The following is a 72,089-nucleotide window of genomic DNA, read 5'->3' as shown; positions in this document are numbered from 1 at the left end:
TCAGGTTGGAATGGGAAGGATTTGGATATCACATCTCTTGCTATAGGAAGGGTCTCAGGATTGGAATGGGAAGGATTTGGATATCACATCTCATGTCATAGGAAGGATCTCAGGTTTGGTATTAGAAGCATTGATATATCACATCTCATGCTATAGGAATGGTCTCAGGATTGGAATGGGTAGGAGTTGGATATTACATTCTTGCTATAGGAAGGGTGTCATGTTTGGAATGGGAAGGAGTTGGATATCACATATGCTATAGGAAGTGTCTCAGGTTTGGAACGGGAAGGAGTTGGATATCACATCTCATGTTATAGGAAGGATCTCAGGATTGGAATGGGAAGGAGTTGGATATCACATCTCATGCTATAGGAAGGGTCTCAGATTTGGTATAAGCATTGAGATATCACACCTCATGCTATAGGAAGGGTCTCAGGATTGGAATGGGAAGGAGTTTGATATCACATCTCATGCTATAGGAAGGGTCTCAGATTTGGTATAAGCATTGAGATATCACACCTCATGCTATAGGAAGGGTCTCAGGATTGGTATAAGCATTGAGATATCACATCTCTGCTATCGGAAGGGTCTCAGGATTGGAATGGGAAGGAGTTGGATATCCCATCTCATGTTATAGGAAGGGTCTCAGGTTTGGTATTAGAAGCATTGAGATATCACATCTCATCCAATAGGAAGGGTCTCAGGTTTGGAATGGGAAGGAATTGGATATCACATCTCATGTTATAGGAAGGATCTCAGGTTTGGTATTAGAAGCATTGAGATATCACATCTCATGCTATAGGAAGGGTCTCAGGATTGGAATGTGAAGGACTTGGATATCACATCTCATTCTAAAGGAAGGGTCTCAGGTTTGGTAGAAGCATTAAGATATCACATCTCATGCTATAGGAAGGGTCTCAGGATTTGAATGGCAAGGAGTTGGATATCACATCTCATGCCATAGGAAGGGTCTCAGGTTTGGTATAAGCATTGAGATATCAAATCTCTGCTATCGGAAGGGTCTCAGGATTGGATTGGGAAGGAGTTGGATATCACTTCTCATGCTATAGGAAGGGTGTCAGGTTGGAATGGGAAGGAGTTGGATATCACATCTCATGTTACAGGAAGGGTCTCAGGATTGGAATGGGAAGGATGTGGATATCACATCTCTTGCTATAGGAAGAGTCTCAGGTTCTTTATTAGAAACATTGAGATATCACATCTCATGCTATAGGAAGGGTTTCAGGATTGTAATGGGAAGGATTTGGATATCACATCTCATGTTATAGGAAGGATCTCAGGTTTGGTATTAGAAGCATTGAGATATCACATCTCATGCTATCGGAAGGGTCTAAGGATTGGAATGGGAAGGAGTTGGATATCACATCTGATGCTATAGGAAGGATCTCAGGTTTGGAACGGGAAGGAGTTGGATATCACATCTCATGTTATAGGAAGAGTCTCAGGTTTGGTATAAGGATTGAGATATCACATCTCTGCAATCGGAAGTGTCTCAGGATTGGGATGGGAAGGAGTTGGATATCACATCTCATGCTATAGGAAGGGTCTCAGGTTTGGAAAGGGAAGGAGTTGGATATCCCATCTCATGTTATGAGACTGGTCTCAGGTTTGGTATTAGAAGCATTGAGATATCACATCGCATGCTATAGGAAGGGTCTCATGTTTGGAATGGGAAGGAGTTGGATATCACATATGCTATAGGAAGGGTCTCAGGTTTGGTATAAGCATTGAGATATCACATCTCTGCTATCGGAAGTGTCTCAGGATTGGAATGGGAAGGAGTTGGATATCCCATCTCATGTTATAGGACGGGTCTCAGGTTTGTTATTAGAATCATTGAGATATCATATTGCATGCTGTAGAAGGGTATAAGGATTGGAATGGGAAGCACTTGGATATCACATCTCATGCTATAGGTAGGCTCTCACGTTTGGAAAGGGAAGGAGTTGGATATCACATTTCATGTTAGAGGAAGGATCTCAGGTTTGGTATTAGAGGCATTGAAATATCACAACTCCTGCTATAGGAAGGGTCTCAGGATTGGAATGGGAAGGAGTTGGATATCACATCTCATGCTATAGGAAGGGTCTCAGGTTTGGTATAAGCATTGAGATATCACATCTCATGCTATAGGAAGGGTCTCAGGATTGGAATGGGAAGGAGTTGGATATCACATCTCATGTTATAGGAATGATCTCAGGTTTGGTATTAGAAGCATTGAGACATCACATCTCATGCTATAGGAAGGGTCTCAGGATTGGAATGGGAAGGAGTTGGATATCACATCTCATGCTATAGGAAGGGTCTCAGGTTTGGTATAAACATTGAGATATCACATCTCATGCTATAGGAAGGGTCTCAGGATTGGAATGGGAAGGAGTTGGATATCACATCTCATGCTATAGGAAGGGTCTCAGGTTTGGTATAAACATTGAGATATCACATCTCATGCCATAGGAAGGGTCTCACATTTGGTATAAGCATTGAGATATCACACCTCTGCTATTGGAAGGGTCTCAGGATTGGAATGGGAAGGAGTTGGATATCCCATCTCATTTTATAGGAAAAGTCTCAGGTTTAGTATTAGAAGCATTGAGATATCACATCTCATGCTATAGGAAGTGTCTCAGGATTGGAATGGGAAGGACTTGGATATCACATCTCATGCTATAGGGAGGGTCTCAAGTTTGATATTAGAAGCATTGAGATATCACATCTCATGCTATAGGAAGGGTCTCAGGATTGGAATGGGAAGGAGTTGGATATCACATCTCATGCTATAGGAAGGGTCTCAGGTTTGGTATAAGCAGTGAGATATCACATCTCATGCTATAGGAAGTGTCTCAGGATTGGAATGGGAAGGAGTTGGATATCACAAATCATGTTATAGGAAGGATTTCAGGTTTGGTATAAGCATTGAGATATCACATCTCCACTATCGGAAGGGTGTCAGGATTGGAATGGGAAGGAGTTGGATATTCCCATCTCATGTTATAGGAAGGGTCTCAGGTTTGGTATTAGAAGCATTGAGATATCACATCTTATGCTATAGGAAGGGACTCAAGTTTGATATTAGAAGCATTGAGATATCACATCTCATGCTATAGGAAGTGTCTCTCGATTGGAATGGGAAGGACTTGGATATCACATCTCATGCTATAGGGAGGGTCTCAAGTTTGATATTAGAAGCATTGAGATATCACATCTCATGATATCGGAAGGGTCTCAGGATTGGAATGGGAAGGAGTTGGATATCACATCTCATGGTAAAGGAAGGGTCTAAGGTTTGGAAGGGGAAGGATTTGGATATCACATCTCATGCCATAGGAAGGGTCTCAGGTTTGGTATAAGCATTGAGATATCACATCTCTGCTATTGGAAGGGTCTCAGGATTGGATTGGGAAGGAGTTGGATATCCCTTCTCATGCTATAGGAAGGGGCTCAGGTTGGAATGGGAAGGAGTTGGATATCACATCTCATGTTATAGGAAGGGTTTCAGGATTGGAATGGGTAGGATTTGGATATCACATCTCTTGCTATAGGAAGGGTCTCAGGTTTGGAAGGGGAAGGATTTGGATATCATATCTCATGTTATAGGACGGGTCCCAGGTTTGGTATTAGAAGCATTGAGATATCACATCTCATGGTATAGGAAGGGTCTCAGGGTTGGAATGGGAAGGAGTTGGATATCACACCTCATCCAATAGGAAGGGTCTCAGGTTTGGAATGGGAAGGAATTGGATATCACATCTCATGTTATAGGAAGGATCTCAGGTTTGGTTTTAGATGCATTGAGATATCACATCCCATGCTATAGGAAGGGTCTCAGGATTGGAATGTGAAGGATTTGGCTATCACATCTCATGCTAAAGGAAGGGTCTCAGGTTTGGTAGAAGCATTAAGATATCACATCTCATGCTATAGGAAGGGTCTCAGGATTTGAATGGCAAGGAGTTGGATATCACATATCATGCCATAGGAAGGGTCTCAGGTTTGGTATAAGCATTGAGATATCACATCTCTGCTATCAGAAGGGTCTCAGGATTGGATTGGGAAGGAGTTGGATATCCCTTCTCATGCTATAGGAAGGGTGTCAGGTTGGAATGGGAAGGAGTTGGATATCACATCTCATGTTACAGGAAGAGTCTCAGGATTGGAATGGGAAGGATGTGGATATCACATCTCTTGCTATAGGAAGAGTCTCAGGTTTTTTATTAGAAACATTGAGATATCACATCTCATGCTATAGGAAGGGTTTCAGGATTGGAATGGGAAGGATTTGGATATCACATCTCATGCTAAAGGAAGGGTCTCAGGTTTGGAAGGGGAAGGATTTGGATATCATATCTCATGTTATAGGACGGGTCCCAGGTTTGGTATTAGAAGCATTGAGATATCACATCTCATGGTATAGGAAGGGTCTCAGGGTTGGAATGGGAAGGAGTTGGATATCACACCTTATCCAATAGGAAGGGTCTCAGGTTTGGAATGGGAAGGAATTGGATATCACATCTCATGTTATAGGAAGGATCTCAGGTTTGTATTAGAAGCATTGAGATATCACATCTCATGCTATTGGAAGGGTCTCAGGATTGGAATGTGAAGGGTTTGGATATCACATCTCATGCTAAAGGAAGGGTCTCAGGTTTGGTAGAAGCATTAAGATATCACATCTCATGCTATAGGAAGGGTCTCAGGATTTGAATGGCAAGGAGTTGGATATCACATCACATGCCATAGGAAGGGTCTCGGGTTTGGTATAAGCATTGAGATATCACATCTCTGCTATCGGAAGGGTCTCAGGATTGGATTTGGAAGGAGTTGGATATCCCTTCTCATGCTATAGGAAGGGTCTCAGGTTGGAATGGGAAGGATTTGGATATCACATCTCTTGCTATAGGAAGGGTCTCAGGATTGGAATGGGAAGGATTTGGATATCACATCTCATGTCATAGGAAGGATCTCAGGTTTGGTATTAGAAGCATTGATATATCACATCTCATGCTATAGGAATGGTCTCAGGATTGGAATGGGTAGGAGTTGGATATTACATTCTTGCTATAGGAAGGGTCTCATGTTTGGAATGGGAAGGAGTTGGATATCACATATGCTATAGGAAGTGTCTCAGGTTTGGAACGGGAAGGAGTTGGATATCACATCTCATGTTATAGGAAGGGTCTCAGGATTGGAATGGGAAGGAGTTGGATATCACATCTCATCTTATAGGAAGGGTCTCAGATTTGGTATAAGCATTGAGATATCACACCTCATGCTATAGGAAGGGTCTCAGGATTGGAATGGGAAGGAGTTTGATATCACATCTCATGCTATAGGAAGGGTCTCAGATTTGGTATAAGCATTGAGATATCACACCTCATGCTATAGGAAGAGTCTCAGGATTGGTATAAGCATTGAGATATCACATCTCTGCTATCGGAAGGGTCTCAGGATTGGAATGGGAAGGAGTTGGATATCCCATCTCATGTTATAGGAAGGGTCTCAGGTTTGGTATTAGAAGCATTGAGATATCACATCTCATCCAATAGGAAGGGTCTCAGGTTTGGAATGGGAAGGAATTGGATATCACATCTCATGTTATAGGAAGGATCTCAGGTTTGGTATTAGAAGCATTGAGATATCACATCTCATGCTATAGGAAGGGTCTCAGGATTGGAATGTGAAGGACTTGGATATCACATCTCATTCTAAAGGAAGGGTCTCAGGTTTGGTAGAAGCATTAAGATATCACATCTCATGCTATAGGAAGGGTCTCAGGATTTGAATGGCAAGGAGTTGGATATCACATCTCATGCCATAGGAAGGGTCTCAGGTTTGGTATAAGCATTGAGATATCAAATCTCTGCTATCGGAAGGGTCTCAGGATTGGATTGGGAAGGAGTTGGATATCACTTCTCATGCTATAGGAAGGGTGTCAGGTTGGAATGGGAAGGAGTTGGATATCACATCTCATGTTACAGGAAGGGTCTCAGGATTGGAATGTGAAGGATTTGGATATCATATCTCATGTTATAGGACGGGTCCCAGGTTTGGTATTAGAAGCATTGAGATATCACATCCCATGGTATAGGAAACGTCTCAGGATTGGAATGGGAGGAGCTGGATATCACATCTCATGCTAAAGGAAGGGTTTCAGGATTGTAATGGGAAGGATTTGGATATCACATCTCATGCTAAAGGAAGGGTCTCAGGTTTGGAAGGGGAAGGATTTGGATATCATATCTCATGTTATAGGACGGGTCCCAGGTTTGGTATTAGAAGCATTGAGATATCACATCCCATGGTATAGGAAGGGTCTCAGGATTGGAATGGGAGGAGCTGGATATCACATCTCATGCTAAAGGAAGGGTCTCAGGTTTGGAAGGGGAAGGATTTGGATATCACATCTCATGTTATAGGACGGGTCTCAGGTTTGCTATTAGAAGCATTGAGATATCACATCTCATGCTATAGGAAGTGTCTCAGGATTGGAATGGGAAGGAGTTGGATATCACATCTCATGCTATAGGAAGGGTTTCAGGTTTGGTAGAAGCATTGAGATATCACATCTCATGCTATAGGAAGAGTCTCAGGTTTTGGATGGGAAGGATTTGGATATCATATCTCATGTTATAGGACGGGTCCCAGGTTTGGTATTAGAAGCATTGAGATATCACATCTCTGCTATCGGAAGGGTCTCAGGATTGGATTGGGAAGGAGTTGGATATCCCTTCTCATGCTATAGGAAGGGTCTCAGGTTGGAATGGGAAGGATTTGGATATCACATCTCTTGCTATAGGAAGGGTCTCAGGATTGGAATGGGAAGGATTTGGATATCACATCTCATGTCATAGGAAGGATCTCAGGTTTGGTATTAGAAGCATTGATATATCACATCTCATGCTATAGGAATGGTCTCAGGATTGGAATGGGTAGGAGTTGGATATTACATTCTTGCTATAGGAAGGGTGTCATGTTTGGAATGGGAAGGAGTTGGATATCACATATGCTATAGGAAGTGTCTCAGGTTTGGAACGGGAAGGAGTTGGATATCACATCTCATGTTATAGGAAGGATCTCAGGATTGGAATGGGAAGGAGTTGGATATCACATCTCATGCTATAGGAAGGGTCTCAGATTTGGTATAAGCATTGAGATATCACACCTCATGCTATAGGAAGGGTCTCAGGATTGGAATGGGAAGGAGTTTGATATCACATCTCATGCTATAGGAAGGGTCTCAGATTTGGTATAAGCATTGAGATATCACACCTCATGCTATAGGAAGGGTCTCAGGATTGGTATAAGCATTGAGATATCACATCTCTGCTATCGGAAGGGTCTCAGGATTGGAATGGGAAGGAGTTGGATATCCCATCTCATGTTATAGGAAGGGTCTCAGGTTTGGTATTAGAAGCATTGAGATATCACATCTCATCCAATAGGAAGGGTCTCAGGTTTGGAATGGGAAGGAATTGGATATCACATCTCATGTTATAGGAAGGATCTCAGGTTTGGTATTAGAAGCATTGAGATATCACATCTCATGCTATAGGAAGGGTCTCAGGATTGGAATGTGAAGGACTTGGATATCACATCTCATTCTAAAGGAAGGGTCTCAGGTTTGGTAGAAGCATTAAGATATCACATCTCATGCTATAGGAAGGGTCACAGGATTTGAATGGCAAGGAGTTGGATATCACATCTCATGCCATAGGAAGGGTCTCAGGTTTGGTATAAGCATTGAGATATCAAATCTCTGCTATCGGAAGGGTCTCAGGATTGGATTGGGAAGGAGTTGGATATCACTTCTCATGCTATAGGAAGGGTGTCAGGTTGGAATGGGAAGGAGTTGGATATCACATCTCATGTTACAGGAAGGGTCTCAGGATTGGAATGGGAAGGATGTGGATATCACATCTCTTGCTATAGGAAGAGTCTCAGGTTCTTTATTAGAAACATTGAGATATCACATCTCATGCTATAGGAAGGGTTTCAGGATTGTAATGGGAAGGATTTGGATATCACATCTCATGCTAAAGGAAGGGTCTCAGGTTTGGAAGGGGAAGGATTGGGATATCATATCTCATGTTATAGGACGGGTCCCAGGTTTGGTATTAGAAGCATTGAGATATCACATCCCATGGTATAGGAAGGGTCTCAGGATTGGAATGGGAGGAGCTGGATATCACATCTCATGCTAAAGGAAGGGTCTCAGGTTTGGAAGGGGAAGGATTTGGATATCAGATCTCATGTTATAGGACGGGTCTCAGGTTTGCTATTAGAAGCATTGAGATATCACATCTCATGCTATAGGAAGTGTCTCAGGATTGGAATGGGAAGGAGTTGGATATCACATCTCATGCTATAGGAAGGTTTTCAGGTTTGGTAGAAGCATTGAGATATCACATCTCATGCTATAGGAAGAGTCTCAGGTTTTGGATGGGAAGGATTTGGATATCATATCTCATGTTATAGGACGGGTCCCAGGTTTGGTATTAGAAGCATTGAGATATCACATCTCTGCTATCGGAAGGGTCTCAGGATTGGATTGGGAAGGAGTTGGATATCCCTTCTCATGCTATAGGAAGGGTCTCAGGTTGGAATGGGAAGGATTTGGATATCACATCTCTTGCTATAGGAAGGGTCTCAGGATTGGAATGGGAAGGATTTGGATATCACATCTCATGTCATAGGAAGGATCTCAGGTTTGGTATTAGAAGCATTGATATATCACATCTCATGCTATAGGAATGGTCTCAGGATTGGAATGGGTAGGAGTTGGATATTACATTCTTGCTATAGGAAGGGTCTCAGGATTGGAATGTGAAGGAATTGGATATCACATCTCATGCTAAAGGAAGGGTCTCAGGTTTGGAATGGGAAGGAGTTGGATATGACATCTCTTGTTATAGGGAGGGTCTCAGGATTTGAATGGCAAGGAGTTGGATATCACATCTCATGCCATAGGAAGGGTCTCAGGTTTGGTATAAGCATTGGGATATCACACCTCATGCTATAGGAAGGGTCTCAGGATTGGAATGGGAAGGAGTTGGATATCACATATCATGCTATAGGAAGGGTCTCAGATTTGGTATAAGCATTGAGATATCACACCTCATGCTATAGGAAGGGTCTCAGGATTGGTATAAGCATTGAGATATCACATCTCTGCTATCGGAAGGGTCTCAGGATTGGAATGGGAAGGAGTTGGATATCCCATCTCATGTTATAGGAAGGATCTCAGGTTTGGTATTAGAAGCATTGAGATATCACATCTCATGCTATAGGAAGGGTCTCAGGAATGGAATGGGAAGGACTTGGATGTCACATCTCATGCTCTAGGGAGGGTCTCAAGTTTGATATTAGAAGCATTGAGATAACAAATCTCATGATATCGGAAGGGTCTCAGGATTGGAATGGGAAGGAGTTGGATATCACATCTCATGATGAAGGACGGGTCTAAGGTTTGGAATGGGAAGGACTTGGATGTCACATCTCATGCTCTAGGGAGGGTCTCAAGTTTGATATTAGAAGCATTGAGATAACAAATCTCATGATATCGGAAGGGTCTCAGGATTGGAATGGGGAGGAGTTGGATATCACATCTCATGTTATAGGAAAGATCTCAGGTTTGGTATTAGAAGCAGTGAGACATCACATCTCATGTTATAGGAAGGGTCTCATGATTGGAATGGGAAGAAGTTGGATATCACATCTCATGCTATAGGAAGGTGTTAAGACGGATTTCTGAACTCTGTCCTGGTGGCGCAGAGGTTCAGAAGGCCAACCTAATTACTTGGAACAGGGTAACCTCTGGACAAGCCAGACCAATCAAGGTAGCGATCGCGGCGGTCAAGACTAGGTCTCAAGAGGGGTGAGGGTGACTGAAAGCCCGCAATGAGCACACAAAGCAAGAGCGCTTACAAACTACTCCAAACAGTTGTTTATATCAAAAATAGATACACATTTATTATAAGGCCTTGAAACTAATAACCACAGTAAAAGCAGCAATATACAACGATATTAAACCAACACATACACTATCCACCCAATATATATACAGAATACACAGTTTCACAGCATTAGCAGCACGAAATATGTTATCCACCTGCAGGGGAAGGAAAACAGGCAGTGCGAACCAATGCGTGTGATATGTCCGCCTTCTGAGGCCCCTAACTGGATGGTAGTCCAATCCCTACGAAGAGTGGAGCCTAGCGCTCAAAAGTACCTGCACACGCCGGTGCCAATGGGCAGAAGGTGAAGCTCTTCGGAGGACGTTGAACAGCTCTGTAGGGAGCTCTAATGAAGGAGAACACGGTCCGCGACTCTAGCGCAGCCTCCACTGTGAGGCAGAAGCAGGGCGCGAGTACGGACAAGGGGTGCTGTATTCACAGCGGGGAAAAGCAAAGGGCACTGCAGGAGGGCGACCAGATCCTAGCTAATCTACTCACCGGTCCCCGAAGCAAGCAGGCCCGAGCTTCTCCTCGATAGATGCAGCTTCTGGCAGGTTCTGAAGAGCAGGGAACGTCTCGTCGTCGTGCAGAGTAAAAAGACGTCCCGATCGAAGAAACAAGCACAGTTTTGTCGCCACCGCAGGGCAACGGGACGGCCGGGTGTATTCAAGCCAAACGAGCACCGCTCACCTCTAGCTTAGGACTGCTACGCAAACGAAGCGTGTGAGCATGCCCCGGACTCAGAATACCACCCAACCTGTCGGCGATTACAGAGCAGGCCTCCTTAGTAAGCTGGTCAGTCAACTGGATGGCCCAGAGACACTTCCGAAGGCTTACAGCAGGAGTTGATGAAGGTGCCGGGAATAGCTGGTCCTGCTATTCCAATAGGTCGAAGCGCCAGTACAGGCCTTCTTGTTCGATCTTAGGTGGAAAGGGCTTCACCGGACGACAGCAATGAGGAGCAGAAGTTCTTCAGGGGGTCACCAGTGATTCCTCGGTCCAGCCTCGTGTTCGCAGGATACTTGGCTCCTGTATCCCTGGGTTCGCAAGAACTCAGGAGATCGACATGGTAGTGGTGTTTCCAGCTCCCTCTTATCCACGGTTCCCTTCGCGCCAAAACGGAGGGGAGCCAATGGGAGATCCGCTCATCAACACCCATACCATACGTGGACCAATCACGGACCACAGTGGTCCCAGGCATTCACACCACCCTAGACTCTCTGGCACCCAGGATGTGTATTGGGACCAGACAGCCCAGCCCACATCCTGGGGGCACTCAAACGACATGTAGAAGCCCGCGAAAGCAACCGTGTTTCGCGGGAAACTACATGCCCAAATAAGGAAGGCCCCGGGTCGCCTGACCTGGGGGAAGGTAAAGGGAGCAAGACGGACAGTGGACGAGACAAAGGAGCCTCGTGGTCCGGCCATTTTGTGTAGCCGGGCCACCCTTTTGTGTTCGCGGCAAAAACGTGCTCAGAACGGCAAAAGGAGCTCAAAATAAACCAAATGATCGCTGCCACCAGCCCAGTCCCTGAATGACTTGCACCGATCCAAAAACCATCCTACAAGAGTGTCTAGGGTCTGTAGAAGGCTAGAGACCCAAGAGAGCTGTAACTTAGCTTACAGTGCCCTCTTGTGTCGTGTTGCACTAAAATGGCGACACGATAAGAGAAACTACGGGAAACAGCGTTCCCCGGTACTGACTGTCTTAAGGGCATGTCAGTTTCCCCGTAAGAAAGGAGCGAAAGCCCAGAGGAGTACAGCAGAAGGCTGCACTTCTCTGGCAAAGTCAAGAAAACAGGTTGAAAACAATAGCAAAAAGTTTAGGGGTTGCCACATGGAAGGAAAGTTCCCTACAATAACGAAATCTTTCCTAACACTCGCCCCTCCCAGACTATGGACAGGGGGAACTAATCCACCCCTGGATGAGTCTCTTGTTCAGGTCGGTAAAACATTCGGGACAACCCATCAGCATTGCTATGTTGGACACCTGGCCTATGCTCAATAGTGAAGTCGAAGCCTTGTAGACTTATGGACCACCTAAGCAACTTTGGATTCTCCCCCTTCATGTTCATTAGCCACTTTAACGGCTTATGGTCAGTCTGCACAGTGAAGTGGGTCCCATAGAGGTAGGGCCGCAGCTTCCTTAGGGCCCACACAACAGAGAAACATTCTTTCTCTACCGTGGACCATCTGAGCTCTCTGTCCTTAAGCTGGCGACTAATAAAACCGATAGGGTGTTCCTTACCCTTCTCATCTACTTGTGATAGTACAGCTCCTATCCCAGTGTCAGAGGCATCCGTCTGCACGATAAAAGGTCTTTGATAATCAGGGGCCCTGAGCACAGGGGCCTGGCACAAGGAGTCTTTCAAGCCATTGAAGGCCTTCTCACACTCGTCAGTCCAAGTTACCTTCTTGGGTTTCTTCGGAGTTGTGAGGGCAGTCAGAGGAGCAGCTATGGTGCCATAGTCTGCCATAAAATTGCGGTAATAACCCGTGAGTCCTAAGAAGGCTCTCACTTGGGTTTGTGTAGTGGGGGTAGGCCAGTCTTGTACTGCTTGTACTTTACTGGGGAGAGGCTGTATCCTTCCTCCACCTACTTCATGCCCAAGGTAAACCACTGAGCCTTGTCCAATCTGGCATTTACTCGCCTTTATGGTCAAGTGGGCTTTCTGAAGAGCCTGGAGCACAATCCCGAGGTGTTTCACATGGTCTTCCCAGGTGGCACTGAAAACTGCTATATCGTCCAGATATGCAAGACAGAATTCGTCCAACCCATTCAACACATGATTCACAAGCCTCTGGAAAGTGGCAGGTGCATTCTTCAATCCGAACGGCATTACCCGGAATTGGTAAAGCCCGTCGGGAGTTGAAAATGCTGTCTTCTCCTTGGCATGTTCTGCTAAAGCTATTTGCCAATAGCCCGCAGTCAGGTCAAACGTGCTGAGGTACTTGGAGGCACCCAAGGTATCCACCAGCTCGTCAGTTCGAGGCAAGGGGTGAGCGTCTGTCTTGGTGACAGCATTCAGAGCCCTGTAATCCACGCAGAACCTCAATTCAGAGGTGCCTGCCTTTGGAACCAGAACCACAGGACTGGACCAAGGACTACTAGAGGGTTCAATCACCCCAAGGTCTAACATCTTGTTGACCTCGGTCTTAATATAAGACCGTACTTTATCCGACATCCTGTATCCCCTACTTTTGGTAGGTACACTGTCTCCTGTGTCAATGTTATGTTTGCACCAAGGTGTCAAACCAGGCGACTGTGAAAACAGGGGGGAAAACTGCCTAAGCAAACTTTTCACCTCAGCCTGCTGATCAGAAGTCAGGTGAGGGGCCACTCGGACACCCTCAACGGAGCTATCTGAAGGACCGCTTTGGAACAGGTCGGGAAGAGGTTCTGACTCCTCTTCCTCAACGTCTGACGCCAGTAGCAGTGCTGCGATTTCGACTCTTGGGACGAAAGCCTTCAGCCTATTTACGTGGAACACTTTTGGGGCCTGTCCAGGCCTTCCAAGGTCCACTAAATAGTTCACCTCACCCAGGGGCTCCACCACTGTGTAAGGGCCTGACCATTTGTCCTGTAAAGCGCGAGGCCTTATAGGGTTCATGATCAGGACTTGCTGACCAGGGGTAAAGTGAATTAAGGAAGCTTTCTGGTCGTACCAATGTTTCACCAGCGCTTGTCCTGCCTTCAACTTTTCACTAGCCAAGCCCATCAGGAGTACCATCCGTTTTCTGAGCCCTAGCACATAGTCAACTACATTGGTAGTAACCGGGGGAGTGGGCATCTCCCATCCCTCTTTGACGATGGCTAAGGGTCCCCGTACGGGATGACCGAACAGAAGTTCGAAGGGGCTGAAGCCAACACCCTCCTGTGGTACCTCTCTGTAGGCAAACAACAAGCATGGTAAAAGAAGGTCCCATTTCCTCCTCTGGGGCTCCTCCAGAGCCCCAATCATGCTCTTTAACGTTCTGTTGAAACGTTCCACCAGACCATTGGTCTGGGGGTGATATGCAGAAGAGAACTTGTAGGTGACCCCACATTCTTTCCACATAGCCTGCATATACTTCGACATAAAGTTGCTGCCACGATCTGACACAACTTCTTTAGGGAAGCCAACCCTAGTAAATATGCCGAGTAACGCTTTTGCAACTGACTTGGCAGTTACAGTCTTTAATGGGATGGCCTCAGGATACCTGGTTGCATGGTCGACCAGCACCAGGATAAACCTATTGCCTGAGGATGTTTGCGGGTCAAGGGGACCAACGATGTCGATCCCTACCCTTTCAAATGGTACCCCCACAACTGGGAGCGGTACCAACGGAGCTTGGATTGTCGCGCCAACCTTACCAGACAACTGGCAGGAGGCACAACTCCTGCAGTGACTTTCTACTTGCACCCCCATCTTGGGCCAGTAGAAGTGCATAGATAACCTTTGCTTGGTCCTCTTCATTCCAAGGTGACCAGCAAGGGGAACTTCATGCGCCAACTGCAGGAGGAAGGGTCTAACAGAAAGGGGAACCACCAACCTCCTATGGTCTCCTTCTGTAGACTCTGTGGGCTCACTGTACAGGAGTCCACCTTCCCAATAAATCCGATGCTTCCCAGGAGGTTCACCCTCAAGCTGGGAGCAGGCCTGTCTCCTTAGGCCTTCCAGAGATGGGCACTCACGTTGGCCCTTACTGAAGTCGTCCCTATCAGGACCTCCTTCAACTAACAAGTCTTTTAGTTCAGGATGGTCGTTGGGGTCGAACACTTCAGGCATCGCCACCTCCTCGTCAGGCTCGGGCGATTGACCAACTCCCTCCACCGCAGTGGTAGGCGAGCTCGGGGGAATATTCTCTTTCCCCCGTCGGGACTTGTTGACTCCTTTCGCCTTGGGTTTCCCCTTCGGCTGGGGCGGCGTATTGGACTTGGCCAATGCTGCCCGTGCTTGAGACCGTGTGTAGGGTCTTTCGGCAGTGTCTCCTACGAGCCCTAGAGCTCTGAGATCATTGCCCAACAAGACCTTTCCCGGGACGTTTCTCTGAATGCTCACTGGAATCCTAACTGCTGTACCATTTAAAGTTAGATTAACAGGGATCACGGGAAACATACGGAGGGGGCCGTCAGCCAACTTAGTGGGCATCAGAGTAGCTCTGGCAACTTCCTCTGAGTCTACCAAGGTAGAATCCACTACAGTTCGACTGCACCCACTATCCCTAAGAGCTGGAGTATCCACTCCATTGATCAGCACACTGTCTTTAAAGTAGTGCTTGGTATTATCCGGAATCCTAGCATACGCCTCTGCGACTTTAGGCTCCCAGGAACCCAGGGACACTAAAACTACCTCAGCCTCTATTCCGCTGGGAAATGAGTCTGAGGAGAAGGATGCTCCTGTAATCTCTTCTTCCTCGTAGGAGGAGAAGGCCAGATTAGCGGAGTGGACCCCCAAAGGTCTAACCTTACAACGGGGATCCCCCTTCACATGGTCAGTTGCTCCACAAGAAAAACAAGCCCCATTGGGTCTGTTTACGTAGGGAGGCTTATTATAACCAGAGTTCTGTTTCGGAGGCGAACCTCCACTACCCTGTGAGTTCTCGGATGGCTTACCCTTATTTTTCTTTTTGTGGCCCTTATGGGAAGAAGATTTAGCAGATTCCCCACCCTCCATATCTTTGGACTTTTTCCCTTCCTCCTGCTTACCAGGATGAGTTTTGTCCTTATGGGACACTCGATGTGACACCCATAAGTCTGCTGCAATGGCCAGCTTCTTAGGATCTATCTCCTTCGAATCGGCCAAATGCTGCTTAAGCTCCGGGGAAGAAGAAGCAAAAATGTGTTCCAGCATGACCAGATTGATCATGCCTTCGAAGGTAGAAACCTTATAACCTTCAACCCAGCCAGTCAAGTTTTTCAGGGACTCAGCTACATACGACACCCAAGTACCACCTTCCTTTTTCTTATACTCTCTAAACCTTTTCAAATATTGGGTCGGAGTCTTCCCAAACTTTAAAATGAGAGTCTGCTTCAACATTGCAAAATCAGCGCGCTCAGCCTTCGACATTTCCATAATGGCACTGCAACCAGAATGGGGCAGTCTGCTGAGTAACCATGCAATCTTATCCGCATTATCAACCTCCTGAACCTCGCATGCATACTCAAACGCATTTAACCAGTCCATAATGTCATTTCGTTCCTCATACACACTGAGCAGATCTTTTGGAAACCGTGGATGAGAGGAAGCCCCAGAACCATGTCCAGGACCCTTGGACCCATTTGCGAACTGAAGCTTGGCCAGTTCCAACTGGTGATCCCTGTCTTTTTGTTTTTCTGCCTGGTCGATTTTCAGTTTGGCTATGCTGAATTCAAGCTCCTGCTGCCTAAACCGCAGCTCTTGCTTCTTGAATTCAAGCATAGCCTCCCCATCAACACTGGCAGAGGAAACGTTAGACATTACATCCTCCCTGTCCTCGTGGTCGTGATGGATCAGTGCAGCGGCAGAACCGTCGGTTCTGCCAGTGAGAGCAGCCCCACCACCTTCTGCACTGTCCTCGGAAGTTATAGCGTCAAGCTGCGCTTCTTGCCACGCCACGATTCTCTGGATCATTTCCAATTTAGTGCCTTGAGAGGAAACCCCTCTCTCCGCACACATCTTCCCCAATGTTTCAGATTTCGAAGCATTTAAGGTTAATAAAGTATTCGTTTCCATACTGTTGATAGGACTATGGCCTTTTTAACGTTATATTCAATACTTTACTGCGTGTCCTGGTTGGAATAACCTGAAAACGCCCTAGCTCGTGCGCAACACTGGATACCTTCAGTCGTATCCCACCGCTGTACACCAATTTGTTAAGACGGATTTCTGAACTCTGTCCTGGTGGCGCAGAGGTTCAGAAGGCCAACCTAATTACTTGGAACAGGGTAACCTCTGGACAAGCCAGACCAATCAAGGTAGCGATCGCGGCGGTCAAGACTAGGTCTCAAGAGGGGTGAGGGTGACTGAAAGCCCGCAATGAGCACACAAAGCAAGAGCGCTTACAAACTACTCCAAACAGTTGTTTATATCAAAAATAGATACACATTTATTATAAGGCCTTGAAACTAATAACCACAGTAAAAGCAGCAATATACAACGATATTAAACCAACACATACACTATCCACCCAATATATATACAGAATACACAGTTTCACAGCATTAGCAGCACGAAATATGTTATCCACCTGCAGGGGAAGGAAAACAGGCAGTGCGAACCAATGCGTGTGATATGTCCGCCTTCTGAGGCCCCTAACTGGATGGTAGTCCAATCCCTACGAAGAGTGGAGCCTAGCGCTCAAAAGTACCTGCACACGCCGGTGCCAATGGGCAGAAGGTGAAGCTCTTCGGAGGACGTTGAACAGCTCTGTAGGGAGCTCTAATGAAGGAGAACACGGTCCGCGACTCTAGCGCAGCCTCCACTGTGAGGCAGAAGCAGGGCGCGAGTACGGACAAGGGGTGCTGTATTCACAGCGGGGAAAAGCAAAGGGCACTGCAGGAGGGCGACCAGATCCTAGCTAATCTACTCACCGGTCCCCGAAGCAAGCAGGCCCGAGCTTCTCCTCGATAGATGCAGCTTCTGGCAGGTTCTGAAGAGCAGGGAACGTCTCGTCGTCGTGCAGAGTAAAAAGACGTCCCGATCGAAGAAACAAGCACAGTTTTGTCGCCACCGCAGGGCAACGGGACGGCCGGGTGTATTCAAGCCAAACGAGCACCGCTCACCTCTAGCTTAGGACTGCTACGCAAACGAAGCGTGTGAGCATGCCCCGGACTCAGAATACCACCCAACCTGTCGGCGATTACAGAGCAGGCCTCCTTAGTAAGCTGGTCAGTCAACTGGATGGCCCAGAGACACTTCCGAAGGCTTACAGCAGGAGTTGATGAAGGTGCCGGGAATAGCTGGTCCTGCTATTCCAATAGGTCGAAGCGCCAGTACAGGCCTTCTTGTTCGATCTTAGGTGGAAAGGGCTTCACCGGACGACAGCAATGAGGAGCAGAAGTTCTTCAGGGGGTCACCAGTGATTCCTCGGTCCAGCCTCGTGTTCGCAGGATACTTGGCTCCTGTATCCCTGGGTTCGCAAGAACTCAGGAGATCGACATGGTAGTGGTGTTTCCAGCTCCCTCTTATCCACGGTTCCCTTCGCGCCAAAACGGAGGGGAGCCAATGGGAGATCCGCTCATCAACACCCATACCATACGTGGACCAATCACGGACCACAGTGGTCCCAGGCATTCACACCACCCTAGACTCTCTGGCACCCAGGATGTGTATTGGGACCAGACAGCCCAGCCCACATCCTGGGGGCACTCAAACGACATGTAGAAGCCCGCGAAAGCAACCGTGTTTCGCGGGAAACTACATGCCCAAATAAGGAAGGCCCCGGGTCGCCTGACCTGGGGGAAGGTAAAGGGAGCAAGACGGACAGTGGACGAGACAAAGGAGCCTCGTGGTCCGGCCATTTTGTGTAGCCGGGCCACCCTTTTGTGTTCGCGGCAAAAACGTGCTCAGAACGGCAAAAGGAGCTCAAAATAAACCAAATGATCGCTGCCACCAGCCCAGTCCCTGAATGACTTGCACCGATCCAAAAACCATCCTACAAGAGTGTCTAGGGTCTGTAGAAGGCTAGAGACCCAAGAGAGCTGTAACTTAGCTTACAGTGCCCTCTTGTGTCGTGTTGCACTAAAATGGCGACACGATAAGAGAAACTACGGGAAACAGCGTTCCCCGGTACTGACTGTCTTAAGGGCATGTCAGTTTCCCCGTAAGAAAGGAGCGAAAGCCCAGAGGAGTACAGCAGAAGGCTGCACTTCTCTGGCAAAGTCAAGAAAACAGGTTGAAAACAATAGCAAAAAGTTTAGGGGTTGCCACATGGAAGGAAAGTTCCCTACAATAACGAAATCTTTCCTAACAGAAGGGTCTCAGCTTTGGTATAAGCATTGAGATATCACATCTCATGCTATAGGAAGGGTCTCAGGTTTGGAATGGGAAGGAGTTGTATATGACATCTCATACCATAGGAAGGGTCTCAGGTTTGGTATAAGCATTGAGATATTACATCACATGCTATAGGAAGGGTCTCAGGATTGGAATGGGAAGGACTTGGATATCACATCTCATGCTATAGGCAGGGTCTCAGGTCTGGAAGGGGGAGGATTTGGATATCACATCTCATGTTTTAGGAAGGATCTCAGGTTTGGTATTAGAAGCATTGAGATATCACATCTCATGCTATCGGAAGGATCTCAGGTTTGGAATGGGAAGGAGTTGGATATCACATCTCATGCTATAGGAAGGGTCTCAGGTTTGGTATAAGCATTGAGATATCACATCTCATGCTATAGGAAGGGTCTCAGGATTGGAATGGGAAGGAGTTGGATATCACATCTCATGTTATAGGAAGGATCTCAGGTTTGGTATTAGAAGCATTGAGACATCACATCTCATGCTATAGGAAGGGTCTCAGGATTGGAATGGGAAGGAGTTGGATATCACATCTCATGCTATAGGAAGGGTCTCAGGTTTGGTATAAACATTGAGATATCACATCTCCTGCTATAGGAAGGGTCTCAGGATTGGAATGGGAAGGAGTTGGATATCACATCTCATGCTATAGGAAGGGTCTCAGGTTTGGTATAAACATTGAGATATCACATCTCATGCCATAGGAAGGGTCTCACGTTTGGTATAAGCATTGAGATATCACACCTCTGCTATTGGAAGGGTCTCAGGATTGGAATGGGAAGGAGTTGGATATCCCATCTCATGTTATAGGAAGAGTCTCAGGTTTGGTATTAGAAGCATTGAGATATCACATCTCATGCTATAGGAAGTGTCTCAGGATTGGAATGGGAAGGACTTGGATATCACATCTCATGCTATAGGGAGGGTCTCAAGTTTGATATTTAAAGCATTGAGATATCACATCTCATGCTATAGGAAGGGTCTCAGGATTGGAATGGGAAGGAGTTGGATATCACATCTCATGCTATAGGAAGGGTCTCAGGTTTGGTATAAGCAGTGAGATATCACATCTCATGCTATAGGAAGTGTCTCAGGATTGGAATGGGAAGGAGTTGGATATCACAAATCATGTTATAGGAAGGATTTCAGGTTTGGTATAAGCATTGAGATATCACATCTCCACTATTGGAAGGGTGTCAGGATTGGAATGGGAAGGAGTTGGATATTCCCATCTCATGTTATAGGAAGGGTCTCAGGTTTGGTATTAGAAGCATTGAGATATCACATCTTATGCTATAGGAACGGACTCAAGTTTGATATTAGAAGCATTGAGATATCACATCTCATGCTATAGGAAGTGTCTCTCGATTGGAATGGGAAGGACTTGGATATCACATCTCATGCTATAGGGAGGGTCTCAAGTTTGATATTAGAAGCATTGAGATATCACATCTCATGATATCGGAAGGGTCTCAGGATTGGAATGGGAAGGAGTTGGATATCACATCTCATGGTAAAGGAAGGGTCTAAGGTTTGGAAGGGGAAGGATTTGGATATCACATCTCATGCCATAGGAAGGGTCTCAGGTTTGGTATAAGCATTGAGATATCACATCTCTGCTATCGGAAGGGTCTCAGGATTGGATTGGGAAGGAGTTGGATATCCCTTCTCATGCTATAGGAAGGGGCTCAGGTTGGAATGGGAAGGAATTGGATATCACATCTCATGTTATAGGAAGGATCTCAGGTTTGGTTTTAGAAGCATTGAGATATCACATCTCATGCTATAGGAAGGGTCTCAGGATTGGAATGTGAAGGATTTGGCTATCACATCTCATGCTAAAGGAAGGGTCTCAGGTTTGGTAGAAGCATTAAGATATCACATCTCATGCTATAGGAAGGGTCTCAGGATTTGAATGGCAAGGAGTTGGATATCACATCTCATGCCATAGGAAGGGTCTCAGGTTTGGTATAAGCATTGAGATATCACATCTCTGCTATCAGAAGGGTCTCAGGATTGGATTGGGAAGGAGTTGGATATCCCTTCTCATGCTATAGGAAGGGTGTCAGGTTGGAATGGGAAGGAGTTGGATATCACATCTCATGTTACAGGAAGGGTCTCAGGATTGGAATGGGAAGGATGTGGATATCACATCTCTTGCTATAGGAAGAGTCTCAGGTTTTTTATTAGAATCATTGAGATATCACATCTCATGCTATAGGAAGGGTTTCAGGATTGGAATGGGAAGGATTTGGATATCACATCTCATGCTAAAGGAAGGGTCTCAGGTTTGGAAGGGGAAGGATTTGGATATCATATCTCATGTTATAGGACGGGTCCCAGGTTTGGTATTAGAAGCATTGAGATATCACATCTCATGGTATAGGAAGGGTCTCAGGGTTGGAATGGGAAGGAGTTGGATATCACACCTTATCCAATAGGAAGGGTCTCAGGTTTGGAATGGGAAGGAATTGGATATCACATCTCATGTTATAGGAAGGATCTCAGGTTTGTATTAGAAGCATTGCGATATCACATCTCATGCTATTGGAAGGGTCTCAGGATTGGAATGTGAAGGGTTTGGATATCACATCTCATGCTAAAGGAAGGGTCTCAGGTTTGGTAGAAGCATTAAGATATCACATCTCATGCTATAGGAAGGGTCTCAGGATTTGAATGGCAAGGAGTTGGATATCACATCACATGCCATAGGAAGGGTCTCGGGTTTGGTATAAGCATTGAGATATCACATCTCTGCTATCGGAAGGGTCTCAGGATTGGATTGGGAAGGAGTTGGATATCCCTTCTCATGCTATAGGAATGGTCTCAGGTTGGAATGGGAAGGATTTGGATATCACATCTCTTGCTATAGGAAGGGTCTCAGGATTGGAATGGGAAGGATTTGGATATCACATCTCATGTCATAGGAAGGATCTCGGGTTTGGTATTAGAAGCATTGATATATCACATCTCATGCTATAGGAATGGTCTCAGGATTGGAATGGGTAGGAGTTGGATATTACATTCTTGCTATAGGAAGGGTCTCATGTTTGGAATGGGAAGGAGTTGGATATCACATATGCTATAGGAAGTGTCTCAGGTTTGGAACGGGAAGGAGTTGGATATCACAACTCATGTTATAGGAAGGGTCTCAGGATTGGAATGGGAAGGAGTTGGATATCACATCTCATGCTATAGGAAGGGTCTCAGATTTGGTATAAGCATTGAGATATCACACCTCATGCTATAGGAAGGGTCTCAGGATTGGAATGGGAAGGAGTTTGATATCACATCTCATGCTATAGGAAGGGTCTCAGATTTGGTATAAGCATTGAGATATCACACCTCATGCTATAGGAAGGGTCTCAGGATTGGTATAAGCATTGAGATATCACATCTCTGCTATCGGAAGGGTCTCAGGATTGGAATGGGAAGGAGTTGGATATCCCATCTCATGTTATAGGAAGGGTGTCAGATTTGGTATTAGAAGCATTGAGATATCACATCTCATCCAATAGGAAGGGTCTCAGGTTTGGAATGGGAAGGAATTGGATATCACATCTCATGTTATAGGAAGGATCTCAGGTTTGGTATTAGAAGCATTGAGATATCACATCTCATGCTATAGGAAGGGTCTCAGGATTGGAATGTGAAGGACTTGGATATCACATCTCATTCTAAAGGAAGGGTCTCAGGTTTGGTAGAAGCATTAAGATATCACATCTCATGCTATAGGAAGGGTCTCAGGATTTGAATGGCAAGGAGTTGGATATCACATCTCATGTCATAGGAAGGGTCTCAGGTTTGGTATAAGCATTGAGATATCAAATCTCTGCTATCGGAAGGGTCTCAGGATTGGATTGGGAAGGAGTTGGATATCACTTCTCATGCTATATGAAGGGTGTCAGGTTGGAATGGGAAGGAGTTGGATATCACATCTCATGTTACAGGAAGGGTCTCAGGATTGGAATGTGAAGGATTTGGATATCATATCTCATGTTATAGGACGGGTCCCAGGTTTGGTATTAGAAGCATTGAGATATCACATCCCATGGTATAGGAAGGGTCTCAGGATTGGAATGGGAGGAGCTGGATATCACATCTCATGCTAAAGGAAGGGTTTCAGGATTGTAATGGGAAGGATTTGGATATCACATCTCATGCTAAAGGAAGGGTCTCAGGTTTGGAAGGGGAAGGATTTGGATATCATATCTCATGTTATAGGACGGGTCCCAGGTTTGGTATTAGAAGCATTGAGATATCACATCCCATGGTATAGGAAGGGTCTCAGGATTGGAATGGGAGGAGCTGGATATCACATCTCATGCTAAAGGAAGGGTCTCAGGTTTGGAAGGGGAAGGATTTGGATATCACATCTCATGTTATAGGACGGGTCTCAGGTTTGCTATTAGAAGCATTGAGATATCACATCTCATGCTATAGGAAGTGTCTCAGGATTGGAATGGGAAGGAGTTGGATATCACATCTCATGCTATAGGAAGGGTTTCAGGTTTGGTAGAAGCATTGAGATATCACATCTCATGCTATAGGAAGAGTCTCAGGTTTTGGATGGGAAGGATTTGGATATCATATCTCATGTTATAGGACGGGTCCCAGGTTTGGTATTAGAAGCATTGAGATATCACATCTCTGCTAGCGGAAGGGTCTCAGGATTGGATTGGGAAGGAGTTGGATATCCCTTCTCATGCTATAGGAAGGGTCTCAGGTTGGAATGGGAAGGATTTGGATATCACATCTCTTGCTATAGGAAGGGTCTCAGGATTGGAATGGGAAGGATTTGGATATCACATCTCATGCTATAGGAAGAGTCTCAGGTTTTGGATGGGAAGGATTTGGATATCATATCTCATGTTATAGGACGGGTCCCAGGTTTGGTATTAGAAGCATTGAGATATCACATCTCTGCTATCGGAAGGGTCTCAGGATTGGAATGGGAAGGATTTGGATATCACATCTCATGTCATAGGAAGGATCTCAGGTTTGGTATTAGAAGCATTGATATATCACATCTCATGCTATAGGAATGGTCTCAGGATTGGAATGGGTAGGAGTTGGATATTACATTCTTGCTATAGGAAGGGTCTCAGGATTGGAATGTGAAGGAATTGGATATCACATCTCATGCTAAAGGAAGGGTCTCAGGTTTGGAATGGGAAGGAGTTGGATATGACATCTCTTGTTATAGGGAGGGTCTCAGGATTTGAATGGCAAGGAGTTGGATATCACATCTCATGCCATAGGAAGGGTCTCAGGTTTGGTATAAGCATTGGGATATCACACCTCATGCTATAGGAAGGGTCTCAGGATTGGAATGGGAAGGAGTTGGATATCACATATCATGCTATAGGAAGGGTCTCAGATTTGGTATAAGCATTGAGATATCACACCTCATGCTATAGGAAGGGTCTCAGGATTGGTATAAGCATTGAGATATCACATCTCTGCTATCGGAAGGGTCTCAGGATTGGAATGGGAAGGAGTTGGATATCCCATCTCATGTTATAGGAAGGATCTCAGGTTTGGTATTAGAAGCATTGAGATATCACATCTCATGCTATAGGAAGGGTCTCAGGAATGGAATGGGAAGGACTTGGATGTCACATCTCATGCTCTAGGGAGGGTCTCAAGTTTGATATTAGAAGCATTGAGATAACAAATCTCATGATATCGGAAGGGTCTCAGGATTGGAATGGGAAGGACTTGGATGTCACATCTCATGCTCTAGGGAGGGTCTCAAGTTTGATATTAGAAGCATTGAGATAACAAATCTCATGATATCGGAAGGGTCTCAGGATTGGAATGGGGAGGAGTTGGATATCACATCTCATGTTATAGGAAAGATCTCAGGTTTGGTATTAGAAGCAGTGAGACATCACATCTCATGTTATAGGAAGGGTCTCATGATTGGAATGGGAAGAAGTTGGATATCACATCTCATGCTATAGGAAGGGTCTCAGCTTTGGTATAAGCATTGAGATATCACATCTCATGCTATAGGAAGGGTCTCAGGTTTGGAATGGGAAGGAGTTGTATATGACATCTCATACCATAGGAAGGGTCTCAGGTTTGGTATAAGCATTGAGATATTACATCACATGCTATAGGAAGGGTCTCAGGATTGGAATGGGAAGGACTTGGATATCACATCTCATGCTATAGGCAGGGTCTCAGGTCTGGAAGGGGGAGGATTTGGATATCACATCTCATGTTTTAGGAAGGATCTCAGGTTTGGTATTAGAAGCATTGAGATATCACATCTCATGCTATCGGAAGTATCTCAGGTTTGGTATTAGAGGCATTGAGATATCACATCTCATGCTATCATAAGGGTCTCAGGATTGGAATGGGAAGGAGTTGGATATCACATCTCATGCTAAAGGGAGGGTCTCAGGTTTGGAAGGGGAAGGATTTGGATATCACATCTCATGCTATAGGAAGGGTCTCAGGTTTGGTATAAGCAGTGAGATATCACATCTCATGCTATAGGAAGTGTCTCAGGATTGGAATGGGAAGGAGTTGGATATCACAAATCATGTTATAGGAAGGATTTCAGGTTTGGTATAAGCATTGAGATATCACATCTCCACTATCGGAAGGGTGTCAGGATTGGAATGGGAAGGAGTTGGATATTCCCATCTCATGTTATAGGAAGGGTCTCAGGTTTGGTATTAGAAGCATTGAGATATCACATCTTATGCTATAGGAAGGGACTCAAGTTTGATATTAGATGCATTGAGATATCACATCTCATGCTATAGGAAGTGTCTCTCGATTGGAATGGGAAGGACTTGGATATCACATCTCATGCTATAGGGAGGGTCTCAAGTTTGATATTAGAAGCATTGAGATATCACATCTCATGATATCGGAAGGGTCTCAGGATTGGAATGGGAAGGAGTTGGATATCACATCTCATGGTAAAGGAAGGGTCTAAGGTTTGGAAGGGGAAGGTTTTGGATATCACATCTCATGTTATAGGACGGGTCTCAGGTTTGGTATTAGAAGCATTGAGATATCAAGTCTCATGGTATAGGAAGGGTCTCAGAATTGGAATGGGAAGGAGTTGGATATCACATCTCAAGCTATAGGAAGGGTCTCAGGATTGGAATGGGAAGGAGTTTGATATCACATCTTGGAACAGGGTAACCTCTGGACGAGCCAGAACAATCAAGGTAGCGATCGCGGCGGTCAAGACTAGGTCTCAAGAGGGTCTCAGGATTGGAATGGGGAGGAGTTGGATATCACATCTCATGTTATAGGAAGGATCTCAGGATTGGAATGGGAAGGACTTGGATATCACATCTCATGCTGTAGGAAGGCTCTCAGGTTTGGAAAGGGAAGGAGTTGGATATCACATTTCATGTTAGAGGTAGGATGTGATATCCAAATCCTTCCCCTTCCAAACCTTAGACCCTCCCTTTAGCATGAGATGTGATATCTCAATACCTCTATAACCAAACCTGAGATCCTACCTCTAACATGAAATGTGATATCCAACTCCTTCCCCTTCCAACCCTGAGAGCCTTCCTATAGAATGAGATGTTATATCCAAGTCCTTCCCATTCCAATCCTGAGACCCTTCCTATAACATGAGATGTGATATCCAACTCCTTCCCATTCCAACCTTAGACCCTTCCTATAGCATGAGATGGGATATCCAACTCCTTCCAAATCCAATCCTGATACCCTTCCGATAGCATGAGATGTGATATCCAAATCCTTCCCCTTCCAAACCTTAGACCCTTCCTATAGCATGAGATGTGATATCGCAATGCTTCTAATACCAAACCTGAGACCCTTCCGATAACGAGATGGGATATCCAACTCCTTCCCATTCCAATCCTGAGACCCTTCCTATAGCAGAGATGTGATATCTCGATGCTTATACCAAACCTGTGACCCTTCCTATGGCATGAGATGTTATATAAACTCCTTCCGATTCCAATACTGAGACCCTTCCTATAGCATGAGATGGGATATCTCAATGCTTATACCAAACCTGAGACCCTTCCTATAGCATGAGATGTGATATCCAACTCCTTCCCATTCCAATCCTGAGACCCTTCATATAGCATGAGATGTGATATCTCAATGCTTCTAATACCAAACCTGAGATCCTTCCTATAACATGAGATGTGATATCAAACTCCTTCCCATTCCAAACCTTTGCTTCTATTAAACCTGAGACCCTTCCTTTAGCATGAGATGTGATATCCAACTCCTTCCCATTCCAATCCTGAGACCCTTCCTATAACATGAGACGTGATATCCAACTCCTTCCCATTCCAATTCTGAGACTCTTCCTATAGCATGAGATGTGATATCTCAATGCTTCTAAAACCAAACATGAGAACCATCCTATAACATGAGATGTGAAATCCAAATCATTCCCTTTCCAAACCTGAGACACTTCCAATAGTTTCAGATGTGATATCAAACTCCTTCCCATTCAATGTGATATACAACTCCTTCCCATTCCAATCCTGAGACCCTTCCTATACCATGAGATGTGATATCTCAATGCTTCTAATACCAAACCTGAGACCCGTCCTAAAACATGAGCTGTGAGATCCAAATCCTTCCCCTTCCAAACCCGAGACCTTTCCTTTAGCAAGAGATGTGATATCCAACTCCTTCCCATTCCAAACCTGAGACCCTTCCTATAGCATGACATTTTATATCTTAATGCTTCTAAAACCAAACCTGAGAACCATCCTATAACATGTGAAATCCAGATCCTTCCCTTTCCAAACCTGAGACCCTTCCGATAGCATGAGATGTGATATCTCAATGCTTCTAAAACCAAACATGAGAACCATCCTATAACATAAGATGTGAAATCCAGATCCTTCCCTTTCCAAACCTGAGACCCTTCCTATAGCTTGAGATGTGATATCAAACTCCTTCCCATTCCAATCCTGAGATAGCTTGAGATGTGATATCCAACTCCTTCCAAATCCAATACTGATACCCTTCCGATAGCATGAGATGTGATATCCCAATGCTTCTACCAAACCTGAGACCCATACTATGGCATGAGATGTGATATCAAACTCCTTCCCATTCCAATCCTGAGATAGCTTGAGATGTGATATCCAACTCCATCCCATTCCAATCCTGAGACCCTTCCGATAGCATGAGATATGATATCTCAATGCTTCTAATATCAAAACTGAGACCCTCCCTATAGTATGAGATGTGATATCTAAGTCCTTACCATTCCTATCCTGAGACCCTTCCGATAGCAGAGATGTGATATCTCAATGCTTATACCAAACCTGATGACCCTTCCTATGGCATGAGATGTGATATCCAACTCCTTCCCATTTCAATCCTGAGTTCCTTCCTATAACATGAGATGTTATATCTCAATGCTTCTATCAAACCTAAGACCCTTCCTTTAGCATGAGATGTGATATCCAACTCCTTCCCATTCCAATCCTGAGACCCTTCCTATAGACGAGATATCCAACTCCTTCCCATTCCAATCCTGAGACTATTCCTATAGCATGAGATGTGATATCTCAATGCTTCTAATACCAAACCTGGGACCAGTCCTATAACATGAGATATGATATCCAAATCCTTCCCCTTCCAAACCTGAGACCCTTCCTTTAGCATGAGATGTGATATCCACATCCTTCCCATTCCAATCCTGAAACCCTTCCTATAGCATGAGATGTGATATCTCAATGTTTCTAATAAAATACCTGAGACCTTCCTATAGCAAGAGATGTGATATCCAAATCCTTCCCATTCAAATCCTGAGACCCTTCCTATAACGAGATGTGATATCCAACTCCTTCCCATTCCAACCTGAGACCCTTCCTATAGCATGAGAAGGGATATCCAACTCCTTCCCATTCCAATCCTGAGACCCTTCCTATACCATGAGATGTGATATCTCAATGCTTCTAATACCAAACCTGGGACCAGTCCTATAACATGAGATATGATATCCAAATCCTTCCCCTTCCAAACCTGAGACCCTTCCTTTAGCATGAGATGTGAAATCCAAATCCTTCCCATTCCAATCTTGAGACCCTTCCTATAACATGAGATGTGATATCCAACTCCTTCCCATTCCAACCTGAGATCCTTCCTATTGCATGAGAAGGGATATCCAACTCCTTCCCAATCCAATCCTGAGACTATTCCTATAGCATGAGATGTGATATCTCAATGCTTCTAATACCAAACCTGGGACCAGTCCTATAACATGAGATATGATATCCAAATCCTTCCCCTTCCAAACCTGAGACCCTTCCTTTAGCATGAGATGTGATATCCACATCCTTCCCATTCCAATCCTGAAACCCTTCCTATAGCATGAGATGTGATATCTCAATGTTTCTAATAAAATACCTGAGACCTTCCTATAGCAAGAGATGTGATATCCAAATCCTTCCCATTCAAATCCTGAGACCCTTCCTATAACGAGATGTGATATCCAACTCCTTCCCATTCCAACCTGAGACCCTTCCTATAGCATGAGAAGGGATATCCAACTCCTTCCCATTCCAATCCTGAGACCCTTCCTATACCATGAGATGTGATATCTCAATGCTTCTAATACCAAACCTGGGACCCGTCCTATAACATGAGATATGATATCCAAATCCTTCCCCTTCCAAACCTGAGACCCTTCCTTTAGCATGAGATGTGAAATCCAAATCCTTCCCATTCCAATCTTGAGACCCTTCCTATAACATGAGATGTGATATCCAACTCCTTCCCATTCCAACCTGAGATCCTTCCTATTGCATGAGAAGGGATATCCAACTCCTTCCCAATCCAATCCTGAGACCCTTCCGATAGCATGAGATGTGATATCTCAATGCTTCTAATACCAAACCTGAGACCCGTCCTAAAACATGAGCTGTGAGATCCAAATCCTTCCCCTTCCAAACCTGAGACCCTTCCTATAGCTTGAGATGTGATATCAAACTCCTCCCATTCCAATCCTGAGATAGCTTGAGATGTGATATCCAACTCCTTCCAAATCCAATACTGATACCCTTCCGATATCATGAGATGTGATATCCCAATGCTTCTACCAAACCTGAGACCGATACTATGGCATGAGATGTGATATCAAACTCCTTCCCATTCCAATCCTGAGATAGCTTGAGATGTGATATCCAACTCCATCCCATTCCAATCCTGAGACCCTTCTGATAGCATGAGATGTGATATCTCAATGCTTCTAATATCAAAACTGAGACCCTCCCTATAGTATGAGATGTGATATCTAAGTCCTTCCCATTCCTATCCTGAGACCCTTCCGAGAGCAGAGATGTGATATCTCGATGCTTATACCAAACCTGATGACCCTTCCTATGGCATAAGATGTGATATCCAACTCCTTCCCATTCCAATCCTGAGTTCCTTCCTATAGCATGAGATGTGATATCTCAATGCTTCTATCAAACCTGATACCCTTCCTTTAGCATGAGATGTGATATCCAACTGCTTCCCATTCCAATCCAGAGACCTTTCCTATAGCATGAGATGTGATATCCAACTCCTTCCCATTCCAATCCTGAGACTCTTCCTATAGCATGAGATGTGGTATCTCAATGCTTCTAAAACCAAACATGAGAACCATCCTATAACATGAGATGTGAAATCCAAATCATTCCCTTTCCAAACCTGAGACCTTTCCTATAGCTTGAGATGTGATATCAAACTCCTTCCCATTCAATGTGATATCCAACTCCATCCCATTTCAATCCTGAGACCCTTCTGATAGCATGAGATGTGATATCTCAATGCTTCTAATATCAAAACTGAGACCCTCCATATAGTATGAGATGTGATATCTAAGTCCTTCCCATTCCTATCCTGAGACCCTTCCGATAGCAGAGATGTGATATCTCAATGCTTATACCAAACCTGATGACCCTTCCTATGGCATGAGATGTGATATCCAACTCCTTCCCATTCCAATCCCGACTTCCTTCCTATAGAATGAGATGTGATATCTCAATGCTTCTATCAAACCTGAGACCCTTCCTTTAGCATGAGATGTGATATCCAACTCCTTCCCATTCCAATCCTGAGACCCTTCCTATAACATGAGACGTGATATCCAACTCCTTCCCATTCCAATCCTGAGACTCTTCCTATAGCATGAGATGTGATATCTCAATGCTTCTAATACCAAACCTGATACCCTTCCTTTAGCATGAGATGTGATATCCAAATCCTTCCCCTTCCAAACCTGAGACCCTTCCTTTAGCATGAGATGTGAAATCCAAATCCTTCCCATTCCAATCTTGAGACCCTTCCTATAACATGAGATGTGATATCCAACTCCTTCCCATTCCAACCTGAGATCCTTCCTATTGCATGAGAAGGGATATCCAACTCCTTCCCAATCCAATCCTGAGACCCTTCCGATAGCATGAGATGTGATATCTCAATGCTTCTAATACCAAACCTGAGACCCGTCCTAAAACATGAGCTGTGAGATCCAAATCCTTCCCCTTCCAAACCTGAGACCCTTCCTATAGCATGACATTTTATATCTTAATGCTTCTAAAACCAAACCTGAGAACCATCCTATAACATGTGAAATCCAAATCCTTCCCTTTCCAAACCTGAGACCCTTCCGATAGCATGAGATGTGATATCTCAATGCTTCTAAAACCAAACATGAGAACCATCCTATAACATAAGATGTGAAATCCAGATCCTTCCCTTTCCAAACCTGAGACCTTTCCTATAGCTTGAGATGTGATATCCAACTCCTTCCCATTCAAATCCTGAGACCCTTCCTATAGCATGAGATGTGATATCTCAATGCTTCTAATACCAAACCAGAGATCCTTCCTATAACATGAAATGTGATATCAAACTCCTTCCCATTCCAAACCTTTGCTTCTATCAAACCTGAGACCCTTCCTTTAGCATGAGATGTGATATCCAACTCCTTCCCATTCCAATCCTGAGACCCTTCCTATAACATGAGACGTGATATCCAACTCCTTCCCATTCCAATCCTGAGACTCTTCCTATAGCATGAGATGTGATATCTCAATGCTTCTAAAACCAAACATTAGAACCATCCTATAACATGAGATGTGAAATCCAAATCATTCCCTTTCCAAACCTGAGACCCTTCCTATAGTTTCAGATGTGATATCAAACTCCTTCCCATTCAATGTGATATACAACTCCTTCCCATTCCAATCCTGAGACCCTTCCTATACCATGAGATGTGATATCTCAATGATTCTAATACCAAACCTGAGACCCGTCGTAAAACATGAGATGTGAGATCCAAATCCTTCCCCTTCCAAACCTGAGACCTTTCCTTTAGCATGAGATGTGATATCTAACTCCTTCCCTTTCTAAACCTGAGACCCTTCCGATAGCATGAGATGTGATATCTCAATGCTTCGAAAACAAAACATGAGAACCATCCTATAACATGAGATGTGAAATCCAGATCCTTCCCTTTCCAAACCTGAGACCCTTCCTATAGCTTGAGATGTGATATCAAACTCCTTCCCATTCCAATCCTGAGATAGCTTGAGATGTGATATCCAACTCCTTCCCATTCCAATCCTGAGACCCTTCCTATACCATGAGATGTGATATCTCAATGCTTCTAATACCAAACCTGAGACCCGTCCTAAAACATGAGATGTGAGATCCTAATCCTTCCCCTTCCAAACCTGAGACCATTCCTATAGCTTGAGATGTGATATCAAACTCCTTCCCATTCCAATCCTGAGATAGCTTGAGATGTGATATCCAACTCCATCCCATTCCAATCCGAGACCCTTCCGATAGCATGAGATATGATATCTCAATGCTTCTAATATCAAAACTGAGACCCTCCCTATAGTATGAGATGTGATATCTAAGTACTTCCCATTCCTATCCTGAGACCCTTCCGATAGCAGAGATGTGATATCTCAATGCTTATACCAAACCTGATGACCCTTCCTATGGCATGAGATGTGATATCCAACTCCTTCCCATTTCAATCCTGAGTTCCTTCCTATAACATGAGATGTTATATCTCAATGCTTCTATCAAACCTAAGACCCTTCCTTTAGCATGAGATGTGATATCCAACTCCTTCCCATTCCAATCCTGAGACCCTTCCTATAGACGAGATATCCAACTCCTTCCCATTCCATTCCTGAGACTATTCCTATAGCATGAGATGTGATATCTCAATGCTTCTAATACCAAACCTGGGACCAGTCATATAACATGAGATATGATATCCAAATCCTTCCCCTTCCAAACCTGAGACCCTTCCTTTAGCATGAGATGTGATATCCACATCCTTCCCATTCCAATCCTGAAACCCTTCCTATAGCATGAGATGTGATATCTCAATGTTTCTAATAAAATACCTGAGACTTTCCTATAGCAAGAGATGTGATATCCAAATCCTTCCCATTCAAATCCTGAGACCCTTCCTATAACGAGATGTGATATCCAACTCCTTCCCATTCCAACCTGAGACCCTTCCTATAGCATGAGAAGGGATATCCAACTCCTTCCCATTCCAATCCTGAGACCCTTCCTATACCATGAGATGTGATATCTCAATGCTTCTAATACCAAACCTGGGACCCGTCCTATAACATGAGATATGATATCCAAATCCTTCCCCTTCCAAACCTGAGACCCTTCCTTTAGCATGAGATGTGAAATCCAAATCCTTCCCATTCCAATCTTGAGACCCTTCCTATTGCATGAGAAGGGATATCCAACTCCTTCCCAATCCAATCCTGAGACCCTTCCGATAGCATGAGATGTGATATCCAACTCCTTCCCATTCCAACCTGAGATCCTTCCTATTGCATGAGAAGGGATATCCAACTCCTTCCCAATCCAATCCTGAGACCCTTCTGATAGCATGAGATGTGATATCTCAATGCTTCTAATACCAAACCTGAGACCCGTCCTAAAACATGAGCTGTGAGATCCAAATCCTTCCCCTTCCAAACCTGAGACCTTTCCTTTAGCATGAGATGTGATATCCAACTCCTTCCCATTCCAAACCTGAGACCCTTCCTATAGCATGACATTTTATATCTTAATGCTTCTAAAACCAAACCTGAGAACCATCCTATAACATGTGAAATCCAAATCCTTCCCTTTCCAAACCTGAGACCCTTCCGATAGCATGAGATGTGATATCTCAATGCATCTAAAACCAAACATGAGAACCATCCTATAACATAAGATGTGAAATCCAGATCCTTCCCTTTCCAAACCTGAGACCCTTCCTATAGCTTGAGATGTGATATCAAACTCCTCCCATTCCAATCCTGAGATAGCTTGAGATGTGATATCCAACTCCTTCCAAATCCAATACTGATACCCTTCCGATATCATGAGATGTGATATCCCAATGCTTCTACCAAACCTGAGACCCACACTATGGCATGAGATGTGATATCAAACTCCTTCCCATTCCAATCCTGAGATAGCTTGAGATGTGATATCCAACTCCATCCCATTCCAATCCTGAGATCCTTCTGATAGCATGAGATGTGATATCTCAATGCTTCTAATATCAAAACTGAGACCCTCCCTATAGTATGAGATGTGATATCTAAGTCCTTCCCATTCCTATCCTGAGACCCTTCCGAGAGCAGAGATGTGATATCTCGATGCTTATACCAAACCTGATGACCCTTCCTATGGCATGAGATGTGATATCCAACTCCTTCCCATTCCAATCCTGAGCTCCTTCCTATAGCATGAGATGTGATATCTCAATGCTTCTATCAAACCTGATACCCTTCCTTTAGCATGAGATGTGATATCCAACTGCTTCCCATTCCAATCCTGAGACCCTTCCTATAGCAAGAGATGTGATATCCAACTCCTTCCCATTCCAATCCTGAGACCCTTCCTATAGCATGAGATGTGATACCTCAATGCTTCTAATACCAAACCAGAGATCCTTCCTATAACATGAAATGTGATATGAAACTCCTTCCCATTCCAAACCTTTGCTTCTATCAAACCTGAGACCCTTCCTTTAGCATGTGATGTGATATCCAACTCCTTCCCATTCCAATCCTGAGACCCTTCCTATAACATGAGACGTGATATCCAACTCCTTCCCATTCCAATCCTGAGAATCTTCCTATAGCATGAGATGTGGTATCTCAATGCTTCTAAAACCAAACATGAGAACCATCCTATAACATGAGATGTGAAATCCAAATCATTCCCTTTCCAAACCTGAGACCTTTCCTATAGCTTGAGATGTGATATCAAACTCCTTCCCATTCAATGTGATATCCAACTCCATCCCATTTCAATCCTGAGACCCTTCTGATAGCATGAGATGTGATATCTCAATGCTTCTAATATCAAAACTGAGACCCTCCCTATAGTATGAGATGTGACATCTATGTCCTTCCCATTCCTATCCTGAGACCCTTCCGATAGCAGAGATGTGATATCTCAATGCTTATGCCAAACCTGATGACCCTTCCTATGGCATGAGATGTGATATCCAACTCCTTCCCATTCCAATCCCGACTTCCTTCCTATAGAATGAGATGTGATATCTCAATGCTTCTATCAAACCTGAGACCCTTCCTTTAGCATGAGATGTGATATCCAACTCCTTCCCATTCCAATCCTGAGACCCTTCCTATAACATGAGACGTGATATCCAACTCCTTCCCATTCCAATCCTGAGACTCTTCCTATAGCATGAGATGTGATATCTCAATGCTTCTAATACCAAACCTGATACCCTTCCTTTAGCATGAGATGTGATATCCAAATCCTTCCCCTTCCAAACCTGAGACCCTTCCTTTAGCATGAGATGTGAAATCCAAATCCTTCCCATTCCAACCTGAGATCCTTCCTATTGCATGAGAAGGGATATCCAACTCCTTCCCAATCCAATCCTGAGACCCTTCCGATAGCATGAGATGTGATATCTCAATGCTTCTAATACCAAACCTGAGACCCGTCCTAAAACATGAGCTGTGAGATCCAAATCCTTCCCCTTCCAAACCCGAGACCTTTCCTTTAGCATGAGATGTGATATCCAACTCCTTCCCATTCCAAACCTGAGACCCTTCCTATAGCATGACATTTTATATCTTAATGCTTCTAAAACCAAACCTGGGAACCATCCTATAACATGTGAAATCCAAATCCTTCCCTTTCCAAACCTGAGACCCTTCCGATAGCATGAGATGTGATATCTCAATGCTTCTAAAACCAAACATGAGAACCATCCTATAACATAAGATGTGAAATCCAGATCCTTCCCTTTCCAAACCTGAGACCCTTCCTATAGCTTGAGATGTGATATCCAACTCCTTCCCATTCAAATCCTGAGATAGCTTGAGATGTGATATCCAACTCCTTCCAAATCCAATACTGATACCCTTCCGATATCATGAGATGTGATATCCCAATGCTTCTACCAAACCTGAGACCCATACTATGGCATGAGATGTGATATCAAACTCCTTCCCATTCCAATCCTGAGATAGCTTGAGATGTGATATCCAACTCCATCCCATTCCAATCCTGAGACCCTTCTGATAGCATGAGATGTGATATCTCAATGCTTCTAATATCAAAACTGAGACCCTCGATATAGTATGAGATGTGATATCTAAGTCCTTCCCATTCCTATCCTGAGACCCTTCCGAGAGCAGAGATGTGATATCTCGATGCTTATACCAAACCTGATGACCCTTCCTATGGCATGAGATGTGATATCCAACTCCTTCCCATTCCAATCCTGAGTTCCTTCCTATAGCATGAGATGTGATACCTCAATGCTTCTATCAAACCTGATACCCTTCCTTTAGCATGAGATGTGATATCCAACTGCTTCCCATTCCAATCCAGAGACCCTTCCTATAGCATGAGATGTGATATCCAACTCCTTCCCATTCCAATCCTGAGACTCTTCCTATAGCATGAGATGTGATACCTCAATGCTTCTAATACCAAACCAGAGATCCTTCCTATAACATGAAATGTGATATGAAACTCCTTCCCATTCCTAACCTTTGCTTCTATCAAACCTGAGACCCTTCCTTTAGCATGTGATGTGATATCCAACTCCTTCCCATTCCAATCCTGAGACCCTTCCTATAACATGAGACGTGATATCCAACTCCTTCCCATTCCAATCCTGAGACTCTTCCTATAGCATGAGATGTGTTATCTCAATGCTTCTAAAACCAAACATGAGAACCATCCTATAACATGAGATGTGAAATCCAAATCATTCCCTTTCCAAACCTGAGACCTTTCATATAGCTTGAGATGTGATATCAAACTCCTTCCCATTCAATGTGATATCCAACTCCATCCCATTTCAATCCTGAGACCCTTCTGATAGCATGATATGTGATATCTCAATGCTTCTAATATCAAAACTGAGACCCTCCCTATAGTATGAGATGTGATATCTAAGTCCTTCCCATTCCTATCCTGAGACCCTTCCGATAGCAGAGATGTGATATCTCAATGCTTATACCAAACCTGATGACCCTTCCTATGGCATGAGATGTGATATCCAACTCCTTCCCATTCCAATCCTGACTTCCTTCCTATAGAATGAGATGTGATATCTCAATGCTTCTATCAAACCTGAGACCCTTCCTTTAGCATGAGATGTGATATCCAACTCCTTCCCATTCCAATCCTGAGACCCTTCCTATAACATGAGACGTGATATCCAACTCCTTCCCATTCCAATCCTGAGACTCTTCCTATAGCATGAGATGTGATATCTCAGTGCTTATACCAAGCCTGAGACCCTTTCTATAGCATGAGATGTGATATCCAACTCCTTCCCATTCCAATCCTGAGACCCTTCCTATAGCATGAGATGTGATATCTCAATGCTTCTACCAAAACTGAGACCCTTCCTTTAGCATCAGATGTGATATCCAACTCCTTCCCATTCCAATCCTAAAACCCTTCCTATAGCATGAGATGTGATATCTCAATGCTTCTAATACCAAACCTGAGATCCTTCCTATAACATGAGATGCGATATCCAACTCCTTCCCATTCTAATCCTGAGACCCTTCCTATAGCATGAGATGTGATATCTCAATGCTTCTAATACCAAACCTGAGATCCTTCCGATAGCATGAGATGTGATATCTCAATGCTTCTAATACCAAACCTGAGATCCTTCCTATAACATGAGATGTGATATCCAACTCCTTCCCTTTCCAAACGTGAGACCCTCCCTATAGCATGAGATGTGATATCCAACTCCTTCCCATTCCAATCCTGATACCCTTCTGATAGCATGAGATTTGATATCTCAATGCCTCTAATACCAAACCTGAGATCCTACCTCTAACATGAAATGTGATATCCAAGTCCTTCCCATTCCAATCCTGAGACCCTTCCTATAACATGAGATGTGATATCCAACTCCTTCCCATTCCAATACTGAGACCCTTCTGATAGCATGAGATGTGATATCTCAATGCCTCTAATACCAATCCTGAGACCCTTCCTATAACATGAGATGTGATATCCAACTCCTTCCCATTTCAACCTGAGGCCCTTCCTATAGCATGAGATGGGATATCCAACTAATTCCAAATCCAATTCTGATACCCTTCCGATAGCATGAGATGTGATATCCCAATGCTTCTACCAAACCTGAGACCCATACTATGGCATGAGATGTGATATCAAACTCCTTCCCATTCCAATCCTGAGTCCCTTCCTATAGCTTGAGATGTGATATCCAACTCCTTCCCATTGCAATTCCGAGACCCTTCCTATACCATGAGTCTTGATATCTCAATGCTTCTAATACCAAACCTTAGACCCTTCCTTTATCATGAGATGTGACATCCAAGTCCTTCCCATTTAAATCCTGAGACCCTTCCGATAGCAGAGATGTGATATCTCAATGCTTATACCAAACCTGAGACCCTTCCTATGGCCTGAGATGTCATATACAACTCCTTCCCATTCCAATCCTGAGACCCTTCCTATAGCATGAGATGTGATATCTCAATGCTTATACCAAATCTGAGACCCTTCCTATAGCATGAGATGTGATATCCAACTCCTTCCCATTCCAATCCTGAGACCCTTCCTATAGCATGAGATGTGATGTCTCAATGCTTCTAATACCAAACCTGAGATCCTTCCTATAACATGAGATGTGATATCCAACTCCTTCCCATTCCAATCCTGAGACCCTTCCTGTAGCATGAGAAGTGATATCCAAATAGTATGAGATGTGATATCTAAGTCCTTCCCATTCCTATCCTTAGACCCTTCCGATAGCAGAGATGTGATATCTCAATGCTTATACCAAACCTGATGACCCTTCCTATGGCATGAGATGTGATATCCAACTCCTTCCCATTCCAATCCCGACTTCCTTCCTATAGAATGAGATGTGATATCTCAATGCTTCTATCAAACCTGAGACCCTTCCTTTAGCATGAGATGTGATATCCAACTCCTTCCCATTCCAATCCTGAGACCCTTCCTATAACATGAGACGTGATATCCAACTCCTTCCCATTCCAATCCTGAGACTCTTCCTATAGCATGAGATGTGATATCTCAGTGCTTATACCAAACCTGAGACCCTTCCTATAGCATGAGATGTGATATCCAACTCCTTCCCATTCCAATCCTGAGACCCTTCCTATAGCATGAGATGTGATATCTCAATGCTTCTACCAAAACTGAGACCCTTCCTTTAGCATCAGATGTGATATCCAACTCCTTCCCATTCCAATCCTAAAACCCTTCCTATAGCATGAGATGTGATATCTCAATGCTTCTAATACCAAACCTGAGATCCTTCCTATAACATGAGATGCGATATCCAACTCCTTCCCATTCCAATCCTGAGACCCTTCATAAAGCATGAGATGTGATATCTCAATGCTTCTAATACCAAACCTGAGATCCTTCCGATAGCATGAGATGTGATATCTCAATGCTTCTAATACCAAACCTGAGATCCTTCCTATAACATGAGATGTGATATCCAACTCCTTCCCTTTCCAAACGTGAGACCCTCCCTATAGCATGAGATGTGATATCCAACTCCTTCCCATTCCAATCCTGATACCCTTCTGATAGCATGAGATTTGATATCTCAATGCCTCTAATACCAAACCTGAGATCCTACCTCTAACATGAAATGTGATATCCAAGTCCTTCCCATTCCAATCCTGAGACCCTTCCTATAACATGAGATGTGATATCCAACTCCTTCCCATTCCAATACTGAGACCCTTCTGATAGCATGAGATGTGATATCTCAATGCCTCTAATACCAATCCTGAGACCCTTCCTATAACATGAGATGTGATATCCAACTCCTTCCCATTTCAACCTGAGACCCTTCCTATAGCATGAGATGGGATATCCAACTCCTTCCAAATCCAATTCTGATACCCTTCCGATAGCATGAGATGTGATATCCCAATGCTTCTACCAAACCTGAGACCCATACTATGGCATGAGATGTGATATCAAACTCCTTCCCATTCCAATCCTGAGTCCCTTCCTATAGCTTGAGATGTGATATCCAACTCCTTCCCATTGCAATTCCGAGACCCTTCCTATACCCTGAGACTTGATATCTCAATGCTTCTAATACCAAACCTGAGACCCATCCTATAACATGAGATGTGATATCCAAATCCTTCCCCTTCCAAACCTTAGACCCTTCCTTTATCATGAGATGTGACATCCAAGTCCTTCCCATTAAAATCCTGAGACCCTTCCGATAGCAGAGATGTGATATCTCAATGCTTATACCAAACCTGAGACCCTTCCTATGGCCTGAGATGTCATATACAACTCCTTCCCATTCCAATCCTGAGACCCTTCCTATAGCATGAGATGTGATATCTCAATGCTTATACCAAATCTGAGACCCTTCCTATAGCATGAGATGTGATATCCAACTCCTTCCCATTCCAATCCTGAGACCCTTCCTATAGCATGAGATGTGATGTCTCAATGCTTCTAATACCAAACCTGAGATCCTTCCTATAACATGAGATGTGATATCCAACTCCCTCCCATTCCAATCCTGAGACCCTTCCTGTAGCATGAGAAGTGCTATCTCCATGCTTATACCAAACCTGAGACCCTTCCTATAGCATGAGATGTGATATCCAACTCCTTCCCATTCCAATCCTGAGACCCTTCCTATAGCATGAGATGTGATGTCTCAATGCTTCTAATACCAAACCTGAGATCCTTCCTATAACATGAGATGTGATATCCAACTCCCTCCCATTCCAATCCTGAGACCCTTCCTGTAGCATGAGAAGTGCTATCTCCATGCTTATACCAAACCTGAGACCCTTCCTATAGCATGAGATGTGATATCGAAATCCTTCCCATTCCAATCCTGAGACCCTTCCTATAGCATGAGATGTGATATCTCAATGCTTATACCAAACCTGAGAGCCTACCTATAGCATGAGATGTGATATTCAAGTCCATCCCATTCCAATCCTTAGACCCTTCCTACAGCATGCAATGTGATATCTCAATGATTCTAATACCAAACCAGAGACCCGTCCTATAACATGAGATGGGATATCCAACTCCTTCCCATTCCAAACCTGATACCCTTCCGACAGCATGCAATGTGATATCTCAATGCTTCTAATACCAAACCTGAGACCAGTCCTATAACATGAGATGGGATATCCAACTCTTTCCCCTTCCAAACCTGAGACCCTTCCTATAGCATGAGATGTGATATCCAACTCCTTCCCATTCCAATTCTGAGACCCTTCCTATAGCGTGAGATGTGATATCTCAATGCCTCTAATACCAAACCTGAGATCCTTCCTCTAACATGAAATGTGATATCCAACTCCTTCCCCTTCCAAACCTGAGAGCCTTCCCATAGCATGAGATATGATATCCAAGTCCTTCCCATTCCAATCCGGAGACCCTTCCTATAAAATGAGATGTGATATCCAACTCCTTCCCATTCCAACCTGAGACCCTTCCTATAGCATGAGATGGGATATCCAACTCCTTCCAAATACAATACTGATACCCTTCCGATAGCATGAGATGTGATATCCCAATGCTTCTACCAAACCTGAGACCCATACTATGGCATGAGATGTGATATCAAACTCCTTCCCATTCCAATCCTGAGACCCTTCCTATACCTTGAGATGTGATATCCAACTCCTTCCCATTCCAATTCTGAGACCCTTCCTATACCATGAGACTTGATATCTCAATGCTTCTAATACCAAACCTTAGACCCTTCCTTTATCATGAGATGTGATATCCAACTCCTTCCCTTTCCAATCCTGAGACCCTTCCGATATCATGAGATTTGTTATCTCAATGCTTCTAATATCAAACTTGAGACCCTCCCTATAGCATGAGTTGTGACATCCATGTCCTTCCCATTAAAATCCTGAGACACTTCCGATAGCAGAGATGTGATATCTCAATGCTTATACCAAACCTGAGACCCTTCCTATGGCCTGAGATGTCATATACAACTCCTTCCCATTAAAATCCTGAGACCCTTCCTATTGCATGAGATGTGATATCCAACTCCTTCCCATTCCAATCCTGAGACCCTTCCTATAGCATGAGATCTGATGTCTGAATGCTTCTAATACCAAACCTGAGATCCTTCCTATAACATGAGATGTGATATCCAACTCCTTCCCATTCCAATCCTGAGACCCTTCCTATAGCATGAGAAGTGATATCTCCATGCTTATACCAAACCTGAGACCCTTCCTATGGCCTGAGATGTCATATACAACTCCTTCCCATTCCATTCCTGAGACCCTTCCTATAGCATGAGATGTGATATCCAACTCCTTCCCCTTCCAACCTGAGACCCTTCCCATAGCATGAGATGGGATATCCAACTCCTTCCCATTCTAATCCTGAGACCCTTCCTATTGCATGAGATGTGATGTCTGAATGCTTCTACCAAACCTGAGACCCATACTATGGCATGAGATGTGATATCAAACTCCTTCCCATTCCAATCCTGAGACCCTTCCTATAGCTTGAGATGTGATATCCAACTCCTTCCCATTCCAATTCTGAGACCCTTCCTATACCATGAGACTTGATATCTCAATGCTTCTAATACCAAACCTGAGACCCATCCTATAACACGGGATGTGATATCCAAATCCTTCCCCTTCCAAACCTTAGACCCTTCCTTTATCATGAGATGTGATATCCAACTCCTTCCCATTCCAATCCTGAGACCCTTCCGATATCATGAGATTTGTTATCTCAATGCTACTAATATCAAACTTGAGACCTTCCCTATAGCATGAGATGTGACATCCAAGTCCTTCCCATTAGAATCCTGAGACCCTTCCGATAGCAGAGATGTGATATCTCAATGCTTATACCAAACCTGAGACCCTTCCTATGGCCTGAGATGTCATATACAACTCCTTCTCATTAAAATCCTGAGACCCTTCCTATAGCATGAGATTTGATATCCAACTCCTTCCCATTCCAATCCTGATACCTTTCCTATAGCATGAGAGGTGATATCTCAATGCTTATACCAAACCTGAGACCCTTCCTATAGCATGAGATGTGATATCCAACTTCTTCCCATTCAAATCCTGAGACCTTCCTATAACATGAGATGTGATGTCTCAATGCTTCTAATACCAAACCTGAGATCCTTCCTATAACATGAGATGTGATATCCAACTCCTTCCCATTCCAATCCTGAGACACTTCCTATAACATGAGATGGGATATCCAACTCCTTCCCATTCCAACCTGTGACCCTTCCGATAGCATGAGATGTGATATCCCAATGCTTCTACCAAACCTGAGACCCATACTATGGCATGAGATGTGATAACAAACTCCTTCCCATTCCAATCCTGAGACCCTTCCTATAGCTTGAGATGTGATATCCAACTCCTTCCCATTCCAATTCTGAGACCCTTCCTATACCATGAGACTTGATATCTCAATGCTTCTAATACCAAACCTTAGACCCTTCCTTTATCATGAGATGTGATATCCAACTCCTTCCCTTTCCAATCCTGAGACCCTTCCGATATCATGAGATGTGTTATCTCAATGCTTCTAATATCAAACTTGAGACCCTCCCTATAGCATGAGTTGTGACATCCATGTCCTTCCCATTAAAATCCTGAGACACTTCCGATAGCAGAGATGTGATATCTCAATGCTTATACCAAACCTGAGACCCTTCCTATGGCCTGAGATGTCATATACAACTCCTTCCCATTAAAATCCTGAGACCCTTCCTATTGCATGAGATGTGATATCCAACTCCTTCCCATTCCAATCCTGAGACCCTTCCTATAGCATGAGATCTGATGTCTGAATGCTTCTAATACCAAACCTGAGATCCTTCCTATAACATGAGATGTGATATCCAACTCCTTCCCATTCCAATCCTGAGACCCTTCCTATAGCATGAGAAGTGATATCTCCATGCTTATACCAAACCTGAGACCCTTCCTATGGCCTGAGATGTCATATACAACTCCTTCCCATTCCATTCCTGAGACCCTTCCTATAGCATGAGATGTGATATCCAACTCCTTCCCCTTCCAACCTGAGACCCTTCCCATAGCATGAGATGGGATATCCAACTCCTTCCCATTCTAATCCTGAGACCCTTCCTATTGCATGAGATGTGATGTCTGAATGCTTCTACCAAACCTGAGACCCATACTATGGCATGAGATGTGATATCAAACTCCTTCCCATTCCAATCCTGAGACCCTTCCTATAGCTTGAGATGTGATATCCAACTCCTTCCCATTCCAATTCTGAGACCCTTCCTATACCATGAGACTTGATATCTCAATGCTTCTAATACCAAACCTGAGACCCATCCTATAACACGGGATGTGATATCCAAATCCTTCCCCTTCCAAACCTTAGACCCTTCCTTTATCATGAGATGTGATATCCAACTCCTTCCCATTCCAATCCTGAGACCCTTCCGATATCATGAGATTTGTTATCTCAATGCTACTAATATCAAACTTGAGACCTTCCCTATAGCATGAGATGTGACATCCAAGTCCTTCCCATTAGAATCCTGAGACCCTTCCGATAGCAGAGATGTGATATCTCAATGCTTATACCAAACCTGAGACCCTTCCTATGGCCTGAGATGTCATATACAACTCCTCATTAAAATCCTGAGACCCTTCCTATAGCATGAGATTTGATATCCAACTCCTTCCCATTCCAATCCTGATACCTTTCCTATAGCATGAGAGGTGATATCTCAATGCTTATACCAAACCTGAGACCCTTCCTATAGCATGAGATGTGATATCCAACTTCTTCCCATTCCAATCCTGAGACCTTCCTATAACATGAGATGTGATGTCTCAATGCTTCTAATACCAAACCTGAGATCCTTCCTATAACATGAGATGTGATATCCAACTCCTTCCCATTCCAATCCTGAGACACTTCCTATAACATGAGATGTGATATCCAACTCCTTCCCATTCCAACCTGTGACCCTTCCGATAGCATGAGATGTGATATCCCAATGCTTCTACCAAACCTGAGACCCATACTATGGCATGAGATGTGATAACAAACTCCTTCCCATTCCAATCCTGAGACCCTTCCTATAGCTTGAGATGTGATATCCAACTCCTTCCCATTCCAATTCTGAGACCCTTCCTATACCATGAGACTTGATATCTCAATGCTTCTAATACCAAACCTGAGACCCATCCTATAACATGGGATGTGATATCCAAATCCTTCTCCTTCCAAACCTTAGACCCTTCCTTTATCATGAGATGTGATATCCAACTCCTTCCCATTCCAATCCTGAGACCCTTCCGATATCATGAGATTTGTTATCTCAATGCTTCTAATATCAAACTTGAGACCCTCCCTATAGCATGAGATGTGACATCCAAGTCCTTCCCATTAGAATCCTGAGACCCTTCCGATAGCAGAGATGTGATATCTCCATGCTTATACCAAACCTGAGACCCTTCCTATAAAATAAGATGGGATATCCAACTCCTTCCCATTCCAATCTTGATACCCTTCCTATAGCATGAGATGTGATATATCAATGCTTATACCAAACCTGAGACCCTTCCTATAGCCTGAGATGTGATATCCAACTTCTTCCCATTCCAATCCTGAGATCCTTCCTATAACATGAGATGTGATGTCTCAATGCTTCTAATACCAAACCTGAGATCTTTCCTATAACATATGTGATATCCAACTCCTTCCCATTCCAATTCTGACACCCTTCCATGAGATATGATATCCAATTCCTTCCCATTCCAATCCTGAGAGCCTTCCTATAACCTGAGAAGTGATATCCAACTCCTTCCCATTCCAACCTGAGACCTTTCCTATAGCACGAGCTGGGATATCCAACTCCTTCCAAATCCAATACTGATACCCTTCTGATAGCATGAGATGTCATATTCCAATGCTTCTACCAAACCTGAGACCCTTCCTATAGCATGAGATGTGATATCAATCTCCTTCCCATTCTAATCCTGAGACCCTTCCTATAGCTTGAGATGTGATATCCATCTCCTTCCCATTCCAATTCTGAGACCCTTCCTATACCATGAGACTTGATATCTCAATGCTTCTAATACCAAACCTGAGACCCGTCCTATAACATTAGATGTGATATCCAAATCCTTCCCCTTCCAAACCTTAGACCCTTCCGATATCATGAGATTTGTTATCTCAATGCTTGTAATATCAAACCCTCCCTATAGCATGTAATATCAGACCCTCCCTATAGCATGAGATGTAACATCCAAGTTCTTCCCATTACAATCCTGAGACCCTTCCTATAGCATGAGATGTGATATCTCAATGCATCTAATAACAAACCTGAGCCCCTTCCTATAACATGAGATGGGATATCCAACTCCTTCCCATTCCAATCCTGAGACCCATCCGATAGCAGAGTTGTGATATCTCAATGCTTATACCAAACCTGAGACCCTTCCTATGGCCTGGGATGTCATATACAATTCCTTCCCATTCCAATCCTGAGGCCCTTCCTATAGCATGAGATGTGATATCTCAATGCTTATACCAAATCTGAGACCCTTCCTATAAGCATGAGATGTGATATCCAACTCATTCCCATTCCAATCCTGAGACCCTTCCTATAGCTTGAGATGTGATATCAAACTCCTTCCCATTCCAATCCTGAGATAGCTTGAGATGTGATATCCAACTCCTTCCCATTCCAATCCCGAGACCCTTATTATACCATGAGATGTGATATCTCAATGCTTCTAAAACCAAACCTGAGACCCGTCCTAAAACATGAGATGTGAGATCCAAATCATTCCCCTTCCAAACCTGAGACCTTTCCTTTAGCATGAGATGTGATATCCAACTCCTTCCCATTCCAATCCTGAGACCCTTCCGATAGCATGAGATGTGACATCTCAATGCTTCTAATATCAAACGTGAGAACCTCCCTATAGCATGAGATGTGATATCCCAATGCTTCTAATACCAATCCTGAGACCCTTCCTATAGCATGACATGTGATATCGAACTTCCCATTTCAATCCTGAGACTCAGACCTCCCCGTCTAACCTTCTCACCACTCCTAGCTCCTGGATTGATCATGCACTCCTGCTGTCTCTTCTCTCCCTTCTTCTGCTTCCTTTCCTCTCTCCTTCCTCATCTGCTCTAGGTCAGGCTCCTTCTACACCTCCGCAGGGATTACTGATTTGTACCCCTACCCACTCTCAACTCTCACTCAGTGTCAAACACTCATCTGACATCTGCCATTTCCTGGAAGAACCCGACCTTGATGTCCTTGGTCTACCCGAGACATGGTTGACGGCCAGCGCGGTCTCGAGCTTTGACACTTTCCTCCCTGATGACAAGTTCCTCTCCATGCCCAGATCCAACCGTTCTTGAGGGGGAGTATCCTTGATTCCTGTAGTAAATTGCTTTCCTTTGCAGGCCGACTCCTCTCACGAATGCTTTGTCTGCATGCATGCTCTCTTTCCTGGCAATTCTCTCACCCTGGCTATTTGCCTACCCGCTTCCTCTCTCAGTGGATGGACTTCTCCATCCTAGCCTCCTACCACTCAACTCCGCCTACTTGGAGAATTCAACATGAACCTGTATGCTTCCTGACCCGGACTTTTACGAGATCTGCAACTCATGTCGCTGGCCCTACACACTGCAGGGAATACTCAGGATTTTCTGATCTCAGACCTCCCCCTCTGTAACCCTCTCAACAATCCTTTCCCGTGGTGATCAATTTCTCATCTCCAAAGAAGGCTAACTACCAGCTGTTCCTCCTCAGAGGAGTTCTCCCTTTCTGTCCCTGCTCCCTGCACTGTTTCGCGTTGCAAGCACTCGCTTCCCAGCTCTCTGGTTTAGACGCGTGTTTCCTGCCTTCTCTCCTCTTCCCGCTGCCTTCAAATCAACAAATGAGCTTCAAAAGATACACGGTGCTCAGAATGCTTTATAACACCCATTATTCAAGATATAGCTGTAACTCGCTAGACATATTGAAAAGTGCTAAAAACTAGCAGAAATAGCTAGAGAATGTCCTTTCCTCGCGTATTGGTACATGCGAATTCTGGTGGGTTCCCATGTTGTATGTACTGTGGCCGTGCGTTTGTTGTCGAATCCTGAAGTTTTTAACCACTGTTCTCCCATACTAGGGGGTGGGGGGTCAACATCTACTGTTCACAGGCTGAATGTATACGGCTGAAATCTTCACTGCACTACCAGCTTTCCTGACTGTTTTGGAACGTGTATTTGCCATTTGTTAATACAGTCGGCCTGTGTTCATCGTTCCTTCTAGTTTACAGGCTGCACTCACCTGGTGATCACATTCTCCTCTCCAGACCAGGCTAACTACCGGCTGCTCCTCATAGGCGTTCATCCTTTCTTTCCCTGCTCCCTGCACCGTTTCGCGTTGCATGTACTCGCTTCCCAGCTCTGGTTTAGATGCGTGTTCCCTCAGTTCTCTCCTCTTCCTACAGCCTTCCAATGAGCTCCACAAGATACAGTGTTCAGAATGCTTTATAACACCCATTATTCAACATATAGCTGTAAACCGCTAGACGTATTGAAACGTGCTAAAAACTAGCAAAAACAGCCAGAAAATGTACTTCCCTCGCGTTTTGGTATATGCAGGGTACACGCGTCTAAAACAGAGAGCAGGGAAGTGAGCATTTCAGTAGTATACATTCCGCCTGTGAACAACACATTTTAATCCTCCCTTGTATGGGAGAAGAGTGGTTCAAAAGAACAGGATTCGAATGAACAAACGCACGAACAGAGTACAAAATGGGAATCCACCAGAATTCGCATTTACCAAAACGCGAGGAAAGTACATTTTCTAGCTGTTTTTGCTAGTTTTTAGCACGTTTCAATACGTCTAGCTGGTTACGGCTATATGTTGAATAATGGGTGTTATATAAAGCATTCTGAACACTATCTTGTGGAGCTCATTGGAAGGCTGTAGGAAGAGGAGAGAACTGAGGGAACACGCATCTAAACCAGAGAGCTGGGAAGCGAGTACATGCAACGCGAAACTGTGCAGGGAGCAGAGACAGAAAGGATGAACGCCTAGGAAGAGGAGCAGCTGGTAGTTAGCCTGCTCTGGAAAAGAGAATGTGATCACCAGGGGAGTGCAGCCTGTAAACTAGAAGGGACGATGAACACAAGGCGACTGCATTAACAGATGGCAAATACACGTTCCAAAACAGTCAGGAAAGCTGATAATGCAGTGAAGATTTCAGCCGTATACATTCAGCCTGTGAACAGTAGATGTTGACCCCCCACCCCCTAGTATGGGAGAACAGTGGTTAAAAACTTCAGGATTCGACAACAAACGCACGGACACAGTACATACAACATGGGAACCCACCAGAATTCGCATTTACAAAAACGCGAGGGAAGTACATTTTCTAGCTATTTTTGCTAGTTTTTAGCACGTTTCAATACGTCTAGCGTGTGACAGCTATATGTTGAATAATGGGGTTATAAAGCATTCTGGACACTGTATCTTGTTGAGCTCATTGGAAGGCTGTAGGTAGAGGAGAGAATGCAGGGAACACGCTTCTAAACCAGAGATCTGGAAAGCGAGTACATGCATCGCGAAACGGTGCAGGGAGCAGGGACAGAAAGGAGGAACGCCTCTGAGGAGTAGCAGCTGGTAGCCTGCTCTGGAGAGGAGAATGTGATCACCAGGGGAGTGCAGCCTGTAAACTAAAAGGGACGATGACCACAGGGCGACTGCATTAACAGATGGCAAATATACGTTCCAAACCAGTCAGGAAAGCTGATAATGCCTTGAAGATTTCAGCCGTATACATTCAGCCTGTGAACAGTAGATTTTGACGCCCCCCTAGTATTAGAACAGTGATTAAAAAATTCAGGATTCGACAACAAACGCACGGACACAGTTCATACATGGGAACGCATCAGAATTCGCATTTACAAAAACGCGAGGTTGCTAGCTGTTTTTGCTAGTTTACAGCACGTTTCAATACGTCTAGCGGGTTACGGCTATATGTTGAATAATGGGTGTTATAAAGCATTCTGAGCACTGTGTATCTTGTGGAGCTCATTTGTTGATTTGAAGGCAGCGGGAAGAGGAGAGAAGGCTTGGAACACGCTTCTAAACCAGAGAGCTGGGAAGCAAGTATTTGCAACGCGAAACTGCAGGCAGCAGGGACAGAAAAGAACGCCTCTGAGGAGGAACCGCGCCTAGACCAGAGAGCTGGGAAGCGAGTGTTTGCAACGCGAAACTGTGCAGGGAGCAGAGACAGAAAGGATGAACGCCTAGGAAGAGGAGCAGCTGGTAGTTAGCCTGCTCTGGAAAAGAGAATGTGATCACCAGGGGAGTGCAGCCTGTAAACTAGAAGGGACGATGAACACAAGGCGACTGCATTAACAGATGGCAAATACACGTTCCAAAACAGTCAGGAAAGCTGATAATGCAGTGAAGATTTCAGCCGTATACATTCAGCCTGTGAACAGTAGATGTTGACCCCCCACCCCCTAGTATGGGAGAACAGTGGTTAAAAACTTCAGGATTCGACAACAAACGCACGGACACAGTACATACAACATGGGAACCCACCAGAATTCGCATTTACAAAAACGCGAGGGAAGTACATTTTCTAGCTATTTTTGCTAGTTTTTAGCACGTTTCAATACGTCTAACGTGTGACAGCTATATGTTGAATAATGGGGTTATAAAGCATTCTGGACACTGTATCTTGTTGAGCTCATTGGAAGGCTGTAGGTAGAGGAGAGAAGGCAGGGAACACGCTTCTAAACCAGAGATCTGGAAAGCGAGTACATGCATCGCGAAACGGTGCAGGGAGCAGGGACACAAAGGAGGAACGCCTCTGAGGAGTAGCAGCTGGTAGCCTGCTCTGGAGAGGAGAATGTGATCACCAGGGGAGTGCAGCCTGTAAACTAAAAGGGACGATGACCACAGGGCGACTGCATTAACAGATGGCAAATATACGTTCCAAACCAGTCAGGAAAGCTGATAATGCCTTGAAGATTTCAGCCGTATACATTCAGCCTGTGAACAGTAGATTTTGACGCCCCCCTAGTATGGGAGAACAGTGATTAAAAAATTCAGGATTCGACAACAAACGCACGGACACAGTTCATACATGGGAACGCATCAGAATTCGCATTTACAAAAACGCGAGGTTGCTAGCTGTTTTTGCTAGTTTACAGCACGTTTCAATACGTCTAGCGGGTTACGGCTATATGTTGAATAATGGGTGTTATAAAGCATTCTGAGCACTGTGTATCTTGTGGAGCTCATTTGTTGATTTGAAGGCAGCGGGAAGAGGAGAGAAGGCTTGGAACACGCTTCTAAACCAGAGAGCTGGGAAGCAAGTATTTGCAACGCGAAACTGCAGGCAGCAGGGACAGAAAAGAACGCCTCTGAGGAGGAACCGCGCCTAGACCAGAGAGCTGGGAAGCGAGTGTTTGCAACGCGAAACGGTGCAGGGGACAGGGACAGAAAGGAAGAGGCCTCTGAGAAGGAAAAGCGTCTAAACCAGAGAGCAGCGAAACGAGTGTTTGCAACGCGAAACGGTGCAGGGAGCAGGGACAGAAAGGGAGAACTCCTCTGAGGAGGAACAGCTGGTAGTTAGCCTTCTTTGGAGATGAGAACTTGATCACCACGGGAGAGGATTGTTGAGAGGGTTACAGAGGGGGAGGTCTGAGATCAGAAAATCCTGAGTATTCCCTGCAATGTGTAGGGCCAGCGACATGAACAGTTGCAGATTTCGTAAAAGTCCAGGTCAGGAAGCATACAGGTTCATGTTAAATTCTCCACGTAGGCGGAGTTGAGTGGTAGGAGGCTGGGATGGAGAAGTCCATCCACTGAGAGAGGAAGGGGGTAGGCAAATAGCCACGGTGAGAGAATGGCCAGGAAAGAGAGAATGCATGCAGAGAAGGCATTCGTGAGAGGAGGCGGCCTGTAAAGGAAAGCAATTTACTACAGGAATCAAGGATACTCCCCCCTCAAGAACGGTTGGATCTGGGCATGGAGAGGAACTTGTCATCAGGGAGGAAAGTGTCTAAGCTCAAGACAGCGCTGGCCGTCAACCATGTCTCGGTTAGACCAAGGACATCCAGGTCGGGTTCTTCCAGGAAATGGCAGATGAGTGTTTGAAACTGAGTGAGAGTTGAGAGTGGGGAGGGGTACAAATCAGTAATCCCTGCGGAGGTGTAGAAGAAGCCTGACCTAGGGCAGATGAGGAAGGAGAGAGGAAAGGAAGCAGAAGAAGGGAGAGAAGAGACAGCAGGAATGCATGATCAATCCGGGAGCTAGGAATGGTGAGAAGGTTAGACGGGGAGGTCTGAGTCTCAGGATTGGAATGGGAAGTTCGATATCACATGTCGTGCTATAGGAAGGGTCTCAGGATTGGTATTAGAATCATTGGGATATCACATCTCATGCTATCGGAAGAATCTCAGTATTGGAATGGGAAGGAGTTGGATATATCTCTTGTTATAAGGAGGGTCTCAGGTTTGGCATTAGAAGCACTGAGAAATCAAATCACATCCTTTAGGAAGTGACTCGAGTTTGCTATTTTAAGGAGTGAGATAGTAAATCTCATCCTATCGGAAGGGTCTCGGGTTTGGTATTGGAAGAAATGAGATTACAAATCTCAGGCTATGGGAATGGTCTCGGGTTTGGTATTGGAAGGGGTGAGAAATCTTCATGCTACAGGAAGGGTCACAGGTTTGGAATGGGAAGGAGTTGGATATCACATATACTACGGGAAGGGCCTCAGGTTTGCTATTAGAAGCATAGAGATATCGCATCTCATGTTATAGGAAGAGTCTCAGGATTGGAATGGGAAGGAGTTGGATATCACATATCATGCTATAGGGAGGGTCTCAGTTTTGATATTAGAAGCATTGAGATATCACATATGCTATTGGAAGGGTCTCGGTATTGGAATTGGAAGGAGTTGGATATCACATCTCATGCTATAGGGAGGTTCTCAGGTTTGATATTAGAAGCATTGAGATATCACATTTCATGCTATCAGAAGGGTCTCAGGATTGGAATGGGAAGGAGTTGGATATCACATCTCATGCTAAAGGAAAGGTGTCAGGTTTGGAAGGGGAAGGATTTGGATCTCACATCTCATGTTTTAGGACGGGTCTCAGGTTTGGTATTAGAAGCATTGAGATATCACATCTCAAGCTATAAGAAGGGTCTCATATTTGGGAAGGGAAGGATTTGGATTTCACATCTCATGTTATAGGATGGTTCTCATGTTTGGTTTTAGAAGCATTGAGATATCACATATGCTATAGGAAGGGTCTCAGGATTGGAATGTGAAGGATTTGGAAATCACATCTCATGCTAAAGGAAGAGTCTTAGGTTTAATAGACGCATTGAGATATCACATCTCTGCTATTGGAAGGGTCTCAGGATTGGATTGGGAAGGAGTTGGATATCCCTTCTCATGCTATAGGAAGGATCGCAGGTTTGGTATAAGCATTGAGATATCACATCTCTGCTATTGGAAGGGTCTCAGGATTGGATTGGGAAGGAGTTGGATATCCCTTCTCATGCTATAGGAAGGATCGCAGGTTGGAATGGGAAGGAGTTGGATATCACATCTCATGCTAAAGGAAGGGTCTCAGGTTTGGAAGGGGAATGATTTGGATATCATATCTCATGCTATATGACTGGTCCCATGTTTGGTATTAGAAGCATTGAGATATCACATCTCATGCTACAGGAAGAGTCTCAGGATTGGAATGGGAAGGAGTTGGATATCACATCTCATGTTATAGGAAGGGTCTCAGGATTGGAATGGGAAGCAGTTGGATATCACATCTCATGCCATAGGAAGGGTCATCAGGTTTGGTATAAGCATTGAGATATCACATCTCTGCTCTCGGAAGGGTCTCAGGATCGGAATGGGAAGGACTTAGATATCACATCTCATACTATGGGAGGGTCTCAGTTTTGATATTAGAAGCATTGAGATATGACATCTCATGCTATTGGAAGGGTCTCAGGATTGGAATGGGATGGAGTTGGATATCACATCTCAAGCTATCTCAGGATTGGAATGGGAAGGAGTTTGATATCACATCTCAAGCTATAGGAACGGTCTCAGGTTTGGAAGGGGAAGGATTAGGATCTCACATCTCATGTTTTAGGACGGGTGGCAGGTTTGGTATTAGAAGCATTGAGAAATCACATCTCATGGTATAGGAAGGGTCTCAGGATTGGAATGGGAAGGAGTTGGATATCACATCTCAAGCTATCTCACGATTGGAATGGGAAGTTTGATATCACATCTCAAGCTATAGGAAGGGTCTCAGGATTGGAAACGGAAGGATCTGGATTTCACATCTAATGTTATAGGATGGTTCTCATGTTTGGTTTTAGAAGCATTGAGATATCACATGCTATCGGAAGGGTCTCAGTTTTGGAAAGGGAAGGATTTGGATTTCACATGTTATAGGATGGTTGTCAGGTTTGGTTTTAGAAGCATTAAGATATAAAATCTCATGCTATAGGAAGGGTCTCGGGTTTGGAATGGGAAGGAGTTGGATATCACATCTCATGCTAAAGGAAAGGTCTCAGGTTTGGAAGGGGAAGGATCTGTATCTCACATCTCATGTTTTAGGACGGGTCTCAGGTTTCGTATTAGAAGCATTGAGATATCACATCTCTGCTATCGGAAGGGTGTCAGGATTGGATTGGGAAGGAGTTGGATATCCCTTCTCATGCTATAGGAAGGATCTCAGGTTGGAATGGGAAGGAGTTGGATTTCACATCTCATGTTATAGGAAGTGTCTCAAGATTGGAATGGGAAGCATTTGGATATTACATCTCTTGCTATAGGAAAGGTCTCGGGTTTTTTATTAGAAACATTGAGATATCACATCTCATGCTATAGGAAGGGTTTGAGGATTGGAATGGGAAGGATTTGGATATCACATCTCATGCTAAAGGAAGGGTCTCAGGTTTGGAAGGGGAAGGATTTGGATATCATATCTCATGTTATAGGACGGGTCCCAGGTTTGGTATTAGCAGCATTGAGATAGCACATCTCATGGTATAGGAAGGGTATACCATGAGATGTGCCTTCTCATGCTATAGGAAGGGTCTCAGGTTGGAATGGGAAAGAGTTGGCTATCACATCTCATTATAGGAAGGGTCTCAGGATTTGACTGGGAAGGATTTGGATATCACATCTCTTGCTATAGGAAGGTCTCAGGTTTTTTATTAGAAACATTGAGATATCACATCTCATGCTATAGGAAGGGTTTCAGGATTGGAATGGGAAGGATTTGGAAATCACATCTCATGCTAAAGGAAGGGTCTCAGGTTTGGAAGGGGAAGGATTTGGATATCATATCTCATGTTATAGGACTGGTCCCAGGTTTGGTATTAGAAGCATTGAGATATCACATCTCATGCTATAGGAAGGAACTCAGCATTGAAATGGGAAGGAGTTGGATATCACATCTCATGCAATAGGAAGGGTCTCAGGTTTGATAGAAGCAAAGGTTTGGAATGGGAAGGAGTTGGATATCACATCTCATGCAATAGGAAGGGTCATCAGGTTTGGTATAAGCATTGAGATATCACATCTCTGCTATCGGAAGGGTCTCAGGATAGGAATGGGAAGGACTTAGATATCACATCTCATACTATGGGAGGGTCTCAGTTTTGATATTAGAAGCATTGAGATATGACATCTCATGCTATTGGAAGGGTCTCAGGATTGGAATGGGATGGAGTTGGATATCACATCTCAAGCTATCTCAGGATTGGAATGGGAAGGAGTTTGATATCACATCTCAAGCTATAGGAACGGTCTCAGGTTTGGAAGGGGAAGGATTAGGATCTCACATCTCATGTTTTAGGACGGGTGGCAGGTTTGGTATTAGAAGCATTGAGAAATCACATCTCATGGTATAGGAAGGGTCTCAGGATTGGAATGGGAAGGAGTTGGATATCACATCTCAAGCTATCTCACGATTGGAATGGGAAGTTTGATATCACATCTCAAGCTATAGGAAGGGTCTCAGGATTGGAAACGGAAGGATCTGGATTTCACATCTAATGTTATAGGATGGTTCTCATGTTTGGTTTTAGAAGCATTGAGATATCACATGCTATCGGAAGGGTCTCAGTTTTGGAAAGGGAAGGATTTGGATTTCACATGTTATAGGATGGTTGTCAGGTTTGGTTTTAGAAGCATTAAGATATAAAATCTCATGCTATAGGAAGGGTCTCGGGTTTGGAATGGGAAGGAGTTGGATATCACATCTCATGCTAAAGGAAAGGTCTCAGGTTTGGAAGGGGAAGGATCTGTATCTCACATCTCATGTTTTAGGACGGGTCTCAGGTTTCGTATTAGAAGCATTGAGATATCACATCTCTGCTATCGGAAGGGTGTCAGGATTGGATTGGGAAGGAGTTGGATATCCCTTCTCATGCTATAGGAAGGATCTCAGGTTGGAATGGGAAGGAGTTGGATTTCACATCTCATGTTATAGGAAGTGTCTCAAGATTGGAATGGGAAGCATTTGGATATTACATCTCTTGCTATAGGAAAGGTCTCGGGTTTTTTATTAGAAACATTGAGATATCACATCTCATGCTATAGGAAGGGTTTGAGGATTGGAATGGGAAGGATTTGGATATCACATCTCATGCTAAACGAAGGGTCTCAGGTTTGGAAGGGGAAGGATTTGGATATCATATCTCATGTTATAGGACGGGTCCCAGGTTTGGTATTAGCAGCATTGAGATAGCACATCTCATGGTATAGGAAGGGTATACCATGAGATGTGCCTTCTCATGCTATAGGAAGGGTCTCAGGTTGGAATGGGAAAGAGTTGGCTATCACATCTCATTATAGGAAGGGTCTCAGGATTTGACTGGGAAGGATTTGGATATCACATCTCTTGCTATAGGAAGGTCTCAGGTTTTTTATTAGAAACATTGAGATATCACATCTCATGCTATAGGAAGGGTTTCAGGATTGGAATGGGAAGGATTTGGAAATCACATCTCATGCTAAAGGAAGGGTCTCAGGTTTGGAAGGGGAAGGATTTGGATATCATATCTCATGTTATAGGACTGGTCCCAGGTTTGGTATTAGAAGCATTGAGATATCACATCTCATGCTATAGGAAGGAACTCAGCATTGAAATGGGAAGGAGTTGGATATCACATCTCATGCAATAGGAAGGGTCTCAGGTTTGATAGAAGCAAAGGTTTGGAATGGGAAGGAGTTGGATATCACATCTCATGCAATAGGAAGGGTCATCAGGTTTGGTATAAGCATTGAGATATCACATCTCTGCTATCGGAAGGGTCTCAGGATAGGAATGGGAAGGACTTAGATATCACATCTCATACTATAGGGAGGGTCTCAGTTTTGATATTAGTAGCATTGAGATATCATATCTCATGCTATCGGAAGGGTCTCAGGATTGGAATGGGATGGAGTTGGATATCACATCTCAAGCTATCTCAGGATTGGAATGGGAAGGGGTTTGATATCACATCTCAAGCTATAGGAAAGGTCTCAGGTTTGGAAGGGGAAGGATTAGGATCTCACATCTCATGTTTTAGGACGGGTCTCAGGTTTGGTATTAGAAGCATTGAGATATCACATATGGTATAGGAAGGGTCTCAGGATTGGAATGGGAAGGAGTTGGATATCACATCTCAAGCTATCTCAGGTTTGGAATGGGAAGGAGTTTGATATCACATCTCAAGCTATAGGAAGGGTCTCAGGTTTGGAAAGGGAAGGATCTGGATTTCACATCTCATGTTATAGGATGGTTCTCATGTTTGGTTTTCGAAGCATTGAGATATCACATCTCATGCTATCGGAAGGGTCTCCGGTTTAGAAAGGGAAGGATTTGGATTTCACATGTTATAGGATGGTTCTCAGGTTTGGTTTTAGAAGCATTAAGATATAACATCTCATGCTATAGGAAGGGCCTCAAGTTTGGAATGGGAAGGAGTTGGATATGACATCTCATGTTAAAGGAAAGGTCTCAGGTTTGGAAGGGGAAGGATTTGGATCTCACATCTCATGTTTTAGGACGGGTCTCAGGTTTGGTATTAGAAGCATTGAGATATCACATCTCAAGGTATAGGAAGGGTCTCAGGATTGGAATGGGAAGGAGTTGGATATCACATTGAATGTGAAGGAGTTTGATATCACATCTGAAGCTATAGGAAGGGTCTCAGGATTGGAATGGGAAGGAGTTGGATATCACATCTCATGCTAAAGGAAGGGTCTCAGGTTTGATAGAAGCGAAGGTTTGGAATGGGAAGGAGTTGGATATCACGTCTCATGTTATAGGAAGGGTCTCAGTATAGGAATGGGAAGGAGTTGGATATCACATCTCATGCAAAAGGAAGGGTCTCAGGTTTGATAGAAGCAAAGGTTTGGAATGGGAAGGAGTTGGATATCACATCTCATGCAATAGGAAGGGTCATCAGGTTTGGTATAAGCATTGAGATATCACATCTCTGCTATCGGAAGGGTCTCAGGATAGGAATGGGAAGGACTTAGATATCACATCTCATACTATAGGGAGGGTCTCAGTTTTGATATTAGTAGCATTGAGATATCATATCTCATGCTATCGGAAGGGTCTCAGGATTGGAATGGGATGGAGTTGGATATCACATCTCAAGCTATCTCAGGATTGGAATGGGAAGGGGTTTGATATCACATCTCAATCTATAGGAAAGGTCTCAGGTTTGGAAGGGGAAGGATTAGGATCTCACATCTCATGTTTTAGGACGGGTCTCAGGTTTGGTATTAGAAGCATTGAGATATCACATATGGTATAGGAAGTGTCTCAGGATTGGAATGGGAAGGAGTTGGATATCACATCTCAAGCTATCTCAGGATTGGAATGGGAAGGAGTTTGATATCACATCTCAAGCTATAAGAAGGGTCTCAGGTTTGGAAAGGGAAGGATCTGGATTTCACATCTCATGTTATAGGATGGTTCTCATGTTTGGTTTTCGAAGCATTGAGATATCACATCTCATGCTATTGGAAGGGTCTCCGGTTTAGAAAGGGAAGGATTTGGATTTCACATGTTATAGGATGGTTCTCAGGTTTGGTTTTAGAAGCATTAAGATATAACATCTCATGCTATAGGAAGGGCCTCAGGTTTGGAATGGGAAGGAGTTGGATATGACATCTCATGCTAAAGGAAAGGTCTCAGGTTTGGAAGGGGAAGGATTTGGATCTCACATCTCATGTTTTAGGACGGGTCTCAGGTTTGGTATTAGAAGCATTGAGATATCACATCTCAAGGTATAGGAAGGGTCTCAGGATTGGAATGGGAAGGAGTTGGATATCACATTGAATGGGAAGGAGTTTGATATCACATCTGAAGCTATAGGAAGGGTCTCTGGTTTGGAAAGGGAATGATTTGGATTTCACATCTCATGCTATAGGAAGAGTCTCAGGATTGGAATGGGAAGGAGTTGGATATCACATCTCATGCTAAAGGAAGGGTCTCAGGTTTGATAGAAGCAAAGGTTTGGAATGGGAAGGAGTTGGATATCATGTCTCATGTTATAGGAAGGGTCTCAGTATAGGAATGGGAAGGAGTTGGATATCACATCTCATGCTAAAGGAAGGGTCTCAGGTTTGATAGAAGCAAAGGTTTGGAATGGGAAGGAGTTGGATATCACGTCTCATGTTATAGGAAGGGTCTCAGTATTGGAATGGGAAGGAGTTGGATATCACATCTCATGCTAAAGGAAGGGTCTCAGGTTTGATAGAAGCAAAGGTTTGGAATGGGAAGGAGTTGGATATCACGTCTCATGTTATAGGAAGGGTCTCAGTATTGGAATGGGAAGGAGTTGGATATCACATCTCATGCTAAAGGACGGGTCTCAGGAATGGCATGGGAAGGACTTGGATATCACATCTCATGTTATTGGAAGGGTCTCAGGTTTGGTATTAGAAGCATTGAGATATCACATCTCATGCTATAGGAAGGGTCTCAGGAATGGCATGGGAAGGACTTGGATATCACATCTCATGATAAAGGAAGGGTCTAAGGTTTGGAAGGGGAAGGATTTGGATATCACATCTCATGCCATGGTATGGGTCTCAGGTTTTGTAGAAGCATTGGGATATCACATCTCATGGAAGGGTATCAGGATTGGATTTGGAAGGAGTTGGATATCCCATCTCATGCTATAGGAAGGGTCTCAGGTTGGAATGGGAAGGAGTTGGATATCACATCTCATGTTATAGGAAGAGTCTCAGGTTTGGAACGGGAAGGAGTTGGATATCACATCTCATGTTATAGGAAGAGTCTCAGGTTTGGAATGGGAAGGAGTTGGATATCACATTGAATGTGAAGGAGTTTGATATCACATCTGAAGCTATAGGAAGGGTCTCAGGATTGGAATGGGAAGGAGTTGGATATCACATCTCATGCTAAAGGAAGGGTCTCAGGTTTGATAGAAGCGAAGGTTTGGAATGGGAAGGAGTTGGATATCACGTCTCATGTTATAGGAAGGGTCTCAGTATAGGAATGGGAAGGAGTTGGATATCACATCTCATGCTAAAGGAAGGGTCTCAGGTTTGATAGAAGCAAAGGTTTGGAATGGGAAGGAGTTGGATATCACATCTCATGCAATAGGAAGGGTCATCAGGTTTGGTATAAGCATTGAGATATCACATCTCTGCTATCGGAAGGGTCTCAGGATAGGAATGGGAAGGACTTAGATATCACATCTCATACTATAGGGAGGGTCTCAGTTTTGATATTAGTAGCATTGAGATATCATATCTCATGCTATCGGAAGGGTCTCAGGATTGGAATGGGATGGAGTTGGATATCACATCTCAAGCTATCTCAGGATTGGAATGGGAAGGGGTTTGATATCACATCTCAAGCTATAGGAAAGGTCTCAGGTTTGGAAGGGGAAGGATTAGGATCTCACATCTCATGTTTTAGGACGGGTCTCAGGTTTGGTATTAGAAGCATTGAGATATCACATATGGTATAGGAAGGGTCTCAGGATTGGAATGGGAAGGAGTTGGATATCACATCTCAAGCTATCTCAGGATTGGAATGGGAAGGAGTTTGATATCACATCTCAAGCTATAGGAAGGGTCTCAGGTTTGGAAAGGGAAGGATCTGGATTTCACATCTCATGTTATAGGATGGTTCTCATGTTTGGTTTTCGAAGCATTGAGATATCACATCTCATGCTATCGGAAGGGTCTCCGGTTTAGAAAGGGAAGGATTTGGATTTCACATGTTATAGGATGGTTCTCAGGTTTGGTTTTAGAAGCATTAAGATATAACATCTCATGCTATAGGAAGGGCCTCAGGTTTGGAATGGGAAGGAGTTGGATATGACATCTCATGTTAAAGGAAAGGTCTCAGGTTTGGAAGGGGAAGGATTTGGATCTCACATCTCATGTTTTAGGACGGGTCTCAGGTTTGGTATTAGAAGCATTGAGATATCACATCTCAAGGTATAGGAAGGGTCTCAGGATTGGAATGGGAAGGAGTTGGATATCACATTGAATGTGAAGGAGTTTGATATCACATCTGAAGCTATAGGAAGGGTCTCAGGATTGGAATGGGAAGGAGTTGGATATCACATCTCATGCTAAAGGAAGGGTCTCAGGTTTGATAGAAGCGAAGCTTTGGAATGGGAAGGAGTTGGATATCACGTCTCATGTTATAGGAAGGGTCTCAGTATAGGAATGGGAAGGAGTTGGATATCACATCTCATGCTAAAGGAAGGGTCTCAGGTTTGATAGAAGCAAAGGTTTGGAATGGGAAGGAGTTGGATATCACATCTCATGCAATAGGAAGGGTCATCAGGTTTGGTATAAGCATTGAGATATCACATCTCTGCTATCGGAAGGGTCTCAGGATAGGAATGGGAAGGACTTAGATATCACATCTCATACTATAGGGAGGGTCTCAGTTTTGATATTAGTAGCATTGAGATATCATATCTCATGCTATCGGAAGGGTCTCAGGATTGGAATGGGATGGAGTTGGATATCACATCTCAAGCTATCTCAGGATTGGAATGGGAAGGGGTTTGATATCACATCTCAAGCTATAGGAAAGGTCTCAGGTTTGGAAGGGGAAGGATTAGGATCTCACATCTCATGTTTTAGGACGGGTCTCAGGTTTGGTATTAGAAGCATTGAGATATCACATATGGTATAGGAAGGGTCTCAGGATTGGAATGGCAAGGAGTTGGATATCACATCTCAAGCTATCTCAGGATTGGAATGGGAAGGAGTTTGATATCACATCTCAAGCTATAGGAAGGGTCTCAGGTTTGGAAAGGGAAGGATCTGGATTTCACATCTCATGTTATAGGATGGTTCTCATGTTTGGTTTTCGAAGCATTGAGATATCACATCTCATGCTATCGGAAGGGTCTCCGGTTTAGAAAGGGAAGGATTTGGATTTCACATGTTATAGGATGGTTCTCAGGTTTGGTTTTAGAAGCATTAAGATATAACATCTCATGCTATAGGAAGGGCCTCAGGTTTGGAATGGGAAGGAGTTGGATATGACATCTCATGTTAAAGGAAAGGTCTCAGGTTTGGAAGGGGAAGGATTTGGATCTCACATCTCATGTTTTAGGACGGGTCTCAGGTTTGGTATTAGAAGCATTGAGATATCACATCTCAAGGTATAGGAAGGGTCTCAGGATTGGAATGGGAAGGAGTTGGATATCACATTGAATGTGAAGGAGTTTGATATCACATCTGAAGCTATAGGAAGGGTCTCAGGATTGGAATGGGAAGGAGTTGGATATCACATCTCATGCTAAAGGAAGGGTCTCAGGTTTGATAGAAGCGAAGCTTTGGAATGGGAAGGAGTTGGATATCACGTCTCATGTTATAGGAAGGGTCTCAGTATAGGAATGGGAAGGAGTTGGATATCACATCTCATGCTAAAGGAAGGGTCTCAGGTTTGATAGAAGCAAAGGTTTGGAATGGGAAGGAGTTGGATATCACATCTCATGCAATAGGAAGGGTCATCAGGTTTGGTATAAGCATTGAGATATCACATCTCTGCTATCGGAAGGGTCTCAGGATAGGAATGGGAAGGACTTAGATATCACATCTCATACTATAGGGAGGGTCTCAGTTTTGATATTAGTAGCATTGAGATATCATATCTCATGCTATCGGAAGGGTCTCAGGATTGGAATGGGATGGAGTTGGATATCACATCTCAAGCTATCTCAGGATTGGAATGGGAAGGGGTTTGATATCACATCTCAAGCTATAGGAAAGGTCTCAGGTTTGGAAGGGGAAGGATTAGGATCTCACATCTCATGTTTTAGGACGGGTCTCAGGTTTGGTATTAGAAGCATTGAGATATCACATATGGTATAGGAAGGGTCTCAGGATTGGAATGGGAAGGAGTTGGATATCACATCTCAAGCTATCTCAGGATTGGAATGGGAAGGAGTTTGATATCACATCTCAAGCTATAAGAAGGGTCTCAGGTTTGGAAAGGGAAGGATCTGGATTTCACATCTCATGTTATAGGATGGTTCTCATGTTTGGTTTTCGAAGCATTGAGATATCACATCTCATGCTATCGGAAGGGTCTCCGGTTTAGAAAGGGAAGGATTTGGATTTCACATGTTATAGGATGGTTCTCAGGTTTGGTTTTAGAAGCATTAAGATATAACATCTCATGCTATAGGAAGGGCCTCAGGTTTGGAATGGGAAGGAGTTGGATATGACATCTCATGCTAAAGGAAAGGTCTCAGGTTTGGAAGGGGAAGGATTTGGATCTCACATCTCATGTTTTAGGACGGGTCTCAGGTTTGGTATTAGAAGCATTGAGATATCACATCTCAAGGTATAGGAAGGGTCTCAGGATTGGAATGGGAAGGAGTTGGATATCACATTGAATGGGAAGGCGTTTGATATCACATCTGAAGCTATAGGAAGGGTCTCTGGTTTGGAAAGGGAATGATTTGGATTTCACATCTCATGTTATAGGATGGTTCTCATGTTTGGTTTTAGAAGCATTGAGATATCACATCTCATGCTATAGGAAGAGTCTCAGGATTGGAATGGGAAGGAGTTGGATATCACGTCTCATGTTATAGGAAGGGTCTCAGTATAGGAATGGGAAGGAGTTGGATATCTCATCTCATATCACATCTCATGCTATAGGAAGGGTCTCAGGATTGGAATGGGAAGGAGTTGGATATCACATCTCAAGCTATAGGAAGGGTCTCAGGTTTGGTATAAGCATTGAGATATCACATCTCATGCTATAGGAAGGGTCTCAGGATTGGAATGGGAAGGAGTTGGATATCACGTCTCATGTTATAGGAAGGGTCTCAGTATAGGAATGGGAAGGAGTTGGATATCACATCTCATGCTAAAGGAAGGGTCTCAGGTTTGATAGAAGCAAAGGTTTGGAATGGGAAGGAGTTGGATATCACGTCTCATGTTATAGGAAGGGTCTCAGTATTGGAATGGGAAGGAGTTGGATATCACATCTCATGCTAAAGGAAGGGTCTCAGGTTTGATAGAAGCAAAGGTTTGGAATGGGAAGGAGTTGGATATCACATCTCATGCTAAAAGAAGGGTCTCAGGAATGGCATGGGAAGGACTTGGATATCACATCTCATGTTATTGGAAGGGTCTCAGGTTTGGTATTAGCAGCATTGAGATAGCACATCTCATGGTATAGGAAGGGTCTCAGGATTGGAATGGGAAGGAGTTGGATATCCCTTCTCATGCTATAGGAAGGGTCTCAGGTTGGAATGGGAAAGAGTTGGATATCACATCTCATTATAGGAAGGGTCTCAGGATTTGACTGGGAAGGATTTGGATATCACATCTCTTGCTATAGGAAGGTCTCAGGTTTTTTATTAGAAACATTGAGATATCACATCTCATGCTATAGGAAGGGTTTCAGGATTGGAATGGGAAGGATTTGGAAATCACATCTCATGCTAAAGGAAGGGTCTCAGGTTTGGAAGGGGAAGGATTTGGATATCATATCTCATGTTATAGGACTGGTCCCAGGTTTGGTATTAGAAGCATTGAGATATCACATCTCATGCTATAGGAAGGAACTCAGGATTGAAATGGGAAGGAGTTGGAAATCACATCTCATGCAATAGGAAGGGTCATCAGGTTTGGTATAAGCATTGAGATATCACATCTTTGCTATCGGAAGGGTCTCAGGATAGGAATGGGAAGGACTTAGATATCACATCTCATACTATAGGGAGGGTCTCAGTTTTGATATTAGAAGCATTGAGGTATCATATCTCATGCTATCGGAAGGGTCTCAGGATTGGAATGGGATGGAGTTGGATATCACATCTCAAGCTATCTCAGGATTGGCATGGGAAGGAGTTTGATATCACATCTCAAGCTATAGGAAAGGTCTCAGGTTTGGAAGGGGAAGGATTAGGATCTCACATCTCATGTTTTAGGACGGGTCTCAGGTTTGGTATTAGAAGCATTGAGATATCACATCTCATGGTATAGGAAGGGTCTCAGGATTGGAATCGGAAGGAGTTGGATATCACATCTCAAGCTATCTCAGGATTGGAATGGGAAGGAGTTTGATATCACACCTCAAGCTATAGGAAGGGTCTCAGGTTTGGAAAGGGAAGGATCTGGATTTCACATCTCATGTTATAGGATGGTTCTCATGTCTGGTTTTCGAAGCATTGAGATATCACATCTCATGCTATCGGAAGGGTCTCAGGTTTAGAAAGGGAAGGATTTGGATTTCACATGTTATAGGATGGTTCTCAGGTTCGGTTTTAGAAGCATTAATATATAACATCTCATGCTATAGGAAGGGCCTCAGGTTTGGAATGGGAAGGAGTTGGATATGACATCTCATGTTAAAGGAAAGGTCTCAGGTTTGGAAGGGGAAGGATTTGGATCTCACATCTCATGTTTTAGGACGGGTCTCAGGTTTGGTATTAGAAGCATTGAGATATCACATCTCAGGTTTGGAATGGGAAGGAGTTGGATATGACATCTCATGTTAAAGGAAAGGTCTCAGGTTTGGAAGGGGAAGGATTTGGATCTCACATCTCATGTTTTAGGACGGGTCTCAGGTTTGGTATTAGAAGCATTGAGATATCACATCTCAAGGTATAGGAAGGGTCTCAGGATTGGAATGGGAAGGAGTTGGATATCACATTGAATGTGAAGGAGTTTGATATCACATCTGAAGATATAGGATGAGTCTCAGGATTGGAATGGGAAGGAGTTGGATATCACATCTCATGCTAAAGGAAGGTTTGATAAAAGCAAAGGTTTGGAATGGGAAGGAGTTGGATATCACGTCTCATGTTATAGGAAGGGTCTCAGTATAGGAATGGGAAGGAGTTGGATATCACATCTCATGCTAAAGGAAGGGTCTCAGGTTTGATAGAAGCAAAGGTTTGGAATGGGAAGGAGTTGGATATCACATCTCATGCAATAGGAAGGGTCATCAGGTTTGGTATAAGCATTGAGATATCACATCTCTGCTATCGGAAGGGTCTCAGGATAGGAATGGGAAGGACTTAGATATCACATCTCATACTATAGGAAGGGCCTCAGGTTTGGAATGGGAAGGAGTTGGATATGACATCTCATGTTAAAGGAAAGGTCTCAGGTTTGGAAGGGGAAGGATTTGGATCTCACATCTCATGTTTTAGGACGGGTCTCAGGTTTGGTATTAGAAGCATTGAGATATCACATCTCAAGGTATAGGAAGGGTCTCAGGATTGGAATGGGAATGAGTTGGATATCACATTGAATGTGAAGGAGTTTGATATCACATCTGAAGATATAGGAAGAGTCTCAGGATTGGAATGGGAAGGAGTTGGATATCACATCTCATGCTAAAGGAAGGGTCTCAGGTTTGATAGAAGCAAAGGTTTGGAATGGGAAGGAGTTGGATATCACGTCTCATGTTATAGGAAGGGTCTCAGTATAGGAATGGGAAGGAGTTGGATATCACATCTCATGCTAAAGTAAGGGTCTCAGGTTTGATAGAAGCAAAGGTTTGGAATGGGAAGGAGTTGGATATCACATCTCATGCAATAGGAAGGGTCATCAGGTTTGGTATAAGCATTGAGATATCACATCTCTGCTATCGGAAGGGTCTCAGGATAGGAATGGGAAGGATTTAGATATCACATCTCATACTATAGGGAGGGTCTCAGTTTTGATATTAGTAGCATTGAGATATCATATCTCATGCTATCGGAAGGGTCTCAGGATTGGAATGGGAAGGAGTTGGATATCACATCTCAAGCTATCTCAGGATTGGAATGGGAAGGAGTTTGATATCACATCTCAAGCTATAAGAAGGGTCTCAGGTTTGGAAAGGGAAGGATCTGGATTTCACATCTCATGTTATAGGATGGTTCTCATGTTTGGTTTTCGAAGCATTGAGATATCACATCTCATGCTATCGGAAGGGTCTCCGGTTTAGAAAGGGAAGGATTTGGATTTCACATGTTATAGGATGGTTCTCAGGTTTGGTTTTAGAAGCATTAAGATATAACATCTCATGCTATAGGAAGGGCCTCAGGTTTGGAATGGGAAGGAGTTGGATATGACATCTCATGCTAAAGGAAAGGTCTCAGGTTTGGAAGGGGAAGGATTTGGATCTCACATCTCATGTTTTAGGACGGGTCTCAGGTTTGGTATTAGAAGCATTGAGATATCACATCTCAAGGTATAGGAAGGGTCTCAGGATGGGAATGGGAAGGAGTTGGATATCACATTGAATGGGAAGGAGTTTGATATCACATCTGAAGCTATAGGAAGGGTCTCTGGTTTGGAAAGGGAATGATTTGGATTTCACATCTCATGCTATAGGAAGAGTCTCAGGATTGGAATGGGAAGGAGTTGGATATCACATCTCATGCTAAAGGAAGGGTCTCAGGTTTGATAGAAGCAAAGGTTTGGAATGGGAAGGAGTTGGATATCACGTCTCATGTTATAGGAAGGGTCTCAGTATAGGAATGGGAAGGAGTTGGATATCACATCTCATGCTAAAGGAAGGGTCTCAGGTTTGATAGAAGCAAAGGTTTGGAATGGGAAGGAGTTGGATATCACGTCTCATGTTATAGGAAGGGTCTCAGTATTGGAATGGGAAGGAGTTGGATATCACATCTCATGCTAAAGGAAGGGTCTCAGGTTTGATAGAAGCAAAGGTTTGGAATGGGAAGGAGTTGGATATCACGTCTCATGTTATAGGAAGGGTCTCAGTATTGGAATGGGAAGGAGTTGGATATCACATCTCATGCTAAAGGACGGGTCTCAGGAATGGCATGGGAAGGACTTGGACATCACATCTCATGTTATTGGAAGGGTCTCAGGTTTGGTATTAGAAGCATTGAGATATCACATCTCATGCTATAGGAAGGGTCTCAGGAATGGCATGGGAAGGACTTGGATATAACATCTCATGATAAAGGAAGGGTCTAAGGTTTGGAAGGGGAAGGATTTGGATATCACATCTCATGCCATGGTATGGGTCTCAGGTTTTGTAGAAGCATTGGGATATCACATCTCATGGAAGGGTATCAGGATTGGATTTGGAAGGAGTTGGATATCCCATCTCATGCTATAGGAAGGGTCTCAGGTTGGAATGGGAAGGAGTTGGATATCACATCTCATGTTATAGGAAGAGTCTCAGGTTTGGAACGGGAAGGAGTTGGATATCACATCTCATGTTATAGGAAGAGTCTCAGGTTTGGAATGGGAAGGAGTTGGATATCACATTGAATGTGAAGGAGTTTGATATCACATCTGAAGCTATAGGAAGGGTCTCAGGATTGGAATGGGAAGGAGTTGGATATCACATCTCATGCTAAAGGAAGGGTCTCAGGTTTGATAGAAGCGAAGGTTTGGAATGGGAAGGAGTTGGATATCACGTCTCATGTTATAGGAAGGGTCTCAGTATAGGAATGGGAAGGAGTTGGATATCACATCTCATGCTAAAGGAAGGGTCTCAGGTTTGATAGAAGCAAAGGTTTGGAATGGGAAGGAGTTGGATATCACATCTCATGCAATAGGAAGGGTCATCAGGTTTGGTATAAGCATTGAGATATCACATCTCTGCTATCGGAAGGGTCTCAGGATAGGAATGGGAAGGACTTAGATATCACATCTCATACTATAGGGAGGGTCTCAGTTTTGATATTAGTAGCATTGAGATATCATATCTCATGCTATCGGAAGGGTCTCAGGATTGGAATGGGATGGAGTTGGATATCACATCTCAAGCTATCTCAGGATTGGAATGGGAAGGGGTTTGATATCACATCTCAAGCTATAGGAAAGGTCTCAGGTTTGGAAGGGGAAGGATTAGGATCTCACATCTCATGTTTTAGGACGGGTCTCAGGTTTGGTATTAGAAGCATTGAGATATCACATATGGTATAGGAAGGGTCTCAGGATTGGAATGGGAAGGAGTTGGATATCACATCTCAAGCTATCTCAGGATTGGAATGGGAAGGAGTTTGATATCACATCTCAAGCTATAAGAAGGGTCTCAGGTTTGGAAAGGGAAGGATCTGGATTTCACATCTCATGTTATAGGATGGTTCTCATGTTTGGTTTTCGAAGCATTGAGATATCACATCTCATGCTATCGGAAGGGTCTCCGGTTTAGAAAGGGAAGGATTTGGATTTCACATGTTATAGGATGGTTCTCAGGTTTGGTTTTAGAAGCATTAAGATATAACATCTCATGCTATAGGAAGGGCCTCAGGTTTGGAATGGGAAGGAGTTGGATATGACATCTCATGCTAAAGGAAAGGTCTCAGGTTTGGAAGGGGAAGGATTTGGATCTCACATCTCATGTTTTAGGACGGGTCTCAGGTTTGGTATTAGAAGCATTGAGATATCACATCTCAAGGTATAGGAAGGGTCTCAGGATTGGAATGGGAAGGAGTTGGATATCACATTGAATGGGAAGGCGTTTGATATCACATCTGAAGCTATAGGAAGGGTCTCTGGTTTGGAAAGGGAATGATTTGGATTTCACATCTCATGTTATAGGATGGTTCTCATGTTTGGTTTTAGAAGCATTGAGATATCACATCTCATGCTATAGGAAGAGTCTCAGGATTGGAATGGGAAGGAGTTGGATATCACGTCTCATGTTATAGGAAGGGTCTCAGTATAGGAATGGGAAGGAGTTGGATATCACATCTCATATCCCCTCTCATGCTATAGGAAGGGTCTCAGGATTGGAATGGGAAGGAGTTGGATATCACATCTCAAGCTATAGGAAGGGTCTCAGGTTTGGTATAAGCATTGAGATATCACATCTCATGCTATAGGAAGGGTCTCAGAATTGGAATGGGAAGGAGTTGGATATCACATCTCATGTTATAGGAAAGATCTCAGGTTTGGTATTAGAAGCATTGAGACATCACATCTCATGTTATAGGAAGGGTCTCAGGATTGGAATGGGAAGAAGTTGGATATCACATCTCATGCTATAGGAAGGGTCTCAGGTTTGGTATAAGCATTGAGATATCACATCTCATGCTATAGGAAGGGTCTCAGGATTGGAATGGGAAGGAGTTGTATATGACATCTCATGCCATAGGAAGGGTCTCGGGTTTGGTATAAGCATTGAGATATCACATCACATGCTATAGGAAGGGTCTCAGGATTGGAATGGGAAGGACTTGGATATCACATCTCATGCTATAGGCAGGGTCTCAGGTTTGGAAAGGGAAGGAGTTGGATATCACATTTCATGTTAGAGGTAGGATCTCAGGTTTGGTATTAGAGGCATTGAGATATCACATCTCATGCTATCAGAAGGGTCTCAGGATTGGAATGGGAAGGAGTTGGATATCACATCTCATGCTAAAGGGAGGGTCTCAGGTTTGGAAGGGGAAGGATTTGGATATCACATCTCATGTTATAGGAAGGATCTCAGGATTGGAATGGGAAGGAGTTTGATATCACATCTCATGCCATAGTATGGGTCTCAGGTTTGGTAGAAGCATTGGGATATCACATCTCATGCTATCGGAAGGGTATCAGAATTGGATTTGGAAGGAGTTGGATATCCCATGTCATGCTATAGGAAGTGTCTCAGGTTGAAATGGGAAGGAGTTGGATATCACATCTCATGTTATAGGAAGGGTCTCAGGATTGGTATTAGAGGCATTGAGATATCACATCTCATGCTATCAGAAGGGTCTCAGGATTGGAATGGGAAGGAGTTGGATATCACATCTCATGTCATAGGAAGGATCTCAGGTTTGGAATTAGAAGCATTGAGATATCACATCTCATGCTATAGGAATGGTCTCAGGATTGGAATGGGAAGGAGTTGGATATTACATTCTTGCTATAGGAAGGGTCTCATGTTTGGAATGGGAAGGAGTTGGATATCACATATGCTATAGGAAGGGTCTCAGGTTTGGAACGGGAAGGAGTTGGATATCACATCTCATGTTATAGGAAGGGTCTCAGGTTTGGTATAAGCATTGAGATATCACATCTCTGCTATCGGAAGTGTCTCAGGATTGGAATGG

The sequence above is a fragment of the Ambystoma mexicanum genome, chromosome 9 (assembly GCF_040938575.1).
Source record: "Ambystoma mexicanum isolate Mex_15411 chromosome 9, UKY_AmexF1_1, whole genome shotgun sequence".
Classification (NCBI taxonomy): domain Eukaryota; kingdom Metazoa; phylum Chordata; class Amphibia; order Caudata; family Ambystomatidae; genus Ambystoma; species Ambystoma mexicanum.
Note: the sequence above shows the minus strand (reverse complement) of the source record.